The sequence below is a fragment of the Procambarus clarkii genome, chromosome 27, assembly GCF_040958095.1.
Source record: "Procambarus clarkii isolate CNS0578487 chromosome 27, FALCON_Pclarkii_2.0, whole genome shotgun sequence".
Taxonomy (NCBI): domain Eukaryota; kingdom Metazoa; phylum Arthropoda; class Malacostraca; order Decapoda; family Cambaridae; genus Procambarus; species Procambarus clarkii.
The window spans coordinates 24,811,199-24,875,314 of NC_091176.1; the positions used below are offsets into that span (position 1 = coordinate 24,811,199).

The 64,116-nt window shown below is 43.0% G+C and overlaps 1 protein-coding gene across 1 annotated transcript; it reads left to right on the forward strand.

Annotated features, from left to right (window-relative positions):
• Nucleotides 1-6,126: 6,126 nt before the first annotated feature.
• On the forward strand, nucleotides 6,127-56,911 carry LOC123762585 (pseudouridylate synthase 7 homolog). Its single transcript, XM_069332147.1, is given in 16 exon segments — nucleotides 6,127-6,150; nucleotides 6,152-6,516; nucleotides 9,108-9,202; nucleotides 13,921-14,391; nucleotides 19,337-19,498; nucleotides 19,858-19,978; nucleotides 23,923-24,001; nucleotides 27,203-27,330; nucleotides 29,906-30,059; nucleotides 32,571-32,768; nucleotides 33,825-33,966; nucleotides 36,712-37,175; nucleotides 39,136-39,254; nucleotides 43,083-43,237; nucleotides 46,771-46,871; nucleotides 55,215-56,911. Coding segments are annotated over 16 exon segments (3,186 nt in total). The 3' UTR covers nucleotides 55,623-56,911.
• The last annotated feature ends 7,205 nt before the right edge of the window (nucleotides 56,912-64,116 follow it).

Below are 64,116 nucleotides of genomic sequence, written 5' to 3' on the forward strand. Positions count from 1 at the left end.
GTTTTTATATACATACTATATAGATGTCACCTCTGTGACGGTAAAAAAAAATGCTTTTCTGAAAAACTGTGTTTTTCATGTGAGGGAAATCTTCGAAACCTCGTTACCGATTGCATTACTGTGGCTCAGCAACGCACATGCATTACTGAGCCACAGCAACACGTGGCCGGGTACAGCTAGTCTATATAAATAAAAATATAAATATTGGTTTGTTCAAAACCGATAATCGAAAGTTTTTCACCGATTTCTTTGAAATTTTTACAGAACGTTCCATTTGCAAACGAGCGTGTTTTTATATACCTACTATATAGATGTCACGTCTATGACAGGTAAAATACATGCTTTTTTGAAAAACAGTTTTTTTCATGTGTTTTCATTTGAGGGGAAATCTCCGAAACCTCTTTACCGATTGCTTTGAAATTTTGACACAACGTTCCATTCAAATACATGCATGTTTTTATATACCTACTATATAGATGCCACACCTGTGACAGGTAAAAACATGTTTTTTTTTAAACAGCACCATCTGTTGCCAGTAACAGCAACATACACTATACAAAATATGTTACGATTCCACTTCAATGTTTCCGATTGCATTGATAAATTGAATTTTCATAGATTTCAATTTATTTTCATTTTGATTTAATTATTTTGTGTGACATTGCATTGGAATTGAGTTGTGTTGTTTACCATACTGTTCATTTCGTGAGTATAGTTTATTTTTTTATGTTTTCATTGTTTTTCATTTCGTTTTTTTAACTGTTCGTCTTATTTTTCAGTGATGGGAACATCAGATCATTTGATGTTCCCATTTTTTCTGATGGGAACATCAGATCATTTGGGAACACATCAGACGAGGGAGTGGGGAATGGTGGGGAGGACGAGGGGACGGGGGATGGTGGGCAGGATGAGGGGATGGGAGTGGGGGATCATAAATTTTTACATGCTGTTCATTCAAAACGGTAATTTTTTCAAATATAAATATATATATATATATATATATATATATATATATATATATATATATATATATATATATATATATATATATATATATATTGGTTTATTTTAAATAATATTCTTATATTATATTAAGAACATAAATTATTTAATTAGTTATGTTAGTTTAGGCTGGGTTAAAATAGGTTAGGTTAGGTTAAGTTAGGTAGGGTTGGTTAGGTTCAGTCATATATCTACGTTAGTTTTAACTCAAATTTAAAAAAATTAACTCATACAAAATGAAATGGATAGCTCTATCATTTCCTAAGAAAAAAATTAGAAAAACATAAATTCAGGAAAACTTGGCTTATTAGGCAAAGCGGGTCTTGCAGAGTAGAGTACTGGGTTCTGGCTACTAGGTACAACATTATATATATATTGTGACGATAATCTCTTTCAAGAGAGATTGAGCCTGCTCTTCCCTCCAAAGTACGTCCCATTAACAAATAATATAAAAGATATATCCAACAAGTATCACCAAAACGTTTTGCCCAGAGAGCAAAACGTATCCAGCCCACCGGCGCACCTGCTCGCCTCCACCACCGTTAACCGGCAAACTGCTTGTCCATCGCCTGCCTGTCGCTGATTGGCTGGTGCCCGTCGCACCTGCCCCACCACCCGCCACCACGAGCTGATGTCTGAGCTACAGCGACCTAGGGAAGGCAGAATATCTTAGTGCTCCACACAGTTGACACATCTCATTGGTAGACTAAGCTTTGGCTTACGTGCACTAAGGGAGGTGGCAGCTTGAAGCCAATATTCCTGCATCATCATTTACTTTGCTATTATTCACTTGTCTTAACGTAACTTTTCATTTGCCAGTGATTATTCTTATTATTTTGTTTGTTGATTTGCCTGTTACATTTTTATGCCCAATTTTATTCATGTTTTGCTTTTCTAACGTAATTAAAATTTTATTGTTAAATTTACTTGTGTTTTGTGTGTCTTCCCATTACCATACCACAGACGAAAGTTCCAGCTTTTCTCTTTTTTTTTCTTTATGTGACGAGGCCATGCCCCTAGCTTTTGAAACAGCCGAACACCAACGCGTTACCGTCACAATATATATATATATATATATATATATATATATATATATATATATATATATATATATATATATATATATATATATATATGTCGTGCCTAGTAGCCAGAACGCACTTCTCAGCCTACTATGCAAGGCCCGATTTGCCTAATAAGCCAAGTTTTCATGAATTAATTGTTTTTCGACTACCTAACCTAACCTAACCTAACTTTTTCGGCTACCTAACCAAACCTAACCTATAAAGATAGGTTAGGTTAGGTTAGGTAGGGTTGGTTAGGTTCGGTCATATATCTACGTTAATTTTAACTCCAATACAAAAAAATTGACCTCATACATAATGAAATGGGTAGCTTTATCATTTCATAAGAAAAAAATTAGAAAAAATATATTAATTCAGGAAAACTTGGCTTATTAGGCAAATCGGGCCTTGAATAGTAGGCCAAAAAGTGAGTTCTGGCTACTAGGTACGACATATATATATATATATATATATATATATATATATATATATATATATATATATATATATATATATATGTATATATATATATGTATATATATATATGTATATATATATGTATATATATATATATATATATATATATATATATATGTATATGTATATGTATATGTATATATATATATATATATATATATATATATATATATATATATATATATATATATATATATATATATATATATATATATTTCGGGCAAGTCCTTAATCCTAATGTTACCGGAATACGACCCGCCAAATCGTATAACAACTATGTACCCATTTTACTGTTGGGTAAACAGAGGCTACTGTTAAGGAGTTGTGACCAACACTGATACTAGACATGAGAGAGCGGATCTCATCGAAACTTAAAATGGTGAACAATTTGGAGGATATAGATCCAGACAACTTCAAAAGGTCAACTGTAACACAAACAAGGAGCAACAGTTTCTAGTTCAACAAGCCACAATGCACGTCCGAAAACAGGAGATGCTTTTTCACCCACGGGGTTATAAACCCATGGAACCGATTACCCGCCGAAGATGTAAATGCCAAAATGCTGATGAATTTCAAAATCTAGCTCGCCATAGTCATCAGGACAAATGGGTGGACCTTCGACAAGCCACTTGCTTCCTGTTCTCGTCAAGGCCATTACAGAGATAGTGGCCCCTCAGATAAATTCAAGTAAAATGATTTAAAACCATGGAACCGCCTACCGGGCGAAGCCGTAAATGCCAAAACATTACTTCAATTCAAAATCCAGTTGGAAAAAATCCTCTGAAACAATGGGGAAGACCTTTGACAAATCGCAAGCTTCTAGTTCCTGTCGAGGCCACTAGAGAGATAGTAACCTAAGGTAAATTCGGGTAATGAAAACCGGCGCAATCCAGGATTTACACTTTTAATATCAAGCAACGCTAGCTCTCTTGTAAACGTAATTGTTTATGATGCATGATATTGTCGTATGCATATATCTACAAAAGCAGCTGATTGTATCTTTTCTAATCTATTTCGTTAAAATTCATATTTTTCTCTAGTGTTGGTGAGCGGGAGATGGATGTGAACCACGCCGCGGCGTAAACACCATTGAGTGTTCGTGTCGCCCTCGGCTCTGAAAACCTTGAGCTTGGCACATCTCACTATACTATATCGCACCAAATGTCCCATTTAGTTATTCTTTTAATAATTAAATATACAAATAAATATTTATTGAGACACCTTTGAAAATATATAACCATAATTTGTGGGGAAGTTAAGCCAAAGGCGAGCCCGGGGGTGAGCCTCGTGTGCTTGTTGTTGTGGTGAAGGAACAAGAGTGGGCTCGCAGGCAGATGACGGCGTGGTGAGCATCTTGTCACGTAGTTCAAGCTTATTACTTACTATATATTATTCTTGGTAGTTATTTACATAAATGACGCTATGCCAGTTGTGTGAGGTCGAGAAGGGCAGGATTGAGTGTATGTGTGCGTTGAATTGTGATATTGGCGGGATGTAGTCCGGGGATGGCAGCCAAAGGCCAGGCTTCACCCGTTCTGGCTCCACCTTATTTTTGGCGTCATATTCTGAAGTTGAAGTCGGGTCTGCCCTCATCAACTCCCTTTAGCTGTACACTCACGGATGGCTATTTATCGGCACGAAGTTGTGGAATTAGGATAGGCCAATTGTCTAGGCGCACTTCTATTAATAAAAGGGTCCCGGTAGTACTGTCGGGTTCGTTCTCGACTCACAATCTAGAATTCCCGGTTCGAATCCCGGGCGGGGCAGAAATGGTTGGGTGCATTTCCTATCACTTAATGCAACTGTTCACCTAGCAGTAATAATAGTAAGTAGGTACTTAGGAGTTAGTCAGCTTCTTGTGAGGTTACATCCTAGGGTGATGGGGGGGGGGGGGTGCAGTCAGTAAATCAACCTGGGGGCGGGGGCTTCCACTATTCCTAGAGGATCAGCTTAGTGATGTACTTTGCTGGTTCGACCTCTGCTCTTCATGTGTGAACATTTTGATGAGTTTGTCACCGTCTTTATAATGAGCAGGTGGCTACTTTGATGGTGTCCCACCTGCCATTGTATTCTTGGTGACAGTATGAGGTTTCTTGCACTCCTTTCACCACTTCCTTTCTCTTCATCATTGTTCTTCTATTAACAAACATATGGTGCTCTCCTTTCTTTCTTGGCATTTTCTTGATTGGTATCTTATGTTGATACTGTTGCTTTATATTGTATGGCACTCGTGGACCCACTGCAGCTTGCATTTGGCATCGATACTACCTTAGCACTGTTTCAAAAGCCGTCTTGAGCGTTGTTTCACCTCTTGACTGCTCGTGCTTAGCATGAGTCTACTTGGTCCTTGGATTGCATTCTTTCTTTTCTGTCCTCTAAATGGTTTACAGTATTCCCTTCAGTCAGAGATTCCTTTTCTAAGGCTCTTGCTTTCTTGTTTTTGGTGACTCATTCTTCCAGTTTGTCAGGTTGGTGAGCTTTATGCTCACCAACCTGACTCGGTGCCTTTCTTGGTGGTGGCATAAATGTCACGGTTCTTTAACCCCTGCACTCCGCACCTTTTTTTGGCAAAAACTTCATAGTGCAATTATTAAGGACTTATTTTTGTTGTTTTATAACTGTTCAGGTAAAGTTAATGTCAAAATGTTTCCAAACTCAACCATTTTCATTTCAAAACACAAGGAGTGATGAAAACAATAAAAAAATATTAAATATGGCCTAATTAAAAAAAATAGTACAACTCTCAGAACGAGATTTCTCGGTTGGCGCAGCACAGTGGTTAAGCACCACACTGTGCACCTGTGTTCAGCAAAACCGTCATAGTGTAGTTGTTAAGGACATACTATTGTTGTTTTTATAATTGTTCAGGTAAAGTTAATGTCAAAATGTTTCCAAACTCAACCATTTTCATTTCAACACACAAAGAGTGATGAAAATATTAAAATATAGCCTAATTAAAAAAATAGCACAACTCTCAAAAGAGTGCCTTAGGGCACTCTGTGCAGTACAGTGGTTAAGCCTCTGTGAGGAGGTCAGGTTCTGGCTCTTGGTCCCTGGTAGGCCATAGAACTCCGCAACTAATGGCACCTACATCGGGAATGGTACCTACATCAGAGATGGTAGCTTCAGGGAGCTACCAGGGCTCACCCAAAAATAAGCATTGCTTTACATTCAACATTATACTGGAAAAAACAAGTGTACAGTATCACTTTTCAAATTGTAAGCAAAATAAATGTTACTCAGTTTATGCTAAAAACTTTGATTTAGATTGTTGTACACCTGTTTAGTCCAGCCATTATTGTAATGATTTGCATAAGTAGTTATGAATAAAATTTCTGATTCTAACTTGAAATGGCTATAGGTGAAATTTGTATTTTTATCATTCAGTTTTGTTAACATGAACTTTGCTTGTGAAATTGCAATGGTGATTCATATACTATGAATGCTGCAAGTCATGTTGACTACATAATACAGTATTATGGAATAGGATTTAGGCTGTACCCTGGAGTACATCATGTCGTGAAATTTCTCATAAATTTCCATAATTGATGCATCAATGTTTATCCGTATTTCATTACTTCAGATGGAAGAAGAAGGAATAGTGTCCCCCTGTCCAGCAGGACGAATCTCTTGATGAGGATTCTGCTATAAAAATGGAGGCTGAAGAAGAGGATGTAAAGAATTTTGGTGGAAATGACGCTGCTGCTGATGTAGAATTTGATGCTCCTGTTTCTGATGATGCTCACTCAGAAGAGGAAGAAAATCAAGAGGCTGAAGGGGAATCTGCTGAAGTAAACTTACAGGATGATGCAAAGAGTGACACCAGTAATGGTGATTCTCCAAACAAGGCTAAAAGCAAGGAGAAAAATAAAGAAAATGAAAAAGGTAGCCCTGAAAAATCGGCAGAGAAGGTTGTGGGTATCACACATTATGCTGGAAACCATGAGGGTTTCTTTGGTATCATCAAGCAACGGTATGTTTCTGCTTTCAAATCAATACTGTATTCATTATTGGCTATTCATATAAAGTATCAAATAATCCATATAAAGGAAATTACTGCATATGACACTGGAATGACACTATTTCACCAAAGGTCTTAATACAGCTCATAGCAAAATACAGTACAGTACAGTACTTTTATTTAGGCAAAACTTGCTTGAATGTAAATGGATCTATTAGAGTGATCCATTTTCTGGTAGTGTAATATTTGCATCAAATATTATATTTATATAGTATTAAATATGTAGTTGAACAAGCACTTGTTCAAATTGAAAATGAGCATAGTCAGAACTATGTAAATACAGTAAAAAAAATGGCCGGTCAACTGTTGGCTAAACTTAATACTTATACTGATACAGTATAAAAAAAATTCTTGGACTGCTGTCACTGAAAGTACTGTACTGTATATCAGTTTGATTTTTCTTTGCAACATTTTTCTTGCATTTAAAGCCAGAATACACATTATATTTAGAATATTTCTCTTACCAGTGGTGGGGAAAAAGATATTTTGATGTTTAGTATGATTTGTTGGTGAGAATAATTTTTTACAACTTTTTAACATTCATCTGAATGTTAAAAAGAGTGAAATTGTTGGATAAAGTATGTTGTCACTAATTGGTATCACTCTGCATGTAATCATATGATAGTGTATAAACACTAGCTAGCAAATGTGCATATGTAGTACTTTTAAATCTACTACAAGAAATATTTTTGTGGCTTGATCCTGTGTTGCAGTGATTTAATTACATTGGTCTTCATTTTTTTGCTGCATTTGCAGCAAAAATGCAAATGCAAAATCATTATGTTTCTGAAGTGAAAATAATATATTTCTGAAGTGAAAATAATATATTTCTGAAGTGAAAATAATATATTTCTGAAGTGAAAATAATATATTTCTGAAGTGAAAATAATATATTTCTGAAGTGAAAATAATATATTTCTGAAGTGAAAATAATATATTTCTGAAGTGAAAATAATATATTTCTGAAGTGAAAATAATATATTTCTGAAGTGAAAATAATAAAATATACATAAGTATATAGAAATAATTTTTCTGGGAAGGTCCCTTTCAGTAACTTCCCAGTGCCTCTGTTCTGGTAATGTTACCCTAAGGATCATACTAGGCTCCTAAAACCAGCACTGATCTATTGGGTACCAATATCAGAAGCTGACTATGAGGGGAGCTTGGGGATCAGAGAAATCCAAAACTGAGAAATGGAATCAGAAAGGTTAGACAAAGTAAAACAGACTACTGCTTGAAAGTGAAGTGAAAATGCAGAAAACACGGGAAACAATAGTTTTCAATGTGTGATCAACTCTAGCCATACTGCACCAGGATTTCTCCAGATGGTGGCCCTGGTTAGCCATTGTCTTCGCCTGCTACCTACCTTCCTTACTAGTTACTTTGAGGGCCAGACAACCTCTGCTGGGGCCAACTTAATGCGTTAGCCAGCTAAGGGATGTTGTATTCCCCAGACCTCCAGTTTCTTGTAAAGCCATAACTCTGTTTTTGTTTCAGATTTTGTGCTTCGCAATTGTATTTCATATCGCCAATATTGCCTGTTCCCTATCTTTTATTTCGCTCTGAATTTGGTCCAGAATTCTCTTACTCCACCAAAGATGTCTTTTTCCAGGGGGTTCAGGTTCCTCCTCCACAGATTGACTTCTTTGGAGTTGTTACAGTTAGTGCATAAGGCCTGTCAATGTGGAGTTAATGTAATTATCTGTGTGCTAGAGAGCAACTGCTTCATAACATTGCTGAGTGGGAAAGTCTATCATGTTTTGTTTGGTCTTTCTGCTGAGTTCTGTGTCTCATGTTGCATCTGATAGAAATTCTCCCATTGCCTTATAAATTTCCCTTCAGTATGGCCAGCCTTCTACTCTGATCCTTTACCTGAATTAGTTATTAGTTATTCTAATAGATTACTCAAATGCTAGTACACAGTGATCTCTCATTCTAGATAAAGCCCCTGGTAGTGTATTGGTAGCTCACTCGCCCTGTGCCTTGTGAGCAATTTTATTTGCATTTGAACGTGGGCTTAGGAGGATTACCTGAGCACCAATCCTTAACTGTTTGCTCTTTTCTCCAGCAGTAATTGAGGATCTGGTTAATGGTGGGTTAATTATAATGGTGGGAATATAACCCACCAAATGGTGGGTTATATTTCAGGAAAAAACTAGTAGAGTAAGGCTTACCAGGAGCTATAGAAATGGAAAGTTCTCAGTTTGACAATAGGAGTAGAATGCTGTTGTCTACTGTACCATTGTGTAAAAAAGAAATGTATTGTCTGAAATTTGACTGATACAGTATTGTACTGCAAAAATACACCATTACCACTGATAATGAACCATCAGTGCACTGCAAAAAATATGTTCTTGAATATTTTTAAACTTATTCTTGTTTTATTTGGATACAATTTAAGATGTTTTTCTTATTAAAAGTATTTTGTTCATACAGGAATTGTAAAGGATTCTGACAGGTTTAGCTTGACAGATCATCTTATTAGTTTATCCTGGAGTAAAAAAATTTAGATAGTACATTTATTCTGATAAAATCTTTCACAGGTATTCTGACTTTCTTGTGAATGAAGTAAACAGCGCCGGAGAGATTGTGCGCATCACAGAGCAGATGGTCCCCCATGAGCCTGAAGAAATTCCAAGTAAATTTATTTGGCTATTCCTGTAAATTTATTAATATTTAGTTGTATGGCTCTAAGCATTAAGTGTTCTGTTACCAGTAGTCTACTTTGTTGCAGTAGTAGTGTGGAGAGAGAGAGAGAGAGAGAGAGAGGGGGGGGGGGGGGGGGGAGAGAGAGAGAGAGAGAGGGGGAGAGAGAGAGAGAGAGGGGGGGGGAGAGAGAGAGAGAGAGGGGGAGAGAGAGAGGGGGGGAGGGAGAGAGAGAGAGAGAGGGGGGGAGGGAGAGAGAGAGAGAGGGGGAGGGAGAGAGAGGGGGGGGGAGGGGGGGTAGGTAGGTAAATCAATTGAAACCTCACAACTACGTGAGGACAACTCACCTAGTTGTGCTTGTGGGGGGGGTTTAGCTTTGGCTCTTTGTCCCACCAAACTGTTAAACTTTGTTGGACTGGAGAAATGTCACAAGTGGAGTACCACAGGGTTCAGTTCTTGCATCGGTGATGTTCATTGTTTACATAAACGATCTACCAGATGGAATACAGAATTATATGAACATGTTTGCTGATGATGCTAAAATAATGGGGAAGATAAGAAACTTAGATGATTGTCATGCCCTTCAAGAGGACCTGGAGAAAATAAGTATATGGGGCACCACTTGGCAAATGGAATTTAATGTGAATAAATGCCATATTATGGAATGTGGAATAGGAGAAAATAGACCCCACACAACCTATAAATTATGTGAGATATCCTTAAAAAATTCTGATAAAGAAGAGATCTAGGGGAGGTTCTAGATAAAAAAACTGTCACATGATGACCACATTAAGAACATTGTGCGTGGAGCCTATGCTACACTTTCTAACTTCAGAATTGCTTTTAAATACATGGGTGGAGAAATACTAAAGAAATTGTTCACGACTTTTGTTAGACCGAAGCTGGAATATGCAGCACTTGTATTGTGCCCATTTCTTAAGAAGCACATCAAAAAACTGGAAAAGGTGCAAAGATATGCTACTAAGTGGCTCCCAGAACTGAAGGGCAAGAGCTACAAGGAGAGGTTAAAGGCATTAAATATGCCTAAACTAGAAGATAGAAGAAAAAGAGGTGATATGATCACAACATACAAAATAGTAATAGGAATCGATAAAATTGATAGGGAATAATTCCGAGACTTGGAACTTCAAGAACAAGAGGTCATAGATTTAAACTAACAAAACAAAGCTGCCAGAGAAATATAAGAAAATTAACTTATTTGAATAGAGTGGTAGAGAGTTGGAACAAGTTAGACGAGAGGATGGTGGAGGCCAAAACCGTCAGTAATTTCTAAACGTTATATGACAGAGTTCTGGAGAGACAGGACATCATGAGCATAGCTCTCATACTGTAACTACCCTTAGGTAATTACACCCCCAGGAAGACACACACGGCATCACACTGAGGAGTAGCACTGCTGCAGGCTCCATGATAAATCAAATGTCAAAGTGTTGGGAGCAGGGGTGAGGGCTGCAAGTGGTGTCCCAGAATACATGAAGGTGTAGGGGATTTGGAAAGAAATCAAGAGATAAGGAATAAGTATCAGTGAATGAAAAATCTGGGCTAGAAAAGTTGACCTTTCAATACAGCAGAATGTCAACAACAAAGATGGCCGCCACACAAGGGAGGACAGCACACCAACGGAATGTTTTGTAGGATTCTCAGTGCAAGATATAATGAAAGGTGGTTTTCTTGGCAGGTTAGTGATTATTGAGGACATACTAAAGAATTATGAAGAAAGGTAATTAAATTAGAAAAAGAAAATAAAAGTCTGGCTTTGCCTGACATTCGGGCGCCCCGAGGCAGACCTCTTCGCGTCGGCGTGGTCGAGGCGCCTTCCCGTGTATGAGGCGCCCTTCCCCGATGGCGAGGCCATCGGGGTCGATGCCTTTCGGCTGGACTGGTCGAGGTGGGGGTTCCTGTACCTCTTTCCCCCGATTCAGCTGTTGCTCCAGGTCCTGACTCGCCTGGAGACTTACCAGGGAAGAGTTTTCCTTCTGGCCTCTTGGTGGCCGGCCCAGCCTTGGTTTCAGGCACTGCTTGCTTGGTGTCCGAACCCGAGGGTTTTCCCGCGGCTCCGCCTCTTTCAGCAGATCGGGCCAGTGCGTACGTGGCTGGTTCGAGCTTCTCCTCGAGTCTTCGCGTATGGGTTTTTTGACTTGAGTCTATCATCATCTCTATGGTGATCAGGTGGCCTCCTTGTTGGTGTCCCACCTGAGGGCTTCTTCTTGGCGGCAGTATGAAGTTTCTTGGTGGACCTTCTGTTTCTTTTTTGCGTCTTCATCGTGTTAGTTCGTTGTCTGTTAGGGTGATCTTGTCCTTTCTCTTTTGGTTGTTTCAGGACCGTCATCTTATGCCTAACACAGTCGCCTCATATCGTGCGGCGCTGGCGGAGTCGCTTCAGCTTGCCTTTAGTATCGATGTTACATCTGCGCCGTTTCGCAAGCTGTCTCATGCTTTGTTTCACCTCCGGCCTGCTCATGCGCTGCCTGAGCCGTCCTGGTCTTTGGACAGTGCTCGCTTACCTTTTGTCTCCTCGTTCCGTTGTGGCCCCTTCGGTCCGGGATTGTTTCTCCAAGGCTCTTTTCTTGTTGGCATTAGCCTCTGGGGGTCGGGTCGGGAAGCTTCATGCTCTCCTCCAGCGCAGGGGTTTTTGCTCTTTCGGTCGTGGAGTTTGTTTTGTTCGCTTGCAGCCGTCTCCTTGTTTTCTGGCGAAGAATGAGACTGCTGCATTCCGGAGGGGGTCCGTCCGGTGGTTGATGCTTGGTTGGTACGGCTGGGGGGTGCATCATGCTTTGTGTCCAGTTGCGGTGCTTCGCCATTATTTGCGTGCCACGGCTTCTGTGTCCGTGGACGCACTTTGGGTTGATCTGGTTTCCCTTCTTCCCTGTTGCGGGTTTGTGTCTCTCGGGTCGTCTGCAGGGTTATCAAATCCAGCCAGCCTGCAGTCTATCTCTGTGCCCATGACGTCCGTAAGTTCGCGGCTCTTGCTTGCTGTTTTTGGGAATATGTCTTGGTCTGATATTCGGGAGCGGGGTTTTTGGCGGTCAAACAGGATCCTGGCTGCTTGTTACCTCGTGAATGTCCCTGGGCCCCGTCGGGCCTGTGGTGCTTTGGGTCGGCGGTTGCAGCCAGTTGTCTCGACTTCGAGTTGAGGATCTGTGAGCGACGACCGCCTCGAAGTTCTATTTTTTTCCTAAGTTCATTTATTGATTTTATAATCGTAATAAACATGATATATTTGCATAATTTTTTGGGGGAACTTAGACTATTTGTATTAGTAAAATTAAACATATTTTGGAAAATCTGTTGAAATGTTTATCCTTTATTATATGCTAATGTGATACAAGAGTGTCATAGAGATGATTTCATTTGGAACTTGTAGTTGTAGAGTCTTATTGAAAATGTGTATAAGTCGTTGAAAAAAAAATTCTCCCTTTCTATTTAGGCTGCAATACTGAAGCTTGAAACAATTGCAGCCCTTTTCATATACAGCTAGTCAAAAAGGTTTGTTGACATTGAACAACGTTTAAAAACTAAATTAATGGCTCCTGATTCAAACCCGATCAGGGGGAAGGGTGTCAAGAAAAGTAAGGAGGGCAGTGCTGGTATCACACAGGTCGCCATCAGTTCTATGCATAAATTTCTTGACACCAAAGACCGGAATGTCAGTATCCTGCAGTTGCGCCTTGATGTCTTCCACACTAACAGCAACAACATGCCGGACCACATATTGTACCAAACGGTCACCCAGAGGCATATAACAACGGACCTTGTAACCACAGATATCAGTAATGTCCGAAAGCATTAAGTCCCCGGAGGAAGCGTGGTCCATGGCAATCAAGTTCCTGCGTTTATTCAGCTTGAAATCGTGCACCTGGATCTTGAGGAACTTGGGAACGGTTTGATATAAAAGACTGCGTGCCCTACTACAGTACTTCCATCCCCCCCCCCCCATCCTGCACCCTCCTTGCTACCTCCATCCCCCCATCCCGCTACCTCCATCCCCCCATCCCGCTACCTCCATCCCCCCCATCCCGCTACCTCCATTCCCCCATCCCGCTACCTCCATTTCCCCATCCGAACCGTCCCTGCTACTTCCAACCCGCACCCAGTCCGCTACCTCCACCCCCCCCCCCCTCCCCCCAAATTCATAAGATGAGGGAGCCCGCCTGACTCGGAGGTGGATTCTCCTTCCACACTGTAACCCCTCTCCTCCTCCCCACCATCTCCCTCAAGCCCAGCAACAACTCTTCATAAGGTAAAGTACAATCGAAAACAGTTAAACAAAACATTTATAATGATTATATGCATTATAATTATATTATAAAATTTCATATTGATATTTTTCAGGGGTGGAACGGATCAATTGTATTTCCATTATTTTAAATGGGGAAATTCGTTTCGCAAGACCGAGCGTTACACTTGACGAGCTCCGTGCCGGAACGGATAAAATTCGTTAACAGAGGTTCCTCTGTATATCTCCTATCTATCTATCTATCTATTTCAAGAATGCCTGATCGTATTGTCTGGTTTTGAGTTTAAGCAATATATCTCCTGGGTTAAATTTTATTTTGGACTATTATTTAGCAAATATTCAGGAAGTGAATGTAAATGAACGTATGTATAGGATTTTTAAGGTATAGAAACTTGCATGCAAATTTTCTAAGTTTTAGATGGTTATAGAAATTTTCTTTTATCTTTTTCAAGCGGAGCCAGCTGAGCTGCCACCAGAACTCACACCAGAGATCATCAGTCAGCTAAATAGGATGGTGGGTATTAAAGAGCCCATGAGACTACCTCTTATTCCTCCACCCAAAAAAGACAGTGAATCAGAGACTCCAACTGGTGATCAAAGTGAAATGGATTCCGAGGTGAGCCCACAAGAGGTAAGTGAAGATCACGAAGAAAAAGATCAGGAAAAACATGAAGACGACGACGACGATGATGATAATGATGACGAGGACGCTGATGACGATGACGATGATGAGGATGAGGATTACAACAAATTAATGGAAGATAATGTGAATGATGTCAAACAGGAAAAAGTTGAAATGGAACAGATGGAAAATGAACCTATTAAAGAAGAAAGTGACATTGAAGTTAAAGTGGAAGAAGAGAAATCAGATAACACAGCTGAAGAAGGTGCAATAGAACCAGAGGAGAAAGAATTAAGAAACCAATAAAGAGAAAAACTTGAACAAGGACTCATTGGCAGATGTTAATCAAAGAGCAAATACAAGTCAAGTAAAAAACAGTAATAGGTATGTAATTTGTGGTATTCTTTGTTATTTATGCATCACATGTTATCGTGAGAATTATTTTTTTATAATTCATTTGGCTGCTTCCTAAAGTAGATATACTATGTTCTTTAGACAGGATGTGTTCTTTAAACAGATAGCCATGCTGCAGATCTGCAGGAAGAGCCTAGGCCTGAGGGCAACTAGCTAAGCAGGATATCCTAGGCAACTAGGCATGTTCGCTGTCTGTAAGATAAATTTGGCTATGAAGGGCATTCATAGTTTGCTGTATAAATAAGCACATGCACTATTGTGTACCCCACAATAAACAAAACAGAACACCCCCATCTGCAAGGTTTTGCAGAGGAGTCAATGAATTGTGCACTACCCTGGGCAAACTCTCCACCCCAGTGGCCTGACTTCTCAGGGGCAAACTCTTGTACTCACACCGGTGAAGGTACTCTGACTTCTCAACACACTCCCTCTACACATATGGTACATAACTGACCGACGTCTTGCAGTGTTCAAAGATAGATTGGCAAACACCTTCAAAGGATAACTGATCAACCAGGCTGACTCATATGTTAGATTGCAAGCAGCTGCATCAAACATCCTGGTTGACCAGACCACCAACCAGGAGGCCTGGTCGGAGGCTGGCTGCAGGGATGTTGGTCGACCAGACCACCAACCAGGAGGCCTGGTCGGAGGCTGGCTGCAGGGATGTTGGTCTTCGAAATCATCGATGGGTATATAACAGTATACGTCCATGGGGTGTCTAAGGAAGGCAGCCCTAAACCCATGCAGCTTGAAGCGCAGATTATGCTGAGTCCATGCAAGGAGTGCAGCTTTAAAACATGCTCATGAAGCAAAAACTTAAATGTAGGAACAATACACTAGCAAAAGGGGCCAAGTAGGAGAGTCCAAAGGATGGCCATCACTTAGCTTGGAGAAGAAATGGGACTTGCTATGATGAGGCAACTAAGGAAGGTCAGATGTGGAATGTCTGAGCATCAGCAACAGGACTGAGCAGTTGCTGACTTTGAAATTGCAAACTCTTGGATGCCACTCATTGGTAGCTCAGTGAACCAGATGATGTTTTGTACATTGTTTCAAGTGAATGATTTCTTTTTAAGGAATTTTTCTATGGTGCCTGTTTTCTGTTTTAGTTCTTCATTTTCATTAATCATTCAATTGTATGTATTTTCTTGTCTCTTTCTTTTTGCTTTACTGGTGAGTGATTGTAGCAATCCCCTGCTCCCTGTGCCTCCTTGAGAGGACCAGGTTTCTGGTTCTGGTCTCCTGTTGACCAAGCGGACAACTATGACTGATGTGACTTATAATGGGGAAGCCATCTCAGTGACAGCTTCAGGAAGTCATTAATTGGCTCCTCCCCATAAAGCAGAGATTTAAAAAATTGTCCTATTTTTTAAATGCAGCCCCTTCCCGGAGCCCCAGACCCATCTGCCGGCGACCCAACCTTCAGTTCTTGGCTGATGTGATTACTGGTTGGTCGAGTGCCTCTGGCTCCCACTTTGTTTCAGTTCTATGCCTTATGGTGTAGGGTGTGAGCCAAGAGTAATATTCCACTGTACTCGAGCTGCATGCGCCTAGGGCTCTCTTTCCTAGGGGCCCTGTAAGTACTGTACTGCCCTTGGGGCTTGGGGCCACCTTCCACAAGTCTCCTTGGGTTCCATCTTCGCTGTGTCCTTTACTGCTCGGTACTGGGCCGCCCTTGGAGTCGGCTGGGGTTTTGTTGCCCTTGTTTGTCTTTGGGTAGGAAGTGATTTTCGTCACTGGTAGGGGCGCAGGGTACTGCACAGCTAGTTTTCACCAATAACAGTGGCCGGCTCTGTTCTGCCTGGATACTTTGTCCTCTTGCGGGGTTTTTCTTTTGTTTTTGCCATGGTTGGGGGGGGGGGATCTGCCTTAGTGGTCCCCCTTTGCTGTTCTAGGAGTTATATGGATTTTCGGTTGGTGGTTCTCCCCTCTTGGCCCCCGTGAGTGGTCACGTCCCGGGGGTTCAGCTTTTAGAAGTTTGTTGGTAGAATTGGGCACTGGTTCGCAGTACCCTGCCTGGGCTTCCCTTGGCGTGTAACCATGGCTAAGGGCCCTGGAAAACCCCACAGGGGCTCCGTGGTCCTATGGATGTGACCCCTGAATCACCCCCCCTTCCCCTCGCATTTTGCGAGTTTGATGGTTGATCTGTCCCATTGTCTTAGGGTGACACTCACCTGTTTTGACTCCGCCTTGCTGCCTGTTGGGTCGTTGGTTCTTTTGACCTGGAGTCGTGCGACGGGTGTCGTCTATATGGGCTCCCGTTCACCAAGACCACTGGTCATGATAAGCGGGTGCAAGTGGTTGCAGCTGCCTTACTGGTTTCCCTTTTTGGATCTGGTAGCTGGGATTCCGTTCCTGGTTCCGGCTTTTCCTTGTTCCTTTTCCGGACCGTACGTTTTTGTTTGCCTGCGGTTCGCGTCCTGCGTAGTTCCCCTCAGGTCTCCCTCGAAGATGTGAATCGTTCTTCCCTGCTGGAGCTTATTGCGCTGCTCCACTGGGTTGGCAGGGTCGCTGTTTTTCGTTTCGCGTCATGCGTTTTCTTTCCTGGTGCCCGCTGTCCTTGTTGGCCTCTGCCTGGGCCCTGACTTTTCGGTGTTTGGCCTCGTTGGTTCTTTAGGGGTCCTGGGAGGAGGGAAGTTCCGCCAGGACAGGGCGTTTCTGCTCACTCTGGTTGGTTCCTTTGGCTCGCTGAGGTTGGTTTTCCTGGTTCCCTGGTGGCCATTCCTTTTGATTTTGGCCTTCCTTGGTGGACCCTTGCTGCTTTCTTTGGTTTTGATCCTGTGGGTCTTTCCGCGGCTCCGCCTCCTTTTGCAGGTCAGTCCCGTCCTGTGCAGGGCTGGTTCGTTCCTCCCCTCGAGTCTTCACACTCGGTTTTTATCTCGTTTCTCGTTGCTTGTGTGGGCGCCGGTGGCTGCATTGTTGGTCTCCCTCCTGCGTGCTTCACAGTGCTTCACCTCCCATCTGTGTGTGGTTTGTCCTGGAGGTTCTTCTGGTTTTCCTATCACAGCGAAGGGTTCTTCAGTCTCTTATAGTGTTGTCTTGTCTTTCCCTTTGAAGTTGTTCTGGGACCGTCTTCTGGTACCATGTTCTGTCTTGGGTGGCGCTGGTGGAGCCGCTCAAGCTTGCGGTCGGTGTTGCTGTTCCTTCTCCTCTGTTCCGCTTGCTGTCTTGGGAGTTGTTTCCCCTTGGCCTGCTCTTGCGTTTCCGGTGCCGTCCTGGTTGTTGGCCCGGGTGGTCTCTTTTTTCTTCTCCTCGGTGTGGTCTTTGGGCTGCTGCTTGGTTGGTCAGGCAGGGGGTGCTTCCTTGTTGTTCAGTTGTGGCTCTTCGCTGTTCACGGCGCTTCTTGGCCTCTGGGGTTATAGGCGGGTTTTGGTTTGCCTGAGTTCCCTTCCTTCCCTCCCTCATTCCTGTTCTGGGGTTCGGGTCTCCCGAGTTGTCTGCAGGGTTTTTTCTTTTCGTTTGTGGTCTTGTTTTTAGGTTAGGGGATGTGGCGTCCGCCTCCCGGGTCCTTCCCTCTTTTACTTATCTGTGGTGAGGTAGCTCCGGGGAGCCGACGGGGCTTCCCCCAGAAAACCAGTATTGATTGTAATGAAACTCCATTTTCTGGGTGAGTCCCGGAGGCTCCCCGGCATCCCTCCCCGGCATCCCTCCCTCCTCCGATCGGCGGTGTTTTCCGTGCTTTTTGACATCCAGCCTAAGAACTGAAGGTTGGGTCGCTGGCGGATGGGTCTGGAGCTCCCCCTTTCCCCTCCCGGGGAGAGGGAGGGGGTTGCATAGACGGCGGCACGGCGACGTGATGACGTCATGCTAGTTAGATAACTTTGTTTGGGGAGTTCTGTCCACTCGTTCGACTTTCGGTAGCCATATTTTATGGCAGGCATAGAATGCTCCCAACCACACTGGGGGATTCTATAGGCCATTGCTCCTCATGTCTCTCTGAGGGGGACAGGTTCTGGCTCGTGGTCCCCGGTAGGCAAGAACTCCAAGCACTTTGATGCCAGAAAGTTATACATATCCATTCTGCCTGGATAGCTCTGGGGAGCCTCCGGGACTCGCCCAGAAAATGGCGTTTCATTACATTCAATGCTGGTTTTTTACAAATATTGCAAAGCTGGCTTAAACCTGTAATTGAGGGCCTTGTTATTGTTATCATGCTTGTTAGTATTTGAGGGTTGTTTCACCTGCTGTTCTGCATCTTTCTTATGTTGGTTATGTGCCATTAGCTTCAGGGAAGTCACATAAAAATCAATCGGTCCTTTTGTGAACACTTTTGTAATGATGTTAGAGGGAACATCTTAGGTTAATTTGTTTAAATTGTGACATGGATTGTCAAGTCTTGCTTGAACATCGTCACCTTGTCCACTCAGAAGCTATATAGGGTTCGAGCAGCCATTCTCCCCTCTACTAAGTTTCCACATTCAGAAAATGTTTTCCAAATAACTTGCCTAAAATAGGTATTAAAAGTGGTTCATCTGTTTTCGACAAGAGGCTGCTTTTGTCCATGCTCCACTGATGCTTACTGCATGACAAAGTTGTGCTATTTCTTAGTTAATGCTTGCTACATTTACTGTATGCATGGGAGGATTGTGCAGTTGCTTGGTACATAGTACAGAGAACATGTGCAAACTAGTGGTTGGCAATTATCATATCAAATACCTTTGCCCATGCATATGTGTGATGAGATAATAACTACTCCGTGATCGGCAACTCTTGTGCCAGCTGGACACAATCTCTTCTGCCATTGGTATTGTACCACACAATTGCCTATCACATGGAATTATTCACTTAATAGTACGTTTTTCAAAGTTATTTCTTAATATTTGCTTCAGATCCAGATGCTCCAACAGAAGTCTTGATTGACGTAAACAATGCAGATAAAGAGGGGCGAACTGCCATCCACCGAGCAGTCAAGGCCAAGTTTCGTGTGGTTGATAGCATCTATAAAGAGATGAATGATGGTAGACGGTACATTCTTGTTAGACAAAAAAAAGGTACGTTTTAGATAAAATTACCAAGATCAAGATAATACTGTAATTTAGATTTTTATTTATTCAGATTAAAATAGGTATGATTTACATCTATAAGATGGAATATCTATAAAAAGGAATATCTGTAAAAGGGAATATATATAAGAAAGATTATGTATAAGAAGAAATAAGTATTAGACGTTAGCTTTGCAGTATAGTATGTAGCTCATCTGGTATTACACAGTTGAAATAAAATGATGAAAATTGGCTTTGCTGCTATAGTATACTATTAAAATTCCATTTCCATTTATTATTTCATCTACCAAAAATTACAAAAATTAATATAAGAACCTTAAAATTTTGGCTATTTTCATCTACTTCAGTTGGTAGTGTACGGCGGGAGAGGACTACATGGCCCAAGTCTCAGATGTATACCACTTTTGTCCTGTACAAGGAAAATGTTGATACTATGGAAGCTATCAATCACATTGCATGGAAAACCAGGTTTGAAAATAGTTACTAATGATATTTAAATGTGTTCAGAATTCTGTTCTTGCCTGTTGCCTCTACTCAATAAAATGGGAAAATTAGGTAATGATGATGATCAATTCTTTCTTAGAGTAATAGATATGCTTCATGGAAAATCTTTAGTGCACATTGCATTTGATTATACAGTAATATCTTTTTAAATAAATAGTTTGTATGTTACTGAAGAAAAATGAACTCGTTATATAAATTTTAAATTACAAATAAAATTGTCTGATAACTGCTTAACCCTTAAACTGCTAAGCATGAGGGGGCATAATTTGAAAAATATTTGAATTATGTAAAAAATACTTTAAAATGTTAAACAAATCTCCAACTTATTGGCTTCAGCGTCGTGAAACTTTCATCAAAATATTTTCATAAATTGATTTTAGACGAATATTTAAAAAAAAAAAAAAGAACATTTTGTTGATAAGAAGAACAGCTCCTATTAACTGGAACTGATGGATAATGCAATAATAAAGAGATGCAAGCACCTGTCCTATACACAAAGAAAAAGAATTGTAGTAAGACGTGTCTACAAAGAGGATATGCAGCTGGTGCCTTTATAGCATTGGCAAGTAATACATAATAACACAAATAATAATGAGTAAGTATGTTATTAAGCTCTATTTTGTTATATAACATATAAATACATTGTCCAATGTTATTATCCAGTTACTTTCAACAATGTCCAAAAAATATTTTTTTTTTTTTTTTTTTTTAGGTTTTTAGTTTTTTCTAGGGGAGCCCCTTCGGCTCCCCGGAGCTAATCCAGGCTGATATCCTAATGTCAGACTTTGGCATCAGTCATGTGTATGGAGTTCTATGGGCCTACCGGGGGGACCACGAGCCAGAACCTGGCCCCCTCAGAGAGGCAAGGGGAGCAAGGGATAGAAACTCCCGTGTGGTTGGAAGCATTCTATGTCTGCCATTGACCGGGTCAGGCATCCAGGAAGGTAAATGTCCCAAAACAAACCCCCTTTTCTGGTTAAAATTGCTACCAAATGCCAAACTAGTGGATAGAACTCCCCAAACAGAAACGAGCAACCTAGTATGATGTCACACGTCGCCGCGCCACTGTCTGCAGCTCTTCCCTCTCCTGGGGAGGAGGAAGGGGGAGCCCCAGGACCCCCCACGCTGGCTATCCACACCCCAGTTCTTCGGCTGATGCTAGAGGTTGAGGTCGTGTGTTCCTGCTCCGGTGGTTGTTTCAGCACTGCCTAGAGTGTGGTGACTGTCTTCTAAGTGGTGCCTGAGCCGGGAGTGATTCTCCAGTACTTGGGGTGCATGTGCCTATGGTTTTCCTTCCCTAGGTGCCCTGTAAGTACTGCCCTTGGGGCTTGGGGCCACCTTCCTCAAGTTCCTTGGGTTCTGCTCCTGCTAGGCCGTTTACTGCTTGGTTTTCGGCCGCCCTTTGTGTGCTCGGGTGTTCTTTCTCCCTTGTTTACCTTGGGCAGTTTGCACTGGTGGGGCGCAGGGTACTGCGCAGCTTGTTTTCACCGATCATGGCAGCTGGCTCTGTTCCGCTTGGGTACGCTGTCCTCTTGCCGGGTTTTCTTTTTCTTTTTGTTTGTCGGCCTGGTAGGGCAGTTTGCCTTCGTTCTTGCCCCTGTGTACTGAGTATTCTTCCTTGTTCCGGTGGTTTCCCCTGCTAGGATCTCGTGAGTGTACACGTCCCGGGGGTTCAGTTCTTATAAGGTTGTTTGGTAGTCTTGGGTGCCGGTTAGAAGTAACATGCCTGGGATTACCTGAGTGCGAGTCCTATTATAGTAAACGCTCAGGACCCTGGGAAACACTTTGGGGTGCGCGGGTTCGGTGGATGTGACCCCAGAGTCCCCCCTCGCTTCCAGCGAGTTTAAGGGTTGCTCTGTCCCCTTGTCTCCGGGTTACTCTCTCTGTGTGTCTTTGCCTCCATCTGCTGCCTGTGGGGTCGGAGTCCTGCGAGTTTTGTTGCTTGTTTGTGACTCGGTTACCCAGTCTTATGCTGACTATGTGGGTGCAGGCAGCACGAGCGTGCAGAGCTTCGATGGTGGCAACGCTCTCGGTTGTTTGCTCCCTGGAAGCCCCGAGGCTGCCCAGTTTTGGTTGGTGTTGGGTCTTGGGGGGGTGTTGATTGTTTCGGTTCAATCCATGCCCCCTTGTCTTTCCCCCTGTTGTGGTCTACTCTGGTCCCCCCTTCCTGCCTGCATCCGGATCCTTACCGTCTGTGGGTTTGGGGTCGGGGCGGGGCTTCGTTGATTTTGAGACTGGCGATCTCGGGAAATTCCCCTTCCTCTACTCCAACTACTACTACTTCTGAAAGTAGTCCCTCTGCTTTCCTCTGTGGGTAGTTAGCTCCGGGAAGCTGAAGGGGCTCCCCCCAGAAAACCAGCGTTGAATGTAATGAAACGCCATTTTCTGGATGAGACCCGGAGGCTCCCTGGCATCCTTCCCTCCCTCTGGTCGGCATTTTTTTTCGCGTGTTTTGACATCCAGCCTCAGAACTGGGGTGTGGATAGCCGGCGTGGGAGGTCTGAGACTCCCCCTTCCCCCTCCCTGGGTGGGGGAAGGTGGAGCTGCGCAGACAGTGGCGCGGCTACGTGTGACATCATACTAGTTTGCTCGTTTCTGTTTAGGGAGTGCATAGACATAGAAGGCTTCCAACCACACAGGGGTTTCTATAGGCCATTGCTCCCCTTGTCTCTCTGTCGGGGCCAGGTTCTGGCTCGTGGTCCCCGGTAGGCCCATAGAACTCCATACACATGATTGATGCCAAAGTCTGACATTAGCATATCAGCCTGGACAAGCTCCAGGGAACCTCCGGGTCTCACCCAGGAAATGGCATTTCATTACATTTAACGCTGGTTTTTTCCTCCTTTTGTTTATTATTTTAATTTGTTGTAACCTTTATATCGTGGAGAGTGCATACCCTTCCCTAACTATGTGAAGACAGAAATAAATTGGTCGACAAATAAATCAGTCACAACTCTCAGAACTTGGGCTTTGAATTTTTTTGGCAGATTTTTTCACAGATTTCAAACTTATTTTTCTTGTTTCTTTGGGTTGTTTTGATGATTAGGGACCAGATTAGGGCTTTTTACATATATACAGTATACCCCTAAATATATCCCCTAAATCATTATAATTATAATTATCCCTATATTTTGTTTTTTGGGGGATTATTTTTTCTTGACTTCATTTCAACACATATTGACTTGCAACTTTCAAATATTCCAGTATGAATGCCTAACAATGTTTATTACAACATACAAGTAAATTCATGAATTAGAACTGCCTTATTCATTGTCAATAACTTCAACTTCAATTATATCTATAACTAGAATTTCAACTTACTTCAGTATCCAAAAATCTAGTTTCTGACTGATTCTCACCATTTTTACATATAGTGTGCACAGCTGTCTGTTCTACAATCCCTATAGAATTGACTTTTCCTAAACTCGAAACGTTTGGAGTTATAAATTTTTGTTGTCTAAATTTGTGCATATATCAAATGCCATATTTTTTTTCAGTAAATTATACTGAAAACCTATTACACAAAACCTATTCTGAAAAACCTATTAAGGAATAGGAAAATAGGAATAGGAAAACCTATTCTGAAAACCTATATTGTAAATATATGAAAGTGAAGATCATATGCTATTTGGAGAGCATAAAACACCAAATGAACAATTGGTGATATTTTATATATATATATTTTTTTTAAGTTACATTGGTATCTTTTAGACAGTTTACTGTAATTTTTGTAAGTAGTGTTGCCTCAGTCTTGTCTGATATATTATATACTTCATCTCGGACTACTTGACAATACATATTTCATCATTATATATTGTAAACACTGATATGCATTTTTCTTATAAGATAAATATTTGTATGCTTAAGATGCAATTGTTCTCTTACGTAATGTCTTGTGTTTATTTCAGGATAAAACCTAACAATTTTTGTTATGCTGGAACCAAAGATAAACGTGCCAAGACAAGTCAGCTTGTGTCTGTAAGCCGAGTAAGTATGATGCTTTGCAAAGGCTAATATATGACTGTGTACATGTGTCTGCATCTTCATTACATACCTGCCAAGCTATTTCTGAAAACTGTTGTTCAAGGGTGGTAACACATTAATTAAAATTTTTACTTTCATGTGATTATTAACAGAGTTCATGGGTTATTTAATTCTCTGCTTGTGAAAAGAGGTAGGAGTTGACCCCACAAAAAAAAATAATATTTCAAGAATGTGATTTGGCCTAAGTGATAGTGACCTAGAAAACTTTCCAAATCATAAAATGTTCTACTGGGTCCTCTGGTAGAACACATACAGTACTATGCAAAGCTAACGAGGGAAAAAAAATGAGGAGGCCTTTAGAGTGCTACTTCTAAACTTCAAAGTGCAATTGTTAAGGACATATTTTTCTTGTTTTTATAAATGGTCAGGTAAAGTTAATGTCAAAATGTTTCCAAACTCAACTATTTTCATTTCAAAACACAGAGTGATGAAAAGATTAAAAAGCATTAAAATATAGCCTAGGTAAAAAAAAATGCACGACTCTCAAAACGACATTTGTTGTTTGGCGTAGTGCTGTGGTTAACCCCCAACCCGTGTAATGTAATGGAGCTTAGTAAGTGTCCAAGATCTGATGGAATTTACTTCATAAAAGAAAGACTATTATAGTTCTGTATAGGAATTATGAAAAGACATCACCCAAAGCTTACATAAACAAGATAATATTTGAGTTCATATTGGATGTTAGCCAACATAAACTTGGTGCTTAGAAATCTAAAGAAAGACATGTCAGTACAATTTAAGCAGCTTCGTTGCCTGCGGCTGGGGCCTCAGAGGTGCCGTGCAAGTCGCTTATTCTATACTGCTTGTTTGTCTTGCCAGTGGATTGTTTTGGTTCATGCCTTCGGTTTGGATTTACCTTTTCCCTTTTGTTTTTCCCCCTTTTTGCCCCTTTTTTTTCTGTGGGGAGCCCCTACAGCTCTGGAGTTTATTGGGCTAATGTATGTTATATTAGACCAGGACATTAGCTAAGGAGTTCAGACCTACCAGGGACCAGCACCAGAACCTGGCCCCTTCAGAGAGGTTTCAGGGAGCAATGGCCCTGGAAAACCCCCTTGTTGTTGGGGTTTTCCTTATTTGCCATTGACCGGGGTTAGGCACCCAGAAAGGTAGGCATAACAAAACAAACCCCACATGGTAAAAAAAAAAACAGAAAACCGAACAGAGAGGTAGAAACTCCCTACAATCCCAAGGAAACAAGCAAACGTCACACTTTACTGCCACGCCGATCATCCGCGCAGCCCTTCCCACCCCGAGAGGGGGAGGGGGGAGCCCCGGACCTCACCATGCTGGCTGCCTAGCATCAGTTCTTAAGCTAATGTCAACCTAGGTTAGTACTGGGGCTGCATGTGCTTAGGGGCTTCCTTCCCTAAGTGCCCTGTGAGTACTGTCCCTGCGTGACAGGGTGCTCTTCCCTGGGGCATTTGGGAACCATTCCCGTAGAGGTTCTTGCTGCTCGGCATTTGCCTCGTCCTTGGGACCAGCTGGGGCTTGGGGCCCTGGTTTGGGTTGTGGACGGAGATTTTTGAGCCTGATCCTCCTGCCAAGGCTTCTGGGTCTTACCAGCAGCCCTTTCTATGCTGCCTTTCCTCTGGACTCTTTCTTTCTTTTCTGTAAGGGCAGAGGGCATAGTGGATGGTTTTGCCCCGGGGCCGTCTGTTGCGGGTTTCCGGGGCTGTGGGGGATGCTCGCTAGCAGTTCTGGAGCTGTTTGCCCCTGCCTGGGTTTTCTGCTTCTGGGCGGGATTTTTTGTCCCTCGTCTGCTTGCTTCCCACATTTGGTGGCATGTTTTCGGATCAATTGTGTCGGTCACGACTCCTTGTTCTGGTGGCCGTTTTCTTTCCGGCTCTCTTCCAGCGCAGGGGTTACTGTTCTTATGGTACTGGTGGTAAGTTTGTATATTTGCAGCCTTCTCCGTCTTTTCTGGCAAAGGCCGAGATGGCTGCTTTCCGGAGGGGTCCTTGGGTTATTGATGCTTGGTTGGTTCGGCTGGGGGGGTGTCATATGTTGTGTTCGGTTGCGGCTTTTCGCAGTCACCTGCATGACATGGCTGGGGATGCGCTTTGGGTTGATCCAGTTTCCCTTGTTCCCTGTTCCAGGGCTCGGGTCTCCCAGGTCGTCTGCAGGGTTTATTAAGTTTGCCAGCTTGCGGTCTATCCTTGCGCCCGTGCCGTTAGGACATTTGCAGCTTTCGCTGCCGTGTTTGGTAACATGTCTTGGGCTCATTTTGGGCATGGGGATTTGGAGGTCGCACAGATTCCTGGCCGCCCGTTATTTTGTGAGCGTGTCTGCTCATGGGCGTTCTTGTGTTGCTTTGGGTTGCAGGTTGCAGTCTGTTGTCTCGACTTAGCGTTGCGGAGTTTGTGGCGGCTCCTCCCGGGTCAGCCCTTTCTTTTCCTTCTCTTTGGGTGTGTGGCTCCAGGGAGCCATAGGGACTCCCCCTCAGAAAACCAGCGTTGAATGTAATGAAACACCATTTTCTGGGTGAGCCCCGGAGGCTCCCTGGTAATCCTCCCTCCCACCGGTCAGCTTTTTTTTTTTGCATTTGTGACGCTTAGCTTCCGACCTGGAGTGCTATGCAGCTGGCGCGGTGAGGTCCTGGGGGCTCCCCTCCCCCTCTCGGGGAGGGTAGGGCTGCTCAGACGAGCGACGCGGCAGTAGTGCATTTGTTTGCTTGTTTCCTTGGGATTGTTGGAAGTTCAACCTGTTTGGTTTTTGTTGTTAGCTTCACATATGGGGTTTGTTTTGTTATGCCTATCTTTCTGGGTGCCTAGCCCTGGTCGATGGCAGATATAGAAAACCCCCAACAACAGGAGGGGTTTTCCAGAGACATTGCTGTTGCAACCTCTCTGAAGGGGCCAGGTTCTGACTCATGGTCCCTGGTAGGTCTGAACTTCATAGTTCAGACCTACCAGAGAACTGTCTTGGTCTAATATAACATACATTAGCCCGATATGCTCCAGGGAGCCTCCGGGGCTCACCCAGAAAATGGTGTTTCATTACATTCAACGCTGGTTTTTAAGAGTTTATTATGAGATTTACTTGGTATAGAGTAGCAAAGATATTTCTGTTGTTTGGTTGTTATTAAAAAAATATACGGTACAGCATAATTAATAATGTGTATTTCAGTCAATGATTTTGTTTCAGGTTGCACCCCATAAGCTTTTTCATGCAACCAAGAATCACAGAGGAATTCAACTTGGCAACTTTCGTTTCCGACCCACTCCTCAGAAATTGGGTCAGCTCCGAGGAAACCACTTTCGGATTGTTTTAAGGTTCGTCTGATGATTAACATGTTTTGTAAATAATTTGTTTTTCTAACTGAAGTTCTTAACTTTCTACTGTTGAAATCTATGGTACTGTATCTGTTCAAATCAAGAATGATTTTAAGAAAGTTAGATTGAATGAGTTACAATGAGTTTTTGAGGTCCCTTTCTGAGCAATTATATTTTGGCTCCTCACTAAAGCAATATCTATTGTGTGTGTCTGATATGGTAATAATTGGGCAACATTCTGACACTGGCACTGCAGGGAACTTTTCAAGCAGTCCCTGCAGGGCCATATTGGTGCTACAGAGTACTGGATAAAATGCAGATGGGATTATTTGAATAAGTGCAGTACTATAGTTTTATCTTTACAATAGAAAGACTTAACATATTTCTTACTGTTTTATCAAATTTATAGAGGGCAGTGAAGATAATAAATTAGCACCTCTATCTGTAACAAGAGGTCTGAGTTGCTATATAAAACAAGTTGAGAAGATTAATTGTGAGAGTTCTCAAAGTGAAAATGTAAATTCAGTTAGCCATTTTCTGATTTATTTAATAGTTCAATAAATAATTAAATAATTTATTTAATATTTCAGCTGCAAGCTGCAGCAGTGCCGCTGCAGCTTGCTTTTGGTGTAGGTGTGTCACTTCTACGCCGTTTTGCAAGCTGTCTCGTGCATTGTTTCACCTGCCTGCTCATGTGCTGCCTGAGCCATCCTGGTCGAAGCTACGGGCTATTTCCTGGGGTGTGTGTATCAAAAAGAAGGCCTGGTCAAGGACCGGGCCGTGGGGACGCTAAGCCCCGAAATCATCTCGAGATAACCTCAAGAAGATAACCTCCTCGGTTTGTTGTGGCCCCTTCGGTTCAGGATTGTTTGTCTAAGGCTCTTTTTTTTCCTTTTGGCATTGGCCTTTGGGGGTCGGGTTTCGGAGCTTCATGCTCTTCTCCAGCGCAGGGGTTTCTGCTCTTTTGGTTGTGGTGATAGGGTTGTTCGGTTGCAGCCGTCTCCTTCTTTTCTGGCAAAGAATGAGACTGCTGCTTTCCCTAGGGATCCTTGGGTCGTTGATGGTTGTTAGTCAGGCTGGAGGGTGTATCATGTGTTGTGTCCGGTTGCGGCACTCCGCGTTTTTTTGCGCACCACGTCTTCTGTGTCCGGGGATGTGCTTTGGGTTGATCCTGTATTCCCTTCTTCCCTGTTCACGGGTATGGGTTTCTCAGGTCGTCCGCAGTTAATACGTCTAGTCCGCCTGCGGTCCATCCCCATGCCCATGAAGTTCGTAAGTACAGTATGCTGATCTTGCTGCTGCTTTGGTAACTTATCTTGGTCTGTCGTTTGGGCAAGGGGATTTTGGCGGTCGAACAGGGTCCTGGCTGCACATTACCTTGTTCACGTTCCGGGGCCTGTGTCGCTTTTGGTCGGCGGCTGCAGCCTGTCTCGTCTTCGAGTTGAGATGTGAGCTCTGACTGCCTCCTGGGTAAGTCCCCGTTCTTTTCGTCTTTGGTGAAATAGCTCCGGGGAGCTTTAGGGACTCCCCTAGAAAACCAGCGTTGAATGTAATGAAACGCCATTTTCTGTGTGAGTCCCGAAGGCTCCCGGCAACCCTCCCTCCCTCCGGTCGTTGGTTTTTCGTGTATTTTGATATCCAGCCTCAGAATTGGGGTGTGGATTGCCGGCGCGGTCGGTGGTTTCCCCTTCCCCCCTCCCGGGGAGGGTGGAGCTGCACAGACAAGCAGTGCGGCTCGTATGATGTCATGCTTGTTTGCATGACATCATACAATTTTCATCGTTTTAACCTGAATAGGGGTTTGTTTTGGGGCGCCTAACTTTCTGGGTGCCTGTCCTGGTCGATGGCAGATATAGAATGCTCCAAAATCACATGTGCATTTCTATAGACTATTGCTCCTCGTGCCTCTCTGAGGGGGCCAGGTTTTAGCTTGTGGTCCCTGGTAGGTCTAGAACTCCACCCACGGCGACTGATGCCAAGGATAGGGATATCCTTATTAGCCTGGATAGCTCTGGGGAGACTCTGGGACTCACCTAGATAATGGCATTTCATTAGATTCAATACTTGTTTTTTTACGCATTCCCGGCGAAATGGCAAAATATCATTTACTGTCTGAGCCTCTGTGAGGGGTGCCAGGTTCAGGCTCTGGTCCCTGGTAGGCCAAATAGAACTCTCACAACTGATGTGACATATAGTATTGAGCAATCATGGTGAGATAGTAACAGGTATCCACCAGGGCTCTTCTAGAACGAGGCATTTCATTGCATTCAGTGCTAGGTTTTATGAATAGTACTTTAATATCAGCACAAGTTCTTCTATTCCTGTCCTATTTCAGTATGTTATCATAGTTTTATCTGAATTATTTTTAAAATAAAGAGCAAAGTTCTACAGCACATTTTATAATTATATTATCTTTGAGTGAGAGTAATAGCACACTATAATTTTTCTGGTACCATATCACAATAACTTTTGCTAAGATAATTTATGATGCCATACTAATTATGATTTACAGTAACTGGTTTTTCCTTGTTTTATTTTTGTTTTTCAACAAGCTCTAATCAAGGCACTTTAACAGAGAAGTGAAGGGAGAAGATGAAGTAATAACATCAGGAATTGAATCCTTGAAGACAACAGGCTTCATTAATTATTATGGAACACAACGGTTTGGAACTACCAACATTCCAACACATGTTATTGGTCGAGAGCTGCTGAAAAGTAACTGGCAACAGGTATGGTTCCCACATTTTTAGCTAACTCTTGTTGTATTGCATCAATATATATAGTCAAACTTATGAGAGTAAATGCTTCATAACCAATGGGGTATTTGAACATCTTCATAAACAAATGTTTATGTAATAGGTTATATTTTAGGACATGTTCACTGAACTGGAACACCTAATGCTGAGTTACAAGAGGTATATGTTGCTTTTCAGTTTAGCTGTTAAAAAGTGCACATATCATGAGCTGGACGGTGCTCAGTAATGTTTTTTCCTTGGGAGCTCCCTGGTGGCTCCCTGAAGCCACCAGGGTGGCCTTCTCTATTAGCTCCTAGCTAATAGGGAAGCTCTATATTAGCTCCTAGCTAATAGGTCACATCAGTTGCAGGATGTTTGGCATAATGGGGACAAGAGCCAGAACGTGACTCTCACAGAGTCACAGTCCTTTTAAGAAGGACTAACTTAACCTATGTATTTTTGGGTTGCCCTTCTTTTGATCTGCTCACTGGCTACCTGTTTGCTCCTACTCTTTTTCTCATACATGGGGCTGCTACATGCCCAGTTGCCTATGTTGTCAACGTGTCTTGTGGCAGAAGACTTACAAGCTCACTCACACCTGCCTACAGTTGTGCATTTTTTGGCTCACATTCAGCTCCTTTGCGAGGATGTTGATATGCTCGGGTTGGATGCAGGCACCTTGTTTTCCACCCTGGCGGTATTGGTAGCTTTGCCCAAGCTATAGGCAAACAGACCCAGAAGGAGGAACAGACAGGCAGAAACGTTGCAGGAGTACGGATGGGGAGGAGGAAATGCCCAAGACTGGACTATGTTTTGCCATCAAGTCCACACATACTACACCCCCCAACTACACAGAGACTACCACACTCCACAGTACCAACTCCAAAACTGGACAAACCATAGCCAGACCAGCACACCCTGGGTCAGGGTAAAGAGAAGGGAGAACTACCAAAACCTTCCAGAAGTGACACACAATATGGACAATCATTCATATTTGCAAACATTCAAGGTCTAAAGTCAAAGTTAAGAAATAAAGTTGAGTTCATAAATGGCCTCCTATTAGAGTCAAAACTCAATATTTGGGACATTAACAGAAACTCATACGAAAGATTACATGGATAGTGAAATCTGGATTCCAAATTTTAATTTATATAGATGTGATAGAAAAAATAGGTTAAATGGAGACGAAATGGGAGAGGAGACGAGAGAGAGATATAAAATAATATACACATGGAAAATACTGGAGGGGCCAGGTCCCAAATCTACACAGTAAAATAACAATGTACTGGAGTGAATGATATGGAAGAAAATGCAGAATTGAACCAGTGAAGAGCATAGGTGCCATAGGCACAATCAGAGAATCCACGGATGTGTAACACCCCACTTGGGGAGTAGTTACCAGTCTCCGTGGTGTAGTGGTAAGACACTCGCCTGGCATTCCGCGAGCGCTTTGTCATAGGTTCGTATCCTGGCCGGGGAGGATTTACTGGGCGCAAATCCTTAACTGTAGCCTCTGTTTAACTCAACAGTAAAATGTGTACTTGGTTGTAACAACGATTCTTCGCGGCGGGGATCGTATTCCAGGGACCTGCCCGAAACGCTACGTGTACTAGTGGCTGTACAAGAATGTAACAACTCTTGTATATACAGTATCTCAAAAAAAAAAAAAAAAAAAAAAAAAAAAACTTCCAGAACCCCATCAAGCAGGTATATGTGCCTGTTCTCATGGAGGTGTTGGGCGCGTTCTACTGTGCCTGTCTCGTGTGTTGACAGGCTGTGTTGGCCCAGTTGTTTGATTCGGCTTGGTCCTTGGCCCACTTGACCACCTCCCATTTTTCATTGGTCCTCTTTCTGGAGGAGGTGGTCGCCTACTTTTTGTCTTCTGTGACCAATTTCCAACCTTTAGGGTTCCCAGGGTTAAATTTTTTTGTCTTTGTGCCCTTGTCATTTCACAATTTATGTTAAACCAGTCCTACTCTAGTTCTGCAAATGTGCTCGGTATAAATTTAATTGTGCCTACATGTATCTCACAAAATTTGGCATTCATCTCATTTATTTCTTTGCCTAACAACAAATATTTCTAATCAAATTTATTAAAAACCTCCTGAGTTCCCTATATTTTCCTCTCCTGAAATTAAGTTTTACAGTTGTTAAATTTTCCCCATTATCTTCTAGATTATAATGCATTGCATATTTTATTTCCCCAAAAACATGGTTGCTCTAGCCCCAAAAGAGGAATGAATGTCAAAAATCTCTTCTTACCTAGTGAATATAAAATCCAGCATAGATGAAACATCCCCGTGCTGCATTCATGTGCCCTCATTGTAGTTTGTGTTGTTTACAGTCACATCCTGTTTTGAGCAATTCCATATTTGTGTAAATTTGTAAGATTCTTGTGGTAAGTTGAAGAATTGTATAGTATTGTATATATTCCAGGTATTATAAATACCGTATGATACATTGTGATTTGCATTTGTTTAATATTTTATGTTTTTATTTCAACAGGCTGTGAACCTCATTCTTGCTCCTCGTGAGAATGATATTCCGGAACTTAACCGCTGTCGTTCCACTTGGAAAGAAACAGGAGATGCAGAAGCAGCTCTCAAATCACTACCCAAAGGTTGGGAATCATCTATTGAGGCTCAGCTCTTAACTGGCCTTGTTCAACTGCAGAGGAATGATCTTGTAGGAGCACTAGATCGAGTAAGACTTAATTCCTTTTGAGACAGCAGTGTTCTTTGTTGTAATTGAGGAAATTATTGATAATAAAGTTTGAGTTTTCTGTTAACAAATACATGTATTAAGAAAACTAAGACCTTAACTAGGAGGTATGGTAATTTATGAATTTGCACCAATGTAAGATTCATTAAACCTTAACAAAGGATTATGCAGCACAAATTTTATGTACTGTACTAGTACAGTATTATTCTGTATTTTGTCACAGCTTTGTCAACTTGTGCTGTGACTGAGTATATATTGTAGCTTCAAAGGCATGAAGTATATGAAACTCACCTTTGAGTACAGTATTGTCAGGTGAAGTACAGGTATTATCTTGCCAGTACAATATCCGCTCGATTTAAGGACCTTTGGTTTACCTTTCTGCTAATTATAATGGTTGAATTTAAGATCAGTAACTGGAGCCTTATCTACCAAGTCATTGACCGTCAAAGCCAGAATATGCTATTGAGTTGATCAAGTTCAGCACTTGTTAAACTAGAGTCCATTATTGGGTTTGTTGTGGCACAACTTTGCACTAAGCCAGTGCTTTTCACAATGTTCTCATGAAGTGGGTGTGGGATTGTATTTGTATTTCCTTGAAGTGTATGTGGGAGGAATGAGTGTGTGACTGTGAAATGGACAATTGTGGGGGGAGGTAGGGTGAGTGGGTAAGGGAGAGTGTAATTACTTAAGTGTAGTTATGTGATGAGCTGCACTCATGGTGCCCTGTGTTCACAGTACTTTGTCAAATGACGCTTTGAAACTTTGGACGCTTTTTGAAGCATCACCTGCAGCGTCACCACCCCCGTTACTGTCTCCAATGGCAATGGTGACAGCAATGGTAATGTGCTCAATTCCTTACAGAGACCTGTGATCATTACACCAGCCTAAATTTATTATATTCCCAGTACTGACTACTTATATTATTTCCTCTTCTCATTATAGTACCCTGTAATTATGACTCCCCAGTACTCACTACATCACACTTTCCAAACATCAGGTCCCATTTTTAATTCTGGCTTTTTTTTGTTTTTGTTTCAGATTCCACGCAACACACGATTACTATACCTACACGCATATCAAAGCTACTTGTGGAACATTGTAGCATCTCGACGTATTGAGAAATATGGCCTTAAAGTGTTACCAGGAGATATAATTCGCCGGAAGGAGGAAAAAGCTGAAGGTGAGCATAGCTGTCAGTCAACATTTTAGATGACAATGAAGAAATTTCATGACTTTCCTGGGGAAGCCGCTTGCAGCTCCCCAGGAAAGCAGCTTGCATTTGTGGAACCAATTACTGCGTAACATGGGGGAGGTGGGGTCCCTTGATTGTTTCAAATGTGGGATGGACATGTATATGAGTGGGATTGGGTGATTATAAATAGTAGCTGCCTTGTATGGGTCAATTGGCCTTCTGTAGTTACCTTTGTTCTTATGTCCTATTTGCCTTATTACGAACATTTATGCAGTGATTTTTTAGTTATAAATTCTTACTAATCATAATTCACAGATCCCTTTCGCAATTCGACTTAGCCATCTCAACACCATCTAGCTCGTATCTTGTAACTGTATCATCATTACCTAGCCTCAAAACCTTATATTTGTCAGCAATAATCTGCATCTGCCAATCTTTTGACCATTTCAAAATCCTATTTAGATCATCTTGAAGTGATAGTGAATCTTTTTCCGTGTTTATTTCCCTCCCTATTTTTGTATCGTTGGCAAATTTGCAAATATTGCTGCTCAAACCTGAATCAAAATCATCGATATATATTATGAATAACAGAGGTCCCAGGACAGAGCTTTGAGGCACTCCACTTGCAACATTTTCCCACTCGGACTTAACCCCATTCATACTAACTTTGTTTCCTTTGGTATAGCCATGCCCTATTCCAACTGAATATAGCACCCCCAATACCATGAGCCTATATCTTTTTAATCCATCTTTGATGTGGCACTGTATCAGAAAAGTTTGCTAAAATCAAGGTACACAACATTGCAAACCATACCACTATTAACTGTCTCAACTATGCTGGAATTAAAGGATAGCAAATTTGTTAAACATGAACGGCCATTTGTAATATAGAATGTCCTGATTTCCTGGATAATGTGAAAGTTTGCTTTCCCATTGTTCCTTGGATTCTCACATATCCTGATAATATTCTCAGTGAATATACTTCATTTGTCATTGCTCATCTTGAATGAAATTTACATGAAAATTTGGAACATTCTGTAATGATGATAATGTATAAACTTCCAGTTAAGGGCAACTTTTTTATAATTGCTGGCACACTTTCCCCATATATGACCATATTTTAATGTTTATGCAGAGGATGTGGGGATTGCATTTTTATTTTTTTAATATTTATAATATTGAGTGTAATGTGAGATATGCCTGGTGTAAAAATAAGGGATACCCTCCTTGATGGGCAAGAATTTAACACCCCCTTTACCACAACAATATGTTCACCCTACAAACTCTCCAATAACCTTGCATCCATCAAAATCTCCAACCATAAGACCACCCACCACATGGCCACCCAACATAGGCACAACTCCACCCACCATGTGCCCATCCACCATGTGCCCACCCACCACATGGCCACCCACCACATTTGCACAACCCCCACGCTCCATGTGCCCACCCACCACATGCCCATCCAACACATGCACAACCTCTCCCACCACTTGCCCACCCACCATGTGTCCACCCACCACATGCACAACCTCACCCACCATATGCACACCTTTCCCACCACATGCCATCACCAACCATGGTCACCCTGCCCTTTATATGGTCACCATACCCACCCAAAACATGTGTGTTCACACGCCCTCCAGAATGAGACTACAGTAGCCTAAAGGGAGATTCTACTTCAAGAAGAAACTAATCAGCCCAGTAGAAACTAGTATAAACAGTTGGTACACAAATGCAGATGGTATTATTAAAAAGTTGTAAAACTGCAAGAATTGGAGCAGAACTGCATCCTGATATCCTTGCGGATGTGGAGACAAAACTGCAAAACGTAATTGAGGATGCAGTATTCCCAAGAGGATACCAGGCAGTAAGAAAAGAAAGAATAAACAGGGTGGGATAGGAGGAGTAGCCCTACCCCACAAACTCTACAACAACCTTGGAGCTTTAAATATAGATTCTGACCTTCATAAAGATAGTGGTAGGTGTTGTTTACAACCCTCTATTAACTTCAGGAAGGTCAAAGGAGGAATATAGTAAATGCAATGAACCATATCTGAAGATATTAGAAAAGGCAACCACAGGGGCATGGGACAGCCAGAGCAAAGATTCAGGTACTTTCAGATTTTAACCACAGAGAAACAGGCTGGTCAACAAAGTACCTTCATGGAGTGGAGAGGAAAAATGGAGAGCCACCATATGGCCACTGTACACATGTATGCCCACTTCACCCACTCTGTACCCATCCCATGCACTGAACACACTATATGCCCATCCCACGCACCAAAGACACTGCCCTCCTCACCCACCATACACTATAGACACCACTCACCAAGCACACGGTATGCCCACCCCACCCACTACTCACTCCACCCACCATATACACTGCCTGCCCACTCTATCCACTGTATGCCTACCTACTTCATGCCCACCCCACGTACCATATGCTAACCCCACCTGCCATATCATCACCCCACCAACCATATGCACACATAACCTTACATTCAATCCACCCACTAACCTATCATATACTCCATCACTCAGAATACTTTTTCATATTGGATCTTCCCGACATAGTAATTTGAGATACCTTCCTTGATTGCAATAGAAACTATTCAGTGTTTCTTAACTATATTTAGCTGTTTGCTTTGCCAGCCACTTGCTTAATTCAGCTGTCTAGTATTCAGTCTGCTGCTTTGTAATATTTACATTAAATTTCAAATTATTTCTCAGTGTCATCATCAAGGCTGATGTCTTCAGAGTTGCCAGATTCAACACCCAGTGACCAAAGCTCTGACTGTGAGAAAGTGGGAACACACTGGTGGAATGCTGAAGTAACAAAAGCTGTGCAGGAAAAGAAAGATGCATATTATTTGAAAATGAAGACAGAAGGGGTGAGTGAAGAGGAACGGAAAGAACGACAGAAAAAGTACCAGGAGGCAAAGCAGAAAGCTAAAAAAGTGGTAAGAGAAAGTAAGAGAAAAGCTGAAGAAGAGTTAGGAAAGTATTGGGCCAAGCTCAAAACTCTGCCACCAGAAGTACTTGAGGATGAGAGTAATGACAGTCACACTTCAGATGGAGAGAATGGCGATAAAGAGACGAAGCCTGAGATAGAAGGGGAAGAGGCAAATGGACACAAAACTCCTGATTTACACTTTTTGACTGAAGAGGAAGCTGAGACAGCAGATATTTTAGATGTAAGTGTAAGTTGTTTCTTCTTGTTGTTATTACTTTGGGCAGTGGAGTTCTACTATGCTATCATTTAAACTGCTTTCATCTTATATACCCACATTTGGGTGAGGTGATATGTTACAACAGTTTTGGATGAGGTGAACAAAACTTTCAACACAAGACAGAACACGAAACAATGGGTATAAATTGGGTAAATTAAAGGGAAGAATGGAAGTAACTGCAAAGGGCCTATTGGCCCATATTTTTTGATGCTTCTATATTGGTGCGGAGTCTTGAAGTGGGTAGAATATAGTTGTGCATTAATTGGCTGTTGATTGCTGGTGTTGACTTCTTGATGTGTAGTGCCTCGCATATGTCAAGCCGCCTGCTATCGCTGTATCTATCGATGATTTCTGTGTTGTTTGTTAAGATTTCTCTGGTGATGGTCTGGTTTGGGAAGAGATTATATATTCCTTAATGGAGCCCTGTTGCTTATGCATCGTTAATCGCCTGGAAAGAGATGTTGTCTTGCCTATATACAGAGTTCTTTGAGGCTTACAGTCCCCAAGTGGGCATTTGAAGGCATAGACGATGTTGGTCTCTTTCAAAGCATTCTGCTTTGTGTCTGGAGAGTTTCTCATGAGTAGGTTGGCCGTTTTTTTTGGTTTTATAGTAAATCGTCAATTGTATCTTCTGATTGTTGTCTGTATGGATAACGTTCCTATCAACAATATCTTTCAGGACCCTTTCCTCCATTTAACCTAACCTATCTTTATAGGTTAGGTTAGGTTAGGTAGCAGAAAAAGTTAGGTTAGGTTAGGTAGTCGACAAAACATTAATTCATGAAAACTTGGCTTATTAGGCAAATCGGGCCTTGCATAGTAGGCTGAGAAGTGCGTTCTGGCTACTAGGTACGATATATATATATATATATATATATATATATATATATATATATATATATATATATATATATATATATATATATATATATATATATATACACAATGATAACATTGATGAACAAAGATATATATATATATATATATATATATATATATATATATATATCTTTGTTCATCAATGTTATCATTGTTCAGTCATCTTTATCAATGTTCAAGTCGGAGGAGAATGCGCCAAAGTTTGTAAGTAGTCACGTCACCTCTTGCCAACTTGGAGATTACTCCACTCAGCCTCCAGCGAGAGATTTAGGTAGGTTTGTCCCATTAACGGGACGATTAGGGGGGGAGGCTCGCTCTGTTCGCTCGCTTCTGGTCTCATGATTTTTGGTCATTTCGTGTCGTTTCGTGCGGCCTGCGGTGGCATTGTGTGGCTCCTCCTCCTTCGGGGGGGGGGGGGGGTTCGGGGCTGGTGGGGCAAACCTCTTCTCCAGCACTCTGTGGAGTCATCTCGAATTGGGTTCGCTTGGGCTTGGTCGCTACTACCTCGTCCCTCGGGTGGGTTTCCCGCCTCTTTCCGGTCCTGAAACAGGACTGCGTGGACCTCCGTTTTTTCTGGACTTGTCCCGTCTGATCTCGTAGGTTTATTGTCCCTCCTTTTGGATGACTACTCCTTCCCAGATCTGTCTTCTGTTGGAGCCGGGCGCTTGGATGGTGCCCCTGGACTTCATGGATGTGAATTGGCATGTCACGATTCATCCGAGGTTCAGATGAATGCGTTCATCTGAATCGATTCATTTGAACCATTTATTCATTCATCTTTCAGTTGACTGATGCCAGAAATTTATACATATCCATTCAGCCTGGATAGCTCAGGGAAGCCTCCGAGACTCACCCAGAAAATGGCGTTTCATTACATTCATAGCTGGTTTTTCGCACCGCGGGGATGTCATATTAAATGTGTGCTCAGTACATGGGTTAATGACATTTCACAACAAAATATTTATTTTCCTTACTCATCTCTCATAAGTATCTCAATTCTTAGTTGATAAAGTTCCTCCTAAATTTACCTAAGGATGTGTTTCAGGTTTTGTTGCCTCTTCCTGGTTACAGTGTTGAGTATCCTAACAATGAAATTAAAGACTGGTATGCTGAACTCTTAGAAGCTGATGGATTATCTTTTGAATCACTAAAACACCGTGTCAAGTAAGTACCATAACCTTTTAGGTTAGTTATATTGGCTTGGGTTTTTCATCTGTGTCATCTTGCTAGACGAGTTTTCTCGAGAGAGTCTGATGACAGGCAAAAATATTTGTGTTTGATATCCCTTCAGCATAATAATTGCATATTTAATTAGGTTTATTATAGTATCCAAAGGCGGGCAGGACTGAGCTCCAAAATGACCAAATACCTGGAGATACAGAATTATGAGAACGTGAGGGAGATGGTAGGCCCCTTTTCCAGGCCGGACCAAAATGGAGACAGACGGTGCATTGTCCCTGAAGATGGCTTCCCACTACTGGATTACATTAAAGGAGTCCTGTTTGGCTTGCTAGGGATCATAACCAGAACCTGGTCCTCCCTCACAGAGGTGCAGAGAGTTGGGAGATTGTTACGATCACCCACACCAGGAGAGCATCCAGAAATGAAGAGCAGCTATACCGACAACTGTAAAGTTCACAGAAAATGAAAGTGAAACAGCTAAAAAAACTCATTAAAAACAAATGGTGCAATAAATGAATATATGTATGTATCAATGAATAAATGAATGTTTGTAACATTCAAGAACTAGGGAACTGTTGTAGGTCTATTGGCCCATTTGAGGCAGCTCGTATGGGCCAATAGACCTTCTGCAGTTTCCTTAGTTTTATTGATACATACCGGTATATTCATTAATACAATAATACTTTTATTGATGTGTTCAGTAATTGATACTGTACATACATTCATTTATAGATACATAACAAACATACACATGATTGTTTTGACATCCGAGGTCAACATTGAGTATCTGGCTCAGGCAATGTGTTTTGCTGACAATGAGGTCTTATGTTGACAGATGGGGCTGGCTGTAAGATGCTCCATTGTTCTGTGCACAAAACTAGCTTCAATGTAAATAAATAAAATTCATTTTATTTCCATGTCTGTGAGCATCTTGTATCCAAATTAATCACCCTTTAAGGAAAAAAATTATTTTTTCTGTGGGGAGCCCCTACAGCTCCCCTAAGCTATTCAGGCTGATATGGATATATTAGGCTTTGACATCAGTCAACGTGAATGGAGTTCTAGGCCTTCCGGGGACAATGAGCCAGAACCTGGCACCCTCAGAGGCACGAGGAGCCAATGGCCTATAGAAACTCGTGTGGTTGGAAGCATTCTATGTTTGCCATCGACCGGGTCAGGCACCTAGAAAGGTAAGCTCCCCCCAAAAGAACCCGTTCTGGTTAAGAAATTGCTACTGAATGCCGAAATGTTAGACAGAACTCCCTAAACGAAATCGAGCAAACAACCATGACGTCACCACGTTGCCATGCTGCTGTCTGGGCAGTTCCCTTCCTCCCTGGGAGGGGGAAGACCCTCACACTGGCTATCCACACCCCAGTTCTTTGGCTAATGTGTTTGGCAGTGGTCATATGACTTTCCTGTTTTCTTGTCCTCCAGCCCTGTGCCTTGTGATGTGGTGCTGTTTCTCTGGTGATGCGTTGAGCCAGGAGTAATTTCACAAATATTCGGGCTGCATGTGCCTAGGGTATCCTTCCCTAGGTGCCCTCCTGTAAGTAATGCCCTTGGGGCCACCTTCCACAAGTCACCTTGGGAGCTATCTCTGGTTGGTTCTTTGCTTCTTGGTGATTGACCATCCTTAGTGTGCTTAGGTGTTTCACCTTTGTTTGCCCTTGGGTAGGGGAAGTTTGCACTGATACTGCACAGGGTACTGCGCAGCTAGTTTTCACCTCTCATAGCGCCCGGCTCTGTTCCGTCTGAGTCCGTTGTCCTCTTGTGGATTTTTGTTTTTTGTTTCCTGCCTCCTGGTAGGGGTTTTGCCCTTGGTTTTGGTTACCCCCTATTGTTGTTGGTGGTCCCCTGCTGGGGGGCCCTATGAGTGGACATGTCCCGGGGGTTCAGCTTTAGCAGTTTGTTGGTAATATTGGGCGCCAGTTAGCAGTACCCTGCCTGGGCTTCCCCGAGTGTGAGTTCCCTCTCAGGACTCAGGGAAACCCCGTGTGGGTGTGTGGGTCCAATGGATGTGACCCCTGGGTATCCCCTCACTTTGTGCAAGTTTGAGGGTTGCTTGGTTCCCTTGTCTCTGGGTGACCTTCACCGTTTATGCCTCCGTCATGCTGCCTGCTGGGTCAGTGATATCTTCGACCCAGAGTCCAGCGTGTCTTGTTGCTTGTTTGTAACTCGGTACACCTAGTCCTCTGATGACTATTCGAGTGCAGGCAGCATAGGCGTTGCACGCTTGTTTTAGGTTGCTGTAGCGAGCAAGGTTGGTTGCTGACCCGGAAGTCCCAAGGCTGCCTCGTTTTGGTTATTGGGACCCAGACTTGGGGGTGTTAGTCACTTTGACTAACTTTGAACCAAACCAAAGTCACTTTGACTTTGGTTTAGTCCACGCCCCCTCGTCCTTACCCTGCTGTGGTTCGTCCTGGTCCTCCCCACCCTCTCTCCCTGCTTCAGGCTCTGAAACGTCTGAGGGTTTCGGAGTCGGGGGCAGGATTTAGTTGGTTTCAAGACTTGGGCGGTCTTGGGGATGCCCCTTCCGGGGTGACGACGGAGGCATTCGAGCCGGTTCCTCCTGCCGAAATGTCTGGGTCTGACCAGTGGGCCCCCCTTCCTTCCTGCTTTTACGGCTGCCCCGGCTTTTTCTTGTGAGGCCGGGGCTTTGGGGGACGGTTCGGCTCTGGGTCCTGATGTATGGGTTCCCGGGGCGAGGGGGTGTCTTGATCCTGGAGGTCTTGGGCCCTGTTGGCCCTGCTTGGGTTTTGTGCTCTCTAAGCGAGGTTTCTTGTTACAAGGGTGTTTTTTTTTTTCTCCCCGCCTCATACGAGTTGGATTTGGTATGAACAGGGTCCTGGTTGCATGCTTCCTCGTTAATGTTTCTGGGCCTAGTTGGGACTGTGTCACTTTGGGTCAGCAGTTGTAACCAGTTGTCTCGACTTTGAGTTGAGATGTGAGCACCGGCCGCCTCCCGGGTAAGTCCCTCTGTTTTAGTCTTTGGTGAAGTAGCTCCAGGGAGCCGAAGAGTGGGTCTGGGGCTCCCCTTTTCCCCTCCCGGGAAGGGGAGGGAGCTGCGTATACTAGCGGCATGGCTTGTGTGATGTCATGCATGTTTGCTTGTTTTCATTTGGGGAGTTCTGTCCACTTGTCTATTTTTGTCGTTTTTAACCAGAATAGGGGTTTGTTTTGGGGCGTTTATCTTTCTGGGTGCCAGTCCCTGTCGATGGCAGATATGGAGTGCTTCACAATTACATGTGCATTTCTATAGGCAATTGCTCCTCGTGCCTCTCTGAGGGGGAGCCAGGTTCTGGCTCGTGGTCCCCGGTAGGCCTAGAACTCAACCCACATTGACTGATGCCAAAGTTAGGGATAATCATATCAGCCTGGATAGCTCCGGGGAGCCCCTGGAACTCACCCAGAAAATGGCGTTTCATTACATTCAACTCTGGTTTTTTGAGGCTTCACGTTTCCTGAAGCCAGCAGTACTCTGTAAAGCTTCACTGACTTGCTGGACGCTTTCTTGGTGAAATTTGCTGTCTGTGCCTCTGTGACGGGGGCCAGGTTCTGACTCTGGTCTCCAGTCTTAGGTTAAACAGAACTGCAGTAACTTCAGCAATGTCAGTGAGATAGCTTCAGGGAGTCACCGAGGCTCTACCAGAAAGAGATGTTTCATTTCATTCAATGCTAAGTGTTTATTACAGTACATTATTGTTTTTTTATTGTATTTCCAAAAGTTCCAGCTTCTGTATGGTACATGATATCTTTATATGATTATTGAATATGTTTTCACACATTTCTACTTTCATTCGTTATTAGATCATATGCAGTCGGTGGAGCATATCGGCGATTGATTGTTCGTCCAGCAAATGTCAATGGTACAATATGTTACTACAAAGATAATAGTAAAGCTCTCATCCTATCAGACATGGACAAGTTACGGGATATTGATATTACAGATAATATATTAGCAGGTGAGTTCTGCAGCCCCCATCTCATTTAAATGTACTGTTGTTAGAAATTCATATGAATCTTTATTGTACAATAATTTCTGTTATATTCAATACTTATTCTTCATTGGCTTGTTCATGAGAGTGATGTGTAACACTTGATACAGCAAGGTTTACTGTATTGAACCTTGTTTAACTATTTCATCATTGGTTTTCTCTTAAACAAAACTCCACAACTAATCCCAAAATACAGTACAATACATAGATCATTGCTGGAAACCATGTTGGAAGCTACACTCTTTGTGACCATTGATAGGTCTCAGCATATTGCGTTTCCTAACTGACCCTTAGTAGCCTTATGTGCCCAATGCTCTGGTACCACAGGGAGTCAAGAGGCAAGATGATCAAAATGCCATAATCTGTATGTTCATGCTATTATTTAGCGATGATAGTAGTACAGAAGACCCCTGACTGTGATAAAAAGTACCAGGATTCTGATAATAGCAGGATTCTTGTGATAATTCGCGCTTTAGTGATAGGAGTAATCTTGGGGAGGGAGGTAGCATTGTCTGCTGACTTTGTGTGACCATCTTTTACTGTCTGGACTCATTATACCAGCTTAGTTGTTCGCTATGGTGAACAAAACATGCAGATACTTATATATAACGTCTGTATATAGTGAATAAAAGCAAAAACAGTATTGTGGGAGGAGAATGGTGGCGGGTCAGGTGAGGTGAGGGGAGGGAGAGAGGAAGTGGCAGCCAGTGGCGGGCTGCCACTGCCACTCAGCATACCAACTTAGTGGTTCATTGTGGTGAACACGAATGTAGATACTTATACATAACGTCTGTATATAGTTAATAAAAGCAAAAACAGTATGGTGGGAGGAGAATGTGGGCGAGTGAGGTGTTGAGGGGGTGAGTGGCAGCAAGTGGCTGGCTGGTGTGTGGCGGTCACACCTCGTTGCTTTTTGACACACAATACCAACTTAGTGGTTCGTTATGGTGAACAAAACATTCAGATACTTATATAGAACCAGTATATATAGTGTAATAACCGACAAAGTATTTATTCACTGATTGATGAACATAATAATTGAATCAATAATATGCACACCATAATTTTGAGTACAGCGATGATTCACACATTTTATTATATAAATATATCACACTACACACTACTGAATAATATTACAGCAAAAAACTACGAAAAGTCAATCAGAGACATTGAAATAATTAAGTAATTATCTCTTTGTGGCCACTCCTGCCTGACAGCTGGGGAGGAGCAGACCGCCTGGGACTCACACTGAGTCAGCGCCTGTTTTTTGCCAGACTTCCCCGCCCTATAGCGGGCAATATATGCCACTTACGATTTGTTTATTATTTTTCCCATGATCAAAGAACATAAATCAACAGGTTTAGAAGATTTTTTTATGCGCCTATGGGTGACAAATGTTAATTAGCCCTGAGCAACACAAGGGTTAAGGCTAGCCAGCCTGTGGTCTATTCCCGTGCCCATGACGTCCGTAAGTTCGCTGCTCTTGCCGCTGTCTTTGGCAATATATCCTGGACTGACATTTGGGTACGGGGATTTTGGCGGTCGAACAGGATCCTGGCTGCTCGTTACCTTAATAACGTTCCTGGGGCCAGTCGAGCCTATGTCGCTTTGGGTCGGCGAATGCAGCCAGTTGTCTCGACTTCAGGTTGAGGAATGAGCAGCAACTGCCTCCCAGTTAAATCCCTATTCTTTCCTCTGTGGGTAGTTAACTCCGGGGAGCCATAGGGGCTCCCCCCAGAAAACCAGCGTTGAATGTAATGAAACTCCATTTTCTGGGTGAGTCACGGAGGCTCCCCAGCATCCCTCCCTCCCTCCCGTCTGGTGCCGTATACTGTCGCCTCGTATCTGGTGGCACTGGCAGGGCCGCTCCAGCTTGCGCTTGGTGTTGCTGTTCCTTTTGATCCGTTCTACTTGCTGTCTACTGCGTTGTTTCATCTCTGACCTGCTCATGCCCTTCCAGTGCCATCCTGGTCGTTGGCCCGGGTGGTCTATTTTCTTTCTTCTCCTTGGTTTGTCGTGACCTTTTCAGTTCTGGTAAGTTTTTTGTTTTGTTTTGTTTTTCGGGTCTCTTTTTCCTGTTGGCATTGACCTCTGGGGGTTGGGTCGGGGAGTTTCCGGCTCTCCTCCTGTGCCGGTGTTTTTTCTGTTCGTTTGGTCCTAGTGGTAGATTGTTCGTTTGCTACAGTCTCCTTTTCGGGTGATGTTTGGGTCTGCTGTTTTCCGGAGGGGTCCTTAGGTTGCTGTTTGGTTGGTCAGGCCGGGGGTGCTTCTTGTGTTGTCCTGTTGCGGCTCTTTGCTGTTCTCTGCGCGTCTTGGCCTCTGGGGTCGTGGGCACGTTTTGGTTTGCCCGGGTTCCCTTCCTTCCTGTTCTGGGGTTCGGGTCTCCCGGGTCATCTGAAGGGTTCTTTGGTTTGGTCTGTGGTCTTGTTTGTGGGTTAAGGCGCGTGGCATCCACCTCCCGGTTCCTTCCCTCCTTTACTTATCTTTGGGGAGGTAGCTCCAGGGAGCCAACGGGGCTTTCCCCCTCCCCCCAGAAAACCAGCGTTGAATGTAATGATACGCCATTTTCTGGGTGAGTCCTGGAGGCTCCTTGGTATCCCTCTCTCCCTCCAGTCGGCAGTGTTTTTCGCACATTTTGACACCCAGCCTAAGAACTGCCGGTTGGATCCTGGCGTTGGGGGTTGCGCAGACGGCGGCGACGTGATGACGTCATGCTAGTTTGCTAATTTTTTTGGGGGGGGGAGGAGGGGGGAGTTCTGTTCACTTGTTCGGCTTTCAGTAGCAATATTTTCACCAGAATAGGGGTTTGTTTTGAGGCGCCTACCTTTCTGGGTGCATGTCCCGAGCGATGGCAGACATAGAATACTCCCAACCACAGGGGGGGGGGGGGTTTCTATAGGCCATTGCTCCTCATGCCTTTCTGAGGAGGCCAGGTTCTTGCCTACCGGGGACCACGAGCAAGAACTCCAAGCACATTGACTGATGCCAGAAAGTTATACATATCCATTCAGCCTGGATAGCTCCGGGGAGCCTCCGGGGGACACCCAGAAAATTGCTTTTCATTTCATTGAAGCTGTTTTTTTGTGGTCTGAATTCTGATGTGTGTTTTCCATAGAATTTTCAGTACTTTGTAATATTAAATTTTCTGGGAAAGAGGGCAGTTGGGAGATGGTGGGGAAGGGGAAGAGAGAGAGTGGTTAAGGGAAGATAGATGAGAGAGAAGGGGGAGACTTGGGAGACAGCTGGAGATTGGGAGAAAGGGGAGGATATAGGGTGGAGAGAGGTATGTTTGGGAGATGGAGAAAAGGGGGGATTGGGCAAGAGATATGAAAGAGGGGAGGTGGAGAGAAACCCAGACACAGGTAGATACCCCACCTAATAATTTTATACAATAAAGGTATACATAATAACAAATCTTTGTAGTTTAAGTATTCATTAAGTAAGGTTTGTGTGCATATGTTATGAAGCAAACATTTATCATAATTGTTTTGTATTAACAGAGGGTCCTAATAAAGCTGTGATTGTAGAGATGACACTTCCAGCATCGTCATATGCTACAGTGGCACTTAGAGAACTGCTCAAGATGGATACCTCATCCCAGGTTAGTAATAATTTACAATCTCACTCTAATGCCAGGTGAATATCATCATTGAAGTCATATGCTTATTGTATGTATACAATATCCAGTTATTACATATTGCTGAGTGATGACTTACCATGAAGACATGTTTTGCCAGTTGACACAATATCAGCCATAAATTAGAATTATGCTCTTATGGATACAAATACTATGTTCTTTGTAGTCATCTAACCTACCTGTATCTAATGTTTAAAAAGCAATAATGTTTCTGAGAAGGTTCCAAGGTGGGTACCTGTTGCTAACATGGGGCATGTTTCCCCCTTTAACCACTGTGATACGCCGAGTATATTGTGAAATTCCATGTGCGCATGAAATCAAGTGGTCCCCCCCCCCCCCAAAAAAAAAAAGTTATTTGTAAAATGATAAATTCCGTTTCCTGAACATGTCTGTGTAAAAAAATAAATGCCAAATTCCACTTACTTTGGCTGTGGGGACGTGGACAAGGTGCGCTGTGACGTCATCAGGGGCTGGTCGCCCGTGTAGTGAAGCTCCCAGACACAGTCGCGCGCGCTATTCAAGCACCGCGTAATACCACAAATATATTTTCAAATATTTGTTCCATGTATTTCCAATGCGGTTTTATTTTTTTTATATAGTATATGATGCATATTTGTGTCCTTTACAATATGTATACAGTAGAATGTTCATAATGTTCCATGGCAATGCGATACATGTGTCAGTAATGTGTCTGCAATAAATGTTTGTCACAATATTACTTGTTAAAAATTCACTAAAATTACAATATGTACAGTTTCACACACTACACAGTAACACATTGTATTATACACTCAGTACTTCGTAAGTGAGTAATAATTAACGAAGTAGTTCATGGTATACAGCGCGACTTTGCTCTCGTTACACCAGGTTCAGATAGATTTTCGCTTACTGTTTCTTCGTTCTGTGTGCTTGCAAATAACGCACTCACGTACACCCTCGGCTTTAGTACCTGTAGTTGATATGTAACCAAGCTTGTAAAGCATAAGGTAGTATTGAAAAGATTATAGGAAAAAATCAATATGTAAGGTAGTCTTGAAAAGATTATAGGAAACGATCAATATGTAAGATAGTCTTGAAAAGATCGCTTTGTAAGGTCCCACACAGGAAGAGATTCAGCCACCCTCAAAGAGTGAGAGTCAATCTGGAAGAGATTCAGCTATTCTTGAAAATATCTATGGAAAACACCACCATGGAAGCCGCTAACACTGTTCATCTATGCTACTTGTATTAGATACATCATTACTGAACACAGAAAACGATTCATCTATGTATCATTTATATAAATTGGAGATGGCATAGGTGGGCAAGGGTGGCGCTCAGAGCTACAACTGGATACGCTCGCTGTATCGTCCTCATAGGTGCTGTATTACTTGCATCCGACCTTTGTGTTAGGTCCTTATTGTGCTTAGCTTCACCAATATCATGACCCTTATGTTCTTCAAACAATGAGATTTGAATTTCACCGACAGAGCGCAATCTTTCAACACAGAGTCGGACAGGTGTTTGGGAGCCAGAGGTGCGTGCGCCACCCATGTTTGCTCACTCACTACTAACCCAGCCAGCAGCCTTAGGGCATTCTGGGAATTTTTTCCAAGATGGCTGCCTCTCACTGGAGGTCCTAAAAGTCCATTTCGTACTCAACCAACTACGCACACATTTTGAATGGGTACGAAAAAATCAAAAAGAGTTTTCTCAGTTGGCACAGTTTCCCACCGACCGAGTTTTCTCGTTTGGCGCAGTCCAGTGGTTAATGTGCATTTGTGCTATGAAAGGGATTCCAGCCAACTCCCAGAGGTGCTCCATTACCTTAGTAGAGTTTAGTAGAACCAGGAGTCCTCAGAATCACCTGCTGCCCATATGACAGGATCCACCTTGCCACCCACGCTTTTCAGACTGGGGAACAGGTACCTTCACAAACTTAGGTGGAGTACTAGGGTTCCTGCACTCAGACACTTGCTCGGTTGGAGTTCTTCAGTGGGAAAGTAGTTTTTGTGGTCTCTTGGTGGCCGGACCAGCCCTGGTTTCAGATGCTGCCTGCTTGATGTCCGATCCTGGTGCGTTTTCCACGGCTCCGCCTCTTTCAGCAGGGCAGACCGATCCGGTACACTGCTGGTTCCGGCTTCTCCACTGTTTGTGTCTGGTATTTTTTACTTGGGTTTATCACCCTTTGTATGGTGATCAGGTGGCTTCGTTGATGGTGTCCCACCTGAGAACTTCCTCTCTGTGACAGTATGAAGTTTCCTGGCGTTCTTTCTGCCATTTTCTCTATCTTCGTTGGTAATCTTTTATTTCTGATCAGGTTGTCTTGTCCTTTCTGTCTTGGCTTTTTCAGGACCGTCATTTAATGCCTAATGGCTAATACTGTTGCCTCGTATCGTGCGCCACTGGCAGCGCCACTCCAGCTTGAGTTCGGGGTGGATGTCACTTCTGCCTTGTTCCTTAAGTTTTTCATGCTTTGTTTCACCTTCGGTCGGCTCATGCGCCACCTGAGCCGTCCTGGTAATTGGACAGGATGCTCTCCTTTCTTTCCTCTCCTTTCTTTGCTCGGTTCGTGGTGGCCCCTTCAGTTCAAGTTTGTTTTTCCAATTCCCTGTTTCTTTTGGCATTGGCCTCTAGGGGTTGGGTCATTGAGCTTCATGCTCTTTTCCAGCACAGTGGCTTCTGCTCTTTCAGTCCTGGTAGTCAGTTTGTTCTGTTGCAGCCTTCTCCTTCTTTTCTGGCAAAGAACAAGATGGCTGCTTTACAGAGGGGTCCTTGGATACTAGGTTGGTCAGGCTGGGGGTGCATCATGTGTTGTGTCCGGTTCTTCGCTGTTATCTGCGTGCCTCAGTTTCTGTGGCTGGGAATACGCTTTGGATTGATCAATTTTCCTTCGTTCCCTGTTCCAGGGTGCGGGTCGTTCGCAGGGTTATTAAGTCTAGCCAGCCAGGGGTCTATCCTCGTACCCATGACGTTAGGAAGTTTGCTACGTTGGCTGCCATGTTTGGCAGCATGTCTTGGGCTGATATTTGGCCACGGAGATTTTGGAGGTCGAATAGTGTCCGGGCCACCCAATATTTGGTTAACGTTCCTGCTCCTGGGCATTTGTGTGTTGCTTTGGGTCTCAGGTTGCAGCCAGTTGTCTCGACTTCGAGTTGAGGAGTGTGTGGCACTCACCTCCCGGGTAATGTGGGAAAATCTGACTCCAATATTTGTAATTAAATGAAAAGAGACTTCAATAGCTACGAAGGACCACCACTTTTTGAGAAAAAGTGGAAAACAAAAAGGAGCAAGTGGATTAAGATTGATAGATTGATACCAAGAACTAGTGTCCTATGGATCTTAGTGAAACTGTATTTATCATGAAATAAGAGTCAAATTAACTTTCACAAATTGGGGGGGGGGGGTACGAGCGCTAGGATACAATTACGTTCTAGCACCAATAATCCGACACTGGTTCAATCGTCAGAAAGAAATATGTATGCAAATTCAAATTATGGTTCATATATAAATCAAATAAATGTAGTTAGTAAATAGTGTAACTTTCATAAATGACAAGTAAATGGCAAATTGGAAGAAATCATTCATGTAACTAGATGTTAGTATATCTAATACAACACTATTAGAAAATCAGGTCAGCTTAGCTGTTCGACTGAATTAGTTGGAAACGTGTGGGGCGATAATGACAGCACACTTGTTGCAACGCGTTGTCGAACAAGCACATGGAATGAAATTAATTCTTCTCCTTCACGCCGCTCCCAGTCAAGCTGAAAGGTAAATTAAAAGTAAAGGATGTCTAGACTCGTTAATATTACTATTTCTCATTGAGAAGTAAGAGTCTAGATTCTACTCAACTAACTTTGGTTTATTGGTTGTAGCTTGGCATAATGAATGAGCAACTAACATATGTAAAATGTTACTAAGTGCACTTGTATAGCAAACATCAGTAGGAACTGGAATTAGGCTCGCCCTGGAATTGTGTTTGTATGCAGATGTAGACCTCCACGAACTTTGGCACCCGCTGATGCTAGGATGACGTAACTATGAGTCGTTAAGTAGAAGTTCTGCAACACAATAACTTGGCAAGATAGTTGCCCACGCTTCCGTGTAATGGCATCAGAGAGGCAGGTGTTGATGCGTTCTGTGGTACGCTGTTAATGACGTCTCTCTCGTGTAGAGGCACGTTGTTAATGGCGTGTCTCTCGCGTGGTGGCTAGCGACGCTTTCGCATCTTCCTCCTACCAATTGTGCATGCGTGTCTCTTCATAGGCATCTCGAGCGTAAATGGATTTATATATGTCAGAATTAACTAAAGAAAGAAGAGATTGTGATGAGTATTTATGTCACGTTTAACCCTTTAGTTGCGCTAGACATCATATGATGCGTTGAGTGACTTGCAGTAAATTGTGCTCCGCATCATATGATACCTTGAGGTTACCTTGAGGTGCTTCCGGGGCTTAGCGTCCCCGCGGCCCGGTCGTCGACAAGGCCTCTGCTGATGCTTTGGAGTACTACGCAAGATTTAAACGGCCCGCGGATACACGGGGTTCACCATACCTTCATCAGGGCTCTTGTAAACAGACGCCATTTTTTTTTTTAATCGTGAATAATAAATTCCCTGGTGTTACGGGCCTCAATATTGAGTGAGCAACCAAGCCTGATGTACGCAACATGAGCTCACAGCACTGATGTTCAGCTTGTGACCACAGCATCGCCTAAAAATGCCATAATATACTTGTTCATGCTATTATGTAGCTGATATTATTACTGAAGACCCCTGACTGTGATAAAACTGACCAGGGTTCTGATAATAGCAGGATTGTGGTGATATTTAGCGCTGTGCTCCATGGAGGGAGGAGTAATGCTGTGGGAGGGAGAGTGGTGGCGTTGTCTTCTGACTGTGTGTGGCCACCTTTTATTGACTGCACTCACCATACCAGCTTAGTGGTTCGCTATGGTGAACTTAAATGTAGATACTTATATATATAACGTGTGTATAGAGGGTATAAACAGCAATAGGAGTATGTTGGGAGCCGCCATTTTGGTGAGGGAGGTGGCGTCGTCTGCACGACTTATCATGTTGTGTACTGGTTACCACTATGGTCTTTGGGCACCATACCAGTTTACTTGTACAAGTATGGTGAATAAAACAGGTAGATACTTGTATATAATGTGTGTATATATCGTAATAACACCACAAACAGTATTGTTGGAGGAGAAATATTAGTGCGTCTGGCCTTGAGGGCGGCCGCCACCAGCTGACTGTGTGAGTACCTACGTCTTTGTGCCTTTACTCACCATACAAGCTTAGATGTACTGTTATGGTGAACAAAACATGTAAATACTTATATATAACGTCTGTATATAAAAGCAAAAACAGTATGGTGGGAGGAATATGTTTGCGAGTGAGGTGTTGAGGGAGTGAGTGGCAGCGAGTGGCTGGCTGGTGTGTGGTGGTCACTCCTCGTTACTTTTTGGCTCATAATAGCAACTTAGTGGTTCGTTATGGTGAACAAAACATGCAGATACTTATATATAACCTGTGTATTTAGTGTTATAACCGACAAAGTATTTTTTCACTGTTTGATGAACATAATTGAATCAACAATATGCAGACCATATTTTTGAGTACAGCGATGATTCACTCATTTTATTATATAGATATAATCACACTACACACTATTATTTTTCCCATGATCAGTGAACACAAATTAACAGATTTAGAAGATTTTTTTTTTTTTTTTATGCGCCTGCGGGTGACACATGCTAAATAGCCAGGCACCATTTAAGGGTTAATTCTTCCATGTTATAATACAACTCCTCATTGTGTGAGTCAACTTATTAAAGCTACGTAAATAAATGAGGAATGTGAAGTGGAATTATTTTACATTCAAATAATTTCCACTGGAATGTTTAATATCAACTAAATAAGGGAGTTCCAGTAAGCAGTAGTGTGCTACGAAGTAAACTTATTAGTAAGTAATTATCCTTAGTAAAGGAAATGATAAACTGGACTTTGTTATAAATCCAACTAAATGTAGAAAAATTCATGTTTCAGCCTGTCGTTCCTCACGTCGTCACTCTGACTAGAAAAAATCTGGCTATATAGCTATTATAAATCATGATGATAAATTCTACAAGTTAGTAATTTTTAGTAACCACTTGGGTTAATACAAATGTTGTATAAAAATACAAGAAATGTATGAGACTGTTGGTTATTTCCAACAGGTAAGTCCCTCTTTTCCTTATCTTTGGTTATGTAGCTCCAGGGAGCCGTAGGGGCTCCCCACAGAAAACCAACGTTGAATGTAATGAAAGGCATTTTCTGTGTGAACCCTGGAGGCTCCCTGGAGCCGGTCGGCCGAGCGGACAGCACGCTAGACTTGTGATCCTGTGGTCCTGGGTTCGATCCCAGGCGCCGGGGAGAAACAATGGGCAGAGTTTCTTTCACCCTATGCCCCTGTTACCTAGCAGTAAAATAGGTACCTGGGTGTTAGTCAGCTGTCACGGGCTGCTTCCTGGGGGTGGAGGCCTGGTCAAGGACCAGGCCGCGGGGACACTAAAAAAAGCCCCGAAATCATCATCTCAAGATAATCCCTGGCAACCCACCCTCCCTCCCTCCCTCTGGTCAGCAGTTCTCCCATGTTTGATGCTTAGCCTCCGAACTGCGAATGGTTGGGTCACCAGTGCACTGGGTCCGGGGTTCTCCCCACCCGCCCCTGGGGGTAGAGCTGCGCAGATGAGTGACACGGTGATGGAGTGTGACGTTTGCTTGGGAATTGAGGGAGTTCTCTCTCTCTTCAGTTTTTTATTGTAATTTTCTTACCATGTTGTTGTTTTTTTTGTTATGCCTACCTTGCTGGGTGCCTAACCCCTGTCAGTGGCAAATAAGGTTAACCCCCAACCCCGGGGGAAGGGGGGGAGGTTCCAGGGCTATTGCTTCCTGCGCCTCTCTGAAGGGGCCATGTTCTGGCTAGTGGTCCCCGGTAGGCAGAACTCCATAGACTAATGCTCCAGGGCTCACCCAGAAAATGGCGTTTCATTACATTCAACGCTTGTTTTTTGTGTGCTGCCACCTGCCTGTGGGAAATGAGGCTATGCACCCTTAAGCTAGTCTTACTGTCATGTTGAGGCTGCTGTGTCATACCCTCCATGGACATTGTCACTGGGAATCAGCTGCTCATCTGGTGTCACTTTGGGTTGATGTTCAGTGTTTTGACACTACCAGGTACCTTGGTGTTCAAGCAAAGCCTTCCCCTCGACATGCATTAGCAATCCTCTCACACTCACGGTGAATGAAAACGTCATCTCCCACAGTATATAAACATTATGTAGGTGTGTACATTCAGCTTTTTTCATCAGGTAAGTAGTTAGAAAATGGAACGAGATTTAAACAGTAATAAAAATAAGAGCATTTATTTTTTGTTTGATTTTTCAATTTCTTTCTTTATTGGATACCGAAAATAGACTCAAGAATCTAGCAACACACTCAAGAAAAACGAGCCATGATAGAGATGAAAAATCCACCGTTGAAGGTAATGTAATGCTTCTTTCGGGTAGAGCCCCACTGGTACCGTGCCTCCACTCCTACCCCTCCAGGTTTGTCTGTTGTGGCTTTGTTCTTCGGATCAAGAACTGACAGAGGTCAAGTTCAGTTCTTGCAAGAAATGCTGACCGACCAGGCTGTAGTGGATATGTGGGCCTGCGGGCCGCTCCAAGCAACGTGTACCATGCATGTGTACCAAGTTATCACAATTTGAACCTGGCCTCAGGTGGGCTTGGGGAGTAGAAGAACTCCCAGAACCCTTTCCATGTATGCTACAGGGATCCAGCTGAGAACTGCGACTGGACCGCCTGGCGATGGTAATCGGTACCAACGAGTTTCCTGCTCGTTTCAGTGAATCCCTTGTTTCATGTGACTCGTTTGCAGTAGTTCATCAGTTTTCGAGGCATTGTTTTCTGTGAACCCTCAGATGTGTGTAACGCTGCACTGACTTTCTGGTGAAGTGGCAGAGTGTCACCTGCTCTCTGTGCCTGTGAGGGGGCCAGGTTCTGGTCCCTGGTAGGTCAAAGAGTGACCTCATAATTCTACGGCTGATGTGATCTTTTATTAAAAAGCCATCTTTAGGAAGCTACCGGGGCTCCTCCAGAAATTGCCATTTCATTCATCCAATGCTGTTTTTTTTTGTATTTGTTTTGCTATTATTTTGCTATTTGCTTGTGTGTTCAAGGTATTTATTGCCTGGTTTAGTTTCACATCTTGCTCTTCATATATTTCTCCATTCTTTGACATAAAATTAATTTTAACAATTTGCATTTTGTTTTAAGTTCCAGGCAACGCTCAATCAACCAGGAAACTACATCCAAAAAAGCAGAGATTTTGGTAGTAGACGAGGGCCATCCCGAAGAAGAGGGGGACCACGGCGGGGGTCTGATAGAAGAGGGAGCTGGGAAGACAGAGGCTCGTGGAAACCTTCAGGATTCCGAGGATCGTGGAGAGGACATGATAATGCTGGATCTTATTGGCGACAGAATAGAGGTGGAGGGAGAGAATCCTTTAACACTGGCGGTGATCATGGAGGTTACAGAGGGGGACGGGATTATGCATGGAGTAGTGGCCGAGGAAGAGGAGGCAGGGGTGGCTATGGAGGGGGAAATGGATGGGGTGGACGTGGTGAAAAGAGGTCAAGAGGGGGAGGAGACAACTGGAATGCTAAGAGGGGAAGGTTTTATTAGGAAAATTTAATGCCTGCAATTTTTTGGTAAGGGGTGAAACTTAACATGCAAAATCTGAAGTTTGGTATCAATATGTTGTTGTACATGTTTAAACAATGTACAGCACATCTGTGTTGCTCTTTGAGACATTTGTAAGGATTAGCTATTCTTAAATTCCATATCATTAACGATATAGATTTATTTATATTTTTATTTGCAAGTGCAATTCTTATGTGAACAAGTGTTTTATTATTATTTTTATTATTATTATTATTAATATTATTATTATTGAGTGTGTGATCTGGATACTTTCTGATTTGACTTAGGAGGAGCAAGATGAAATGTTGACACATTAGGACAAGGCTGCCAGTATGAATGTTGCGTGTTTGCAGTAATTGTTTTTATATCAATAAAACACTTATTTCCTTTCCCTATACCCATTATCTTATATAGTAAAGGTTGATAAGTAGTATTAGGTAGCAAAATTTTAAGTTTTTTTTTTTTTTTAACCTGTTATATTTTTGCCAGTACAGTACATACACAGACACATGTACATACATGTATAGTATTCCATATAGTAACTTTGGTCTGTTTTTTATACTGAACGAAGCAAGCAAGTTAAATCTTTACCATACACATGCTGCCAGTTCTCATTGATCATCAGGTGGAGGAGAGCAGCATTGTATTCAATTCATTGCCTGCCTCCCTTGTCCCTCACACTATTGTATTGTTGGGATGTGTTGATTTAGTAATCATGTAAATAATAATTACCAATTACGTTTACAGTAATATTGGAGAATGGTGAATGGAGTTTTAATGAAATACAGAATAACAATATACATACAAAATTATGTAGAATGATTGAAAGTTGGTATTAAATTTAGTAGCTAAAAAAAAATTCCCCAGAATGGAAACAATGCAGGTAAGTAAATTCAATTTGTTCAATATATTCAACCATATGCATGATTTCATAAGTTAAAAAATACAATACAAATACATTTATATGTCCATGCATGTATGGATACACGTGTGTGTGTAATCGTAACTCAATATACAATTATAAGATTATTGCAGTGGTATATAAGTGTGTTATATTTTACATTAATGGCCCTATAGGAACTACAGAATAATATTTACATATATTTTATTCTTAATGCAGTAGGGAAGTTTAATATGCAAATATTTGTTATTTAGAAAGCCATTTTGCACAGAGATGACAAGTTCCTGAATGTTTCATTCAAAAGGAAGAATAAACCATGTGTGTGTTACTGTCATATACTTCAGGTTAATTTAATAAATGATCCATTGTTTTGTTTTTTAAATGGTAGTTCCTTATTATGATCTTGATCAACTCCATGTACAGCCTTCCCCCCTGAGAACAGCTTTGTTTTGTGTGATCTGTTTAGCCAGAGGGTTGTGTAGTGGATTGTGGAGCTCCCTTCTGGCCAAATACTTAGGCAGTTGAGCGTGGCCTGAGGTTTCTTTTTTGGCCGAAAAGTAGGAGTCTGAGTGCCAGATTTTTTTTTTTGGGGGGGGGGGGGGAAGAGCTCTTATGAGGGTTTCCTGTTGCTAGGTACCTGGATAAGCTCTACTCAGTTCAATTCATGCCAGGCACATGCGAGTCATTTAGGCCTACAGGGAACCAGAGGCAAAAACTTGGCCCCCTTTATAGAGGAACAGGGAGCTGAGGATACACAATCATTCGTACAAAGAAAAGGCCATCAGAAAGGTGAGAAAGATATTTCAAACAACAGCAAGGGTAAACAAAATGTGAAGACAGCAAAATGAAATACTTGATCTTAAATTAGTTTATTTGCTAGTTATACCTGTGCCACCCAGTGGCCATGCAGCTATCTACTAGAGTTTCCTAGCTGATATATCAGTCATTTTGCTCGTGGTGTTGTGTCAACATGTTTTTATTATGCTTCCCTCTCTCTTTCCGGCCCTTTACTTCTTTTCAGCCCGTTGTCGTCATGAGGGGGCTTGTGGGAGTGGAATGATCCATGGGACAGTCCTCTGTCCTTTTGAAGCCTTATGCTCCTGCTGCTGTCTTCACTAATTATGTTGAAATTCTTTTCCTTATGTTTAATTTTTGTTCCCCCTTTCTATCTAATTGTCATTTCCCCGCTGACCTTTTGCCCGTCTTGATTCTTCTTTTGGACATCTTCTGTTTTGACACCCGGGTGTTTGGGGAGTAAGTAAGTAATTATCAAAGAAGGCACCAAGCTGGGAAGGCTATGTAACACTAGGTTGGGGAGGCACATTCACCCGTTAAACTGTGGTACCCAACGTCGCGGCGAGGGGACGCTTTTAATGTCGATCCGTCTTTCGTCACTGAACCCAATCTCGACGGACTGAAGGTTCGTAAGGTGGCGATTGTGGGTAGTATACTCACGACGCCCCCTGGCAAGATTGGCAACATGTCTCTTGTTGGATGTCCTATCCTCTAATATGGCTCCGTGTGGAGGTAGGAGCCGGTACACATTCGTGAATGAAAGTACTGTATTACCTCTCGTTTTCATGTCGCTGAATACTGTTCTTCGTGACTTCTCAGGCTTGTTGGGTGGGTGACCAAGCCCTTGAGTTGGACTTTGTTGGAAGACCAGGCTCTGTAGCCCCCGCTACATTGGACCCAGACCTAGCTCCTCCACTGACCCCCCCCCCCCCTGACTCCTCCTCTCGGCTCTCCTCCCTCCTCTGTGGTTGGGTCGAGCCCCAAACCCCCAGCGATTACCACCCCGTCCTCTGACAAGGCTCAGTCTTTCATTGTGACTACTGCATTTCTACCCCCTATCTCTCTCTCTGGGGATTCCCAACGCCGTCCCCGCCATAGCCGCACTCACAAGATCTCATCCCATACTAATACATTCAACGCCTTGTTTGGTCCTGCTTCGTGGGCTAAATACTTTGAACTCCTCTCTCTGGATTCTACACCTGATGATTTCTCCCTCCATAAACACCTTGTTGATTCAGTAGATGCCTGTTACTTTTAATCCCACCCGTTTCGGTACACGTGTCGTTGCTGCTCCTCCAGATGCAGCTACCCGCTTAGCCGCATTGTCCTGCATTGAGGAGACCCCTGTTCGGGTCTTCAAAAACTCTCGGTTAAATGCCAGTGTTGGCACTGTTTTCCCACACTATGTTACAACTGGTGTTAGGGACCTAAAAGACTGCCATGAGGATATTAAACATATCCTCGAAACCCAAGGCCATCCTGTCCTCCAGGTGGAAACGTTCACTCGACCCTCGTGGTCGCCGCCATCGCCCCCTTTGAGTTGGGGAAATCACCTTCGATAGTAGGACCCTTCCGCCCTCTATCATTCATGCTAGTGCCAGGTGCTCCATTCAGGAGTACATTCCCTCTCCTAGACTTTGTAATAAGTGCTGGAAGTTCGGGCATGGTGCCCTCAAATGCACAAGTCTTGTTTCTCTATGCCCCATGTGTGGGGACGAAGGCCACTCTTAAGACAGATTGCTCTTCTCCCCAGATTCGCTGCCTCGATTGCGGTGAGGCCCATCCTACCTTCTCCCACACGTGTATACACTACAAGCTTGAGGAAGCCGTCCTCAACTTGAAACTGGAATCGTTTGACTTTTCCTGAAGCGAGATGCCAAGTCTGCCATCTCCACCCTTTCACTGGCGTATCTTATGCTTATAAGAAGAATTCTGGTGAGTCCACATGAGTGGGCTCACCAGAATTCAGAGAGAAAGGGAAGAAGAGAGGACGAACGGTTCGAGAAGGCGGCCTCGCAAATGGGTGGTAAAAACCTAGAGCTCAGAGATGAAAATGACATCTGGAGCATGCACGCCACTGGATTGCCTACTCTCCATCATTCATCAGAATTTTGGACAAAGTGGAGAACAGTGTAAGAAGGCTCATCTCTAACTTTGACCAAGTCTGGTGGGAATGGTCTTGTAGCAAGTATGTTACATCTTAATAAAAAAAAAAAGAGGCGGGGGGGGGGGGGGGGAAGGAGAAAAAGATGGATGAAGGAGCGAGGGACCCGGGCACCGCTGGGTTCTCCATATATCGTTAACTATAAAGTCATCACAGTCATTGACAACTCCCCGCAACCGTTGAAGCCAAGCCGAAGGCGGTAAACGGAGCTGTAAGTTTGTGTTCAGTTGTGTGGGGAAGTGTGTCAGCTGTTGTGGGACCGGCTGGCAGCGGGCGGCAGTCTTAAGAAAGTGAACACATGATCAACGACTTGCTCGTCCATCACGCTGCCAGGCCTTTCTTGCACACACAGTTAATAAAATTCAGATACTTCATTAAATTAATGAATTGTGGGGTTCAATCCCTGAGCCCATTATGTGCCTCTGTAACCCTTTCCACTACCGCCCACAGGATGGGTATGGGGTGCACAATAAATGAACTAAACTGAACATTAAAACAAGCCTAAATAAATGCTCATTTCCTTTAATAATGATTGATCAGTTTTCTCGTCAAACTTATGTTTATTTAGGAGCCTGACGGCTGAGTGGACAGCGCTCGGGGTTCGTAGTCCTAAGGTTCCGGGTTCGATCCCCGGCGGAGTCCGAAACAAATGGGCAGAGCTTCTTTCACCCTGATGCCACTGTTCCTTTATCAGTAAATGGATACTTGGGAGTTAGACAAGCTGCTACGAGCTGCTTCCTGGGGGTGTGTAACAAAGAGGAGGCCTGGTTGAGGACCGGGCCGCGGGGACGCTTAGCCTGGAACTCCTCTCAAGATAACTATCACGTCAGGGATTTGAGTAGGGAAATATAATGATGGTGGTGGTGGAAAGTATGACCACACCAGGCGACGTCTGCTGGAGGTGGTTACCACCTACCGTATACAGCTCTACTCTGCTTCCTGCTCCGAGGTGTTTACACATTGTTACACTCACGTTATAGTTAATGGTTGTGTGAGCTAGCGGCTAGTTGCTATAGTTAGGTTATAGTGAGTCTGTTAATTATGTTTGTACATGCAAGACCATTTGTTTGTGGATGTCACCTGGTACACGCACGGCCCAGTTTACACCTTGGAGGGCCCGGGGCACTTCAACTTTGGGAGGCCCTCAACGTAGAAATTAAATAAATAAATAAATAAATAAATAAATAAATAAATAAATAAATAAATGTTATTTAGGTAAGGTACATACATACAAGAGATTTTACAAAGAATGATGGATTTATAGATAGAGCTAGTGCATACAATGCCTAAAGCCACTATTACGCAATGCGTTTCGGGCATGAAAAACTTAAATGACTAAAGCTTAATACTAATTCGAGTATAAAGAATAAAATGTGTTGAGAACAAATAAAAATAGAGATAAAAAAGGGGGGAACATGGCTGAAAAAGCAGCACAAATACAATTACGTCGACAAACAGCGTTGTTTAAAAAAAAGACATGGGTTGACAATAGAGGGGTAAGGTAGGTTACAGAGAATTTATTAGGTAGAGCTTCGTTTTTATCTTAAACTGGTTGAGAGAGGAACAGTCTTTAACATGGTTGGGAAGGTCATTCCACATTCTGGGTCCCTTGATTTGTAGAGCATTTCTAGTTTGATTAAGTCGTACTCTAGGAATATCAAAACTGTATTTATTTCTGGTGTGGTGCTCATGGGTTCTGTTACAACCTTCTATGAAGCTTTTGAGGTCAGGATTGGCATTACAGTTCAGCGTTTTATATATGTATAATACACATGAGAGAATGTGCAGTGACTTAATATCTAACATTGTTACGGACCCGAGTCCAGCGTCCGGGCACAGAGCAGTGACGACCGCGCCATCTGTGGGTCAGCTCCCGAAACCCCCTCCAAATGGACGACGCCATCTAGTGCATGAGGACGAGATATACCGGCCACAGGGGCTGGTTTTCCGTCTTAATTAGCTCGTAGCGTAGCCGCTGCTGACCTCTGGTGAGGTGACGCTTAGACAGCAACGCCATCTATGGAGTGGACAGGTGGGCGTTTGTGTCTAAGCCTATAAGTGAGGTGCCCTAGAGTGTAACCAGTACTGATGACGTGTCTGATTACAGAGTCGACCTGGGACTGCTGGATTGGACGATGGGCAGTCTACCCGAGGCAGCCAGAGTCTCTCCAAGTGTTTGCTGTAGAAGCTGTGAGTCAACCCCCCCGGATGAACACTCTTGTGTTAGCCTGTCTGTGACGTGGCAGAACCTGGAATTGTCGTACCCGGGGCTGACTGGTGAAGACTAGCCACTGGGGTGTTGTGGTGAGGAGAGTGATCAGCGGAATCACACGAGGCTCCTGCCTAGGGCTCGCAACCCTAGTATCGGTCGTGGAGTGGCCTACGCAGCATAGCTGATTGGAACCTGTCAGCTACAGGCTGGATTTGTGGTTGAAGGCCTCCACGACGGTGCACCCAGTGGGACTGTGATTTGGCTGGCCTGTGGCCAGGGTAGACTCGCCTAGGGAATCTAAGGATTCATCGTGAGGCCACAAGAGAACCAGGACCACTCGTCTTGAGCACCGTGAACGTCCTGAGTCTTTGGAAGGAAGACAAGTGATTGTAAATAAGTGTAGTCATAGTAACCGCGTGTGACTGTTTATATATTTATTTATTGGTGGTGGAATAATTATATATTTAATTTAGTGCAGTTTTATCCCTTCCCCTTTAATTTACTTGCGTTATGGAATACACCCCTTGAAAGCCACTACTAACTTGGGGCCGGATACCCAAACTCTAATAACATCAGAGAAAGAACCCAGTTGCGACCCAATAGGGCCGTAACAAACATATTCAGAGATTTGAGTAGGGGTACCGAGTGATGTCTGGGGCCAGAGTTGGATATTGTCCTAATAGCAACTTTGTGTTGAGTAATTAGAGGACGTAAATGATTTTGGGTAGTAGAACCCCAAGCACAAATACCATAGTTGAGATATGGATAGATGAGGGAGTAATAGTCACCAGGGCAGGGCGAGGTACATAATATCTGATCTTAGAAAGAATGCCAACAGTTTTTGAAACTTAAAAACCTCTTATGTGGAACTCTGTCGAAAGCCTTTTTTAGGTCCAGATAGATGCAGTCAACCCAACCATCTCTTTCCTGTAATATCTCTGGCGCTCGATCATAGAAACTGAGTAAATTCGATACACAGGATCTTCCAGATCGAAAACCATACTGTCTGTCTGATATTATATCATTTCTCTCCAGGTGTTCCACCCGTTTAGTTTCAATTATTTTTTCCAATATTTTGACTATTACACTTGTCAATGATACAGGTCTATAATTAAGGGGGGTCTTCCCTTCTTCCACTTTTGTAGATTGGAACTATGTTAGCCTTTTTCCACACATCAGCTACAACTCCTGTAAACAGGGATGCCTGAAAAATCAGTTGAAGTGGAATGCTGAGCTCAGGTGCACATTCTCTCAGAACCCATGGTGAAACTCCATCTGCACCAACTGCTTTGTTCTTATTTAGCTCCTTGAGCATTTTTTTCACTTCGTCTCTAGACACGTCTATGTGCTCTGTTGTTCTCTGGAATTCTTATTGTGTCTAGTTCCCTGAAGATTTCATTTTGTACAAACACACTTCGAAACTTTTCGTTTAATGTTTCACACATTTCCTTTTCATTTTCCGTGAATCTATTTCCCATTTTCAACCTCTGAATATTATCCTTTACCTGCAATTTGTTGTTTATGAATTTATAGAATAGACCTGGTTCTGTTTTACATTTGTCTGCAATCCCTTTTTCAAATTTTTTTTCTGCCTCTCTCCTCACTGCCGTGTAGTTGTTCCTCGCATCTTTGTATGGCTGGTATGTTTGGGGGTTCGGCCTCTTCCTGTATTGATTCCATTTTTGTGTCTTTTGGTCTCTGGCCCTCTCGCAATTTCTGTTGAACCAATCCTGTTTCCTAGTTCTGCATCTCTGTTTTGGTATAAAAATTTTTGTGCCTTTATCATATATTTCACAAAACTTGACATACATCTCATTCACTTCCTTGCCTAGCAACAAGTCTGTCCAATTATACTCACTAAAAAATTTTCTAAGGTTGCCATAATGTCCTCTCCTAAAGTCAGGTTTTTCAATTGCATCAACCTTCTTATTTTCTTCCAGATTATAACGCATTGCATACTTTATTCCCAAAAAGACATGGTCACTTTTACCCAAGGGAGGAAGGTACTGAATGTCAAATATTTCTTCCTCCTTCCTGGTAAATATCAAATCTAGCATGGAGGGAACGTCCCCTTCCCTCATCCTCGTAGCTTGTTTAACATGTTGATACAAGAATATTTCCAGGATGAGGCCTACAAATTTACAGGTCCAAAAATCTTCTGTTTTAGCTTCATATTTTTCCAGTCAATGGATTTCAAGTTGAAGTCGCCGACTATCAACAGTCGTGATCTATCGTTATCCGCTCTCGCTATGATCTCTCTCATTATTGTTATAAGACCTTCTCGTTTACTATCTAGCTCCTCCTTTGACCATGTGCTGCTTGGCGGTGGACTATATGCATTTATGATCATTAGTTTATCATCCTCATGGCAGATCTCTAGTGCTATTATGTCAACTTCTTGTGG